Source organism: Triticum dicoccoides, chromosome 3A (assembly GCF_002162155.2).
Source record: "Triticum dicoccoides isolate Atlit2015 ecotype Zavitan chromosome 3A, WEW_v2.0, whole genome shotgun sequence".
NCBI classification, from domain to species: domain Eukaryota; kingdom Viridiplantae; phylum Streptophyta; class Magnoliopsida; order Poales; family Poaceae; genus Triticum; species Triticum dicoccoides.
The window spans coordinates 206436010-206508098 of NC_041384.1; the positions used below are offsets into that span (position 1 = coordinate 206436010).

The 72089-nt window shown below is 44.6% G+C and overlaps 2 protein-coding genes across 4 annotated transcripts; one reads left to right on the top strand and one right to left on the bottom strand.

The window, feature by feature from the left end:
* The first annotated feature begins 11236 nt into the window (after positions 1 to 11236).
* On the top strand, positions 11237 to 15593 carry LOC119267873 (NAC domain-containing protein 74-like). The gene is made up of 5 exons (XM_037549308.1): positions 11237 to 11578; positions 12070 to 12245; positions 12936 to 13213; positions 13404 to 13748; positions 14410 to 15593. The coding sequence occupies exons 2-5, from the start codon at positions 12080 to 12082 to the stop codon at positions 15064 to 15066; spliced, it is 1446 nt and encodes a 481-aa protein (XP_037405205.1). The 5' UTR covers positions 11237 to 11578; positions 12070 to 12079; the 3' UTR covers positions 15067 to 15593.
* A 6527-nt stretch (positions 15594 to 22120) lies between these two features.
* LOC119267874 lies at positions 22121 to 27003 on the bottom strand. Of its 3 annotated transcripts, none has more exons than XM_037549311.1 (5): positions 26721 to 27002; positions 24898 to 25333; positions 23894 to 23925; positions 22865 to 23811; positions 22121 to 22564 (listed from the first exon to the last, which is right to left on the bottom strand). In XM_037549311.1, the coding sequence occupies exons 2-4, from the start codon at positions 25226 to 25228 to the stop codon at positions 22888 to 22890; spliced, it is 1287 nt and encodes a 428-aa protein (XP_037405208.1). In that variant the 5' UTR covers positions 25229 to 25333; positions 26721 to 27002; the 3' UTR covers positions 22121 to 22564; positions 22865 to 22887. The 3 variants fall into 3 exon arrangements, with proteins under 3 accessions (XP_037405208.1, XP_037405207.1, XP_037405206.1); XM_037549310.1 differs by having other exon boundaries at positions 22155 to 22564; positions 23894 to 23928; positions 24898 to 25329; positions 26721 to 27003; XM_037549309.1 differs by having other exon boundaries at positions 22155 to 22564; positions 23894 to 23928; positions 26721 to 27003.
* Positions 27004 to 72089: the final 45086 nt, after the last annotated feature.

Sequence of the window (72089 nt, forward strand, 5' to 3'; positions counted from 1 at the left end):
GTAACGGTAAGAATATTGAACAACATCAACGCCCACTACTTTGTGTTCTACTCGTGCAAAGAATCTACGCAATAGACCTAGCTCATGATGCCACTGTTGGGGAACGTAGCAGAAATTCAAAATTTTCCTACGTGTCACCAAGATCTATCTATGGAGAGACCAGCAACGAGTAGAAAGAGAGTGCATCTACATACCCTTGTAGATCGCTAAGCGGAAGCGTTCAAGTGAACGGGGTTGATGGAGTCGTACTCGTCGTGATTCAAATCACCGATGATCAAGTGCCGAACGCACGGCACCTCCGCGTTCAACACACATACAGCCCGGTGACGTCTCCCAAGCCTTGATCCAGCAAGGAGAGAGGGAGAGGTTGAGGAAGACTCCATCCAGCAGCAGCACAACGGCGTGGTGGTGGTGGAGGAGCGTGGCAATCCTGCAGGGCTTCGCCAAGCACCGCGGGAGAGGAGGAGTACTTGTGAGAGGGGGAGGGCTGCACCAGAACTTCGTGTATATCTCCCATGCGCCTCCCCACTATATATAGGGGTGGAGGGGCTGGTTTCTTGCCCTCCAAGTCCATTGGGGAGTTGGCCAAGGTGGGAGGAAAGAAATCTCATTATTTCCTTCCCCACCGATTGTTATCCCCCCTTTTTAGGGATCTTGATCTTATCCCTTCGGGATATGATCTTATTCCTTCTAAGGGGGGATCTTGGTGCGCCTTGACCAGGGGTGTGGGGCCTTGCCCCCACTACCCACGTCCATGTGGGTCCCCCCATGCAGGTGGGCCCCACTCCGGAACCTTCTAGAACCTTCCCGGTACAATACCGAAAAATCCCGAACATTTTCCGGTGGCCAAAATAGGACTTCCCATATATAAATCTTTACCTCCGGACCATTCCGGAACTCCTCGTGACGTCCGGGATCTCATCCGGGACTCCGAACAACATTCGTTAACCACATACAAACTTCCTTTATAACCCTAGCGTCATCGAACCTTAAGTGTGTAGACCCTACGGGTTCGGGAGACATGTAGACATGACCGAGACGTTCTCCGGTCAATAACCAACAGCGGGATCTGAATACCCATGATGTCTCCCACATGTTCCATGATGATCTCATCGGGTGAACCACGATGTCAAGGACTTAATCAATCCCGTATTCAATTCCCTTTGTCTATCGGTATGTTACTTGCCCGAGATTCGATCGTCGGTATCCAATACCTTGTTCAATCTCGTTACCGGCAAGTCACTTTACTCGTTCCGTAACACATCATCCCGTGATCAACTCCTTGGTCACATTGCGCATATGATGATGTCCTACCGAGTGGGCCCAGAGATACCTCTCCGTTTACACGGAGTGACAAATCCCAGTCTCGATCCGCATAAAACAATAGATACTTTCGGAGATACCTGTAGTGCACCTTTATAGTCACCCAGTTATGTTGTGACGTTTGATACACCCAAAGCACTCCTATGGTATCCAGGAATTACACGCTCTCATGGTCGAAGGAAGAGATACTTGACATTGGCAAAGCTCTAGCAAATGAACTACACGATCTTTTGTGCTAGTCTTAGGATTGGGTATTGTCCATCACATCATTCTCCTAATGATGTGATCCCGTTATCAACGACATCCAATGTCCGTAGCCAGGAAACCATGACTATCTGTTGATCACAACGAGCTAGTCAACTAGAGGCTCACTAGGGACATATTGTGGTCTATGTATTCACACGTGTATTACGATTTCCGGATAATACAGTTATAGCATGAATAAAAGACAATTATCATGAACAAGGAAATATAATAATAATACTTTTATTATTGCCTCTAGGGCATATTTCCAACAATTAATGCGTGGCACCACGTCAAGGACCTGCTGCACCAAGCTGAAATAGCTGTTCGGTTTTGACCTTTCCGGCCATAGCTGATCCACAACAGACTTCATGGAGAGTCCGGACAACCTATTTAGTTCGACCCATTCGGCCAATTGGTCAGTCAATGAAAGTGGACGCTCGGGAGAATGGAATTATCTCCAAAACAGCTGGTCTACTTCATGGTCCGTCTGACCCTGGAAGTACTTGGCCGCATCGGCAGCGCTCGTCGCCAAATCCATATACACATCCTCCAAACTCCACAGCCGATCCAGAGGGGCATACCGTGGATCTCCGAATTTCCTCCGCAACATAAAGGATTTCCCAGCTACAATATCCCCGGCTTTCCGCAGCTCCTCCTTCTTTGCCCTCATAGCAGAGCGAAGATCCTTTTTCGTCGCAGCAGCCTTCTCAAGGTCCGATGCCTTCGCTTGGTTTTCCTTTTCAAGAACCCGACAACGGTCGGCGGCGGCTTTTAATTCTATAGCCATCTTGGACATCTTGTCTTGGGTCTCTCCATGCGCGGCCTTCTCGGCTTGCAACTCTTCGGCCACCTTCACAGCAGCCGCATTACCCAACCTCGCTTGTTCCTTGGCTCGGGCAAGTTCTACCCGCAAGGCTTCAACAGTGGCAGCTCCATCTGTAGTCACAATGTATTAAAGATACTGGCATCATGCTTCTCTTCCTATGTGGCGTTTACCAGATAATGACACTTACCCTGTGCCTCGTCAAGCCTTTTGTTAACAAGCTCGATGTCGGCGTCTGCCGCATCCAACTGCCGTTCTAAATGGGCAAACTCGCTAGTCCGGCTAGCCACCGGAGCTTCCATCACCTGCACATAGAGGCAGTATGGTTATTTCCTGGGAATATGATCCTCTGTTCGTCGTCGTTTCCGATGACAACCAGAGTCTCAGGGGCTACTATCTACACAGGGCACACCTAGCATGTGCAGGATTATCATACATTCTTTTACGTACCTCAAAGCCTATCAGTAGACTCATAAAAGCTTCATGCAATCCGCTTTCGGTGGACAATATTCTCTCCATCAGCATATTCATCAGCACACGGTGTTCATCTGAGATGGCCGCGCGCCCCACCAGCTCCCTCAGAACATCTGATCGCACACTAGACGGTGCCGAACTCTTTTGTCTGCTCTCTTCGGGAGCCGGACACTGGGAGCTTCGGGGGTCAATGGGATTATCTCCTGGCCTCACCGGACTCGAAGAGGCCCTCCGCGACGACACTTCAGGGTCGCCCGCTTCTGGAGCGGAGGAGTCCGGAGGAGGCATTTCGCTCTCCATCATCTCTGGAAGAAGATCCCCCGAAAATGAGCTCATTTCAGAGGGGCTAAGGCCCGAACTGCAAAAATATATGCGGTGGTTATTTTCTCAGAAGAAAAAGATGGCATATCTGTACTATTAGAAGTATTTCGGGTCACTTACGACTCGTGGGAGAATTGATCCCCCCGCGGACTTTGTGCGGCAACAGCGCCCCCCAAGGTAGGACCCTCTGTGGGAGACTTCTTCTCCCATTTGGAAGCTTCGGCTTCCGAATCCCCGGGCGCAGTCCTTTTCCTCTTCTGGTCGTCTTCCTCTATGGAGACGCTCGCTCCCTCAGCTAGAATGGGCAGCGTTGGGGGCCCGCGTCCGCCCGCATTATCCTCCACAGTATCTTCCTTCAAGGGCTCCGGGCAAGGTGCGGTCTGGAGCATCTTTTCCAATACCGGATTTTCCAAACCCTCAGGGAGGGGGGCCGAACACCGAATCAACTTCGCCTTTGTTAGCCAGTCCTGGTCAAAAAGCGAACTTTCAGAAATAACTTCATAACAAAGGAGAGGTAGTATGTTCGGCCGGAAGATGCCTTACCTGTTCGGCGGCGCGGTTACTACTCAGGCCCACGTCCTCGGTGATTTCCGGACACTCCACCTGAGGTCCGAAGAATGACTTGCACATCTCCTCGTGCGTCAGGCCGAGAAAATTTTGAATGGCACGCGGTCCCTCGGGATTGAACTCCCACAGGCGAAGAGGCCGGCGTTTGCAGGGCTGGACTTGACGAACCAGCATAACCTGTATTACCGCAACCAAACTAAAATCTCCACTGAAGAGATCTCGAATGCGGCTTTGCAGTATAGGCACGTCCTTGGCTGGACCCCAGCTCAGACCTCTGCTGGTCCATGACATCAGCTGTGGTGGAGGGCCCGAGCGGAAAACAGGGGGGGCGCCCACTTGGCACTTCTAGGAGCCGTGATGTAGAACCACTCCTGTTGCCACAATTCAGACACCTCTGGGATGGAACCTTTGGGCCACGGAGCTCCCATCATCTTGCATATTAAGGCACCTCCACACACTGCATGTTGCCCCTCGACCATCTTCGGCTTCACTTCAAAGGTCTTGAGCCATAGGCCAAAGTGAGGGGTAACCCGGAGGAAGGCCTCGCATACGACAATAAATGTCGTGATATGAAGAAAGGAGTCCGGAGCTAGATCATGAAAGTCTAGCCCGTAGTAAAACATCAAACCCCTAACGAAAGGATCCAGAGCAAGGCCTAGACCTCGGAGGAAGTGGGAGACGAACACGATGTTCTCATTGGGTTCGGGGGTAGGGACGGCCTGCCCTTGGGGAGGCAGCCGATGCAAAATCTCGGCGGTCAGATATCTGGCCTCCCTCAACTTCTTGATGTCTTCTTCCATGATGGAGGAAGGCACCCATCGGCCTTGAAGGCTAGATCCGAACATGACTGAAGGTTCGGAGCACCTGACCTGAACTTCGGGCGTTTGAGCTTGAGGTGGGGGAAGGATTCGATTGAGCACGGGAGGGAAAAATAAAAGCCTTGTCCCCTTTATAAAGAGGGTGAATATCAAGCGTCCTCTCCGTGTCCGTTTGGACTTGCCTATAATCTAGGAGTCCTAGAAGCGGTTGGGTTACCCACGCCCGTATTGATGAGAATCCCGGAATAAGGGGACACGATCTGTACTTTAACAAGACGTGCCAAGGAAACCGCCTCGCATGACGCGCTGAGGTGGGATAATGAAACGACTCGGATAAAGGCTTGGCTGTGGTGTGTCACACTACGGAATACGTCAGCAGATTAGATTTGTGTAAATATTATTCTCTCTATGGCAATATGTGGAAACTTATTTTGCAGAGCCGGACACTATCTTTGTGTTCAAAATCTTCTATGAAGTACTTGGAGGAGGAACCCGCCTTGCAATGCCGAAGACAATCTGTGCGCCAGACTCATCGTCATTGAAGCCTGGTTCAGGGGCTACTGAGGGAGTCCTGGATTAGGGGGTGTCCGGATGGCCGGACTATACCTTCAGCCAGACTCCTGGACTATGAAGATACAAGATTGAAGACTTCGTCCCGTGTCCGGAAGGGACTTTCCTTGGTGTGGAAGGCAAGCTTGGCGATACGGATATGCAGATCTCCTACCATTGTAACCGACTTTGTGTAACCCTAACCCTCTCCGGTGTCTATATAAACCGGAGGGTTTTAGTCCGTAGGACAACATACACAACAACAATCATACCATAGGCTAGCTTCTAGGGTTTAGCCTCTTCGATCTCGTGGTAGATCTACTCTTGTACTACCCACATCATCAATATTAATCAAGCAGGACGTAGGGTTTTACCTCCATCGAGAGGGCCCGAACCTGGGTAAAACTTTGTGTCCCTTGCCTCCTGTTACCATCCGGCCTAGACGCACAGTTCGTGACCCCCTACCCAAGATCCGCCGGTTGTGACACCGACACTTGGCTAGTCGAATCCTTGGGTACCCTCCGCACCAACAACTTTTGCGGGGAGTTTGTTTCATTAGTTTTCGTTTTTGAACATGGGACTGGGCATCCCGAATACCAACCCCTCTCATGAAAGGACAAGTGAATGAACACTTATCATAAGAATAAACTGCTTAGCATGGAAGATACTGACCGCCCGTTGTTGCTCCATGAGCGGTACGGGCACAAAAAATGCTTATTTGAATGATTAGAGGTGGCACATGCAAATTTACTTGGAACGGCAGAGTCATACCGCATATAGGTAGTTAAAGTGCAACTAATCCCCGGGTGATTTGGTAATTAATAACAACATATGCATCATTGAACTAATGTCCATTCAAAGATAATTTCAGGAAAGTTTGATGTAGGCATGGCAAGGACATGTGATTGTGGACCCCTGATACGTCTCCAACGTATCTATAATTTTTGATTGTTCCATGTTATTATAGTATCAATCTTGGATGTTTATTATGCAATTATATATCATTTTGGGACTAACCTATTAACCTATTGCTCAGTGCCAATTGTTATTTTTGGCTTTTCAGAAAATCAGTACCAAACAGTGACCAAACACTACAAACTTTTTGATGGTTTTTTCTGGACTAGAAGGGATCCTAGAAGCTTCAGGAGAAGACCTGAAGAGTCATGAGGGAGCGACAAGCCTGCCAGGTGCACCCCCAGGCTTGTGGGCCCCTAGTGGCACCTCTTGACCTAATTCCACTTCTATAAACTCCCAAATATTCCCAATACATCAGAGAGCCACCCAAAAAACTTTTTCCGCCACCGCAAGTTTCTATTCTTCGGAGATCCCATCTGGAGACCTTTTCTGGTACTCTGCCAGAGGGTGAATCAATCATGGAGGGCCTCTACGTCAACCTTACTACCCTTCCGATGATGTGTGAGTAGTTTACCATAGACCTACGGGTCCATAGCTAGTAGCTAGATGGCTTCTTATCTCTCTTTAATCTTTAATGCAATTTCTCCTCGATGTTCTTGGAGATCTATTTGATGTAATCCTTTCTTGCGGTGTGTTTCTTGGGATCTAATAAATTGTGGGTTTATGACCAGATTATTCTTGAATATTATTTGGGTCTTCTCTGAACTCTTTTATGCATGATTGTTATAGCTTTGTATTTCTCTTCGATCTGTCTGTTTGGTTTGGCCAACTAGATTGATTTATCTTGCAATGGGAGAGGTGCTTTGTGATGGGTTCGATCTTGCGTTTCTCAATCCTAGTGACAGAAAGGGACATGACACATACTTGTATCGTTGCCATTAAGGATAAAAAGATGGGGTTTATTCATATTAATTGGGTTTACTTTGTCTACATCATGTCATCTTGCTTAAGGCGTTATTCCGTTCTTTATGAACTTAATACTCTAGATGTATGTTGGATAGCGATCGATGTGTGGAGTAATAGTAGTAGATGCAGGCAGGAGTCGGTCTACTTGTCTCAGACGTGATGCCTATATACATGATCATTGCCTTGAATATCGTAATAACAATGCGCTTTTCTATCAATTGCTCAACAATAATTTGTTTACCCGCCGTATGCTATGTTCAAGAGAGAAGCCTTTAGTGAAAACCATGGCCGTCGGGTATATCTTATCATATATTAAAATCCAAAAATACCTTGCTGCAATTTATTACTTTCATTTTATTTTGTGTTTTTGTTTATCTATCTATCACTACGAGATTTAATCCTTGCAATTAACTGCCAAGGGATTGAGAACCCCTTGTTTGCGTTGGGTGCAAGTATTTGTTATTTTGTGTGTAGGTGTTGTTCACGAGGTCTTGTGTGGTTCTCCTACTGGATTGATAACCTTGATTCTTAACTGAGGGAAATACTTATCTCTATTGTACTACAACATCCTCTCCGCTTCAGGGAAATCCCAACGCAACTCACAAGTAGCAACCCCTCAAAATGCTAAGGAAATATATTAGCAAAAGCTTCAAGACTCTAATTTTTGGTTAAGTGATCAAAGATCACATTAACTCCATATGAAAGCCAATAATATTAAAAGTAGACAAGGTTTTGATCATGAGTCATTTGCTCAAGTGCTTGAAGATATTGCTCCAAAACCCTCAACCACTTTCCCACATTCCAAATTGTCCAAAACCCCAAGTCTATTCTCAGTCCCACCAAAATGCTCCCATCTGGACCCACTGAGATACTCAAGACAGTACCATAAGCCAAACCCTAGAAACTTGGTACAACCGAGATGACATTTTGTCCCACTGAAGTGCATGTGCCAAGTTCCTGTAAACAATTGATTTCACTTCAGAATCACCGAGTGAAACCAATCGTAATTACCGAGATGAGGTACTACTTAGGTCATCGCTAATCGGTCTCACCAAGTGGATCCATCCATCTCACCGAAATGTCTAACGTTTGAATCTTTTGCCCAGGTCGGTCTCACCGAGATTCCGTTCGGTGTCACCGAGTTATGCATAAAGTGTGTAATGGCTAGATCTTTGGTGATGGCTATATATACCCCACCCACACCACCTACTCTCAGTGAGAGCAACCAAGACGAAACTACACTTCACATATCCATTTTCTGCGAGAGAACCACCTACAGTTGTGTTGAGATCAAGGCATTCCACTCCAACCATTTGATCCTTGATTTCTAGCCCCCTCAAGTTGCTCTCCACTCCAATCCTTCTCCCACCACCATGCAAAATATGTGAGAGAGTGATTGAGTGTTGAGGAGACTATCTCTTGAAGAACAAGAGCAAGGAGTTCATCATCAACAACATCTATTACCTTTTCGAGAGTGGTGTCTCCTAGATTAGTTAGGTGTCACTTTGGAGCCTCCAAGCTTGGAGTTGAACCAAGGAGTTTGTAAGAGCAAGGAGATCGCCTACTTCGTGAAGATCTACCCTGAGTGAGACTAGTCCTTCATGGGCGTAAGCCATGATGGAATAGACAAGGTTGCTTCTTCGTGGACCCTTCGTGGGTGGAGCCCTCTGTACAATAACACCACCTATCGGAACCACGCCAAAAATCATTGTGTCTTCATTGCGTTTGATATCTTCGATCCACACCTTTAAGTTCATATGCAAAGCCTTACTTTTCGCTGCCCACTACTCTAGACTTGCATGTTCAGATTGCTGCTTGACTTGGGTTTGTTGCTAAAACTTGTCTGCAACTAAAATTGGGAAAATGCTAGGTTTTTATTTGTCAAGTAGTCTAATCACCCCCCTCTAGACCTACTTCGATCCTACACATAGGTTGGTTATATCTAAGGGTAAACGTGCCAAAGATCGCCTCTAAGTCTTGGAGTGTGCACCACATCTTCGGTAGATTCCTTCTTGATGCTCGTGGGCCTGTCAAACGTGGTCCACTGGTTGATAGTCCCATATGACCCATAATAATGGGAGCCGACATGGCTAGTACCACTAATCCAGGACACCATCATCATCTCAGGAAAAACGCCTAATTAGTATGCATGATACTACCTATGATACTCACATTGTGACCAACCTAATGTGTTACCGTCACATAGCGCTTCCCAATTAAAAATGACTCTACAAAGTAATAAATGAAGGTCTCACTATTGTCACACATATGGCACTACTCATTTATGGAATTAGTAGCATAGACTAATAACTTACTACTTCCTCCATCCGGGTGCATAGCCGGTACGCGTAGTTCTAAGTCATTGATTTGACTAATTAAATATTACTCCCTTCGTCCCATAATGCAAGACTAGTGTCAAAAAACGTCTTACATTATGAGACGGAGGGAATATTAAAGGAACGAGTAGCTAATGTTTGGTTCATAGGATAGGAATATTGTAGGAATAGGAACTTCATAGGAAGTGAGATGATATGCATCTCAATTCCTATAAAGAAAGAGATGTCATTTGATGCATAGGATAGGAATTTTGCTATTGAGTCTTAGGCCTCCTTTGGTTTGGAGGGATTTTGTAGGATTTTCATAGGATAGGATTTCTATAGGAAAAATTCCTTCAGAGCTCTTTGGTTTGTAGGAATGAAATCCTATTCATATGGAGGAATTCTTCCTATCCTCCACATTTCATAGGAAAATAAACATTAGCCTAGACTCAATGAAAAAAATCCTATGGTGTGAATCAAAGGGCATCTCCTTTTCTATTCCTATGCATAGGATTTGAGATGCATGTCATCTCATTTCCTACGACTTTCCTATTCCTATGATTTTTCAATCCTATGAACCAAAGGAGGCCTTAGCTAATGTTTTTTCCTCCAAAATATGAAGGATTTATTCCTATCCTACATAGGAATAGTAATCCATTCCTACAAACCAAAGGGTTTCAAAGGAAATTTCCCTTTGCAAATCCTATTCTATAGAAATCCTATGAAATTCCTACAAATCAAAGGAGGCCTAAAGGGGAAGTTTCCTCCCTTAACTTTCATTGTTAGGTAGGCGAGGAGATTCGAACCTAGGTGGCTTGAGTGAAAACAGAACCTATGTGTCACCAAAAGCATATCATTAGTGTCATATAGGGATGTAGTTTCTAAACATATATTTTTTTATTACATATTCCCATCGTTCGGAAATACTTATTGTAGAAATGGATGTATCTAGTCGTATTTTAGTTGTAGATATATTCATTTTGCGACAAATAATTTCAAGGTATATGAGAAGTTTTTGCAAGGTACAATTTTTTTCATATAGTGTCAAAAAATATGGAGACGGAGTGGATCTCGGCCCTTGCCGATGGGAGGGCTCTGTTTTTAGATTTTTTTGAGCTTTGTTAGGGTTTGTGTCCTGCTCAGGAAGGCGAGACGGCGACAACTCCCTGAAGATGAAATACAGGGCCCCCCTCCTAGCCCCTGTTCCGGTGATGCGTCTAGCATCATCGGTGGGCGCGTGGAGGTGTGTCTCCGGCGGATCTGTCTTTGGTGGATTTGTTCGGATTTGTACGTCGTTCGTCTTTGTTCATGTGTTTTCAGGTTGGACCCTTCTGATCTACACTCTTCATCCACGACGGTTGTTGTTCTGGTGCGTTGGTTCTATGGGGCCTTAACACGACGATTTCCTGACTGTCTACTACAACAACGTTTGCCCGGGTCTGGCGAGGGAGGGACAATGACAGCTGCGCGCCTTTCGGCTCACTTCAGTGCTTGTAGTCGTCGCTAGGTGGTCTATGGATCTGGATGTAATTATTGACCTAAAACTATGAGCATGCATTATACTCCGTACATCCGGACGAATGTACTACTAGTAGTCTAAAGCTACTCACCACCGTGACCAGTCGTTTTGGACGGATTGAGGCGGCAGAGTCCGGCTTCTGAGCTGTGACACTCGGTATGCGTATGCCAAGGCTTCAAACGAGTGAGCGTAGCCAGTAGCAGCACGCCACTCCGAAAGCCACGATAGCTAGACTTGGGCGACACGATAGGAGGACCAACGTGGCTGACGGGCCCACCGCCACCGCACCGGCGCCCCGAGGGAACGAATCAGCGGATCCGACGGCTTGACCGGGAGGGAGGACGCCCGCGTTAAGGAAGCCAAATTATTGGTTTAAAACCGCGTCCGCACAGAGTGGGCGCACGCCACAGGCCCGCTTCTTCTTGGCAGCTTCCTCGTGCAGTCCCTCCCTCCCTCCTCATCCTCTCACCCCACGTCTCCCCTCACGCGCCTCGCATCCCATTCCCTTTTCCAGCCCCCCTCGCTTCGTCTGCGTCTGCGTCTGCGTCTGAGACACAGCACCACGCCGCGGCCGCCCCACCCACCCGCCAGCCAGCCAGCCCTCACAAAGACTTGACCGGTTCCTGCGACCGCCTCGGCCTCTTCGCCTCCACCGCCTCTTCCGCGATCCCCTTCCGCCCGCCGTCTTCCGTCCGCAGCCCCAGCTCCGGCTTCCCCCTGCTGGTTACCGCTCTCCCCTCCGATCGATCGGTCGGGGCTACGTCCCGGCGCCGGCGCGGCTCTGCTCTCCGCACCACAGGTGAGGGAACTCCTTCCTCGGCGACCACTTCCCGATCCATTCCGTTTCGCGTGAGAAGAGGCGCCTTCCTCGGTGCCGGCGCTTTTGCCGCGGTTGCCGGCAGAGCTCTCGTTGGTTTAGGGCTCGAGGTTCTGGTGCTCCTGGATTTAGGCCTTTGGGGACAGGGAGGAGAGATTTTTTTTTTTTTGGCCGGAGCTCCTCTCCTCGAGTCCCGATTTTGGCGCATGCGGAGCGCGATTCGGGGCCCCTTCCGCCGAAACCTCGGCCCGTTGGCACGAACGACCACATAGCGGGGATTCGAGTTGCACCATAGTGCGTGGGGAACTGGGGCTCATTGCCGTCTCATTGCAGTACTAATGGCCCCCCTTTTGGTCGTGTGGAGTAAGGGGAGAGAGGGGGTGCTGTAAGATTACTTGAAGTGATTCTAATTACTCTCTATAGTTTCAGAATCACAGTACTAATCGTATTTGTGTTTTGTTATTCTTGCCCAGATCATATACAATGGAAACTCTACGTGACATGGCTCTGCCACCAGGATTTGGATTCCATCCCAAGGACACTGAACTCGTTGCTCACTATCTGAAAAAGAAAATACTCGGTCAGAAAATCGAATATGACATTATACCAGAGGTGGATATATACAAGCATGAACCATGGGATTTACCTGGTAAGTTGAAGATGCTTGTATATGGTTGCCTGTGATTATTCTGGTTCATAGTAAAATGCAGTATGGAGGAGAAAAATGTTTAGTTTCTGCTCCTATATTTGTACTTTGTTCTTTTCCACAAATTGAGCCTTCTCGTGTCACATAATGTAATTATTGGTAATGATATCATAACTAGACATTTGGTAGGAGTGACTAAAGAACGTGGCATATACCCTTGTTTAACCAGTGATGATAGGGCACGTACAATGGTGCTATCTTAGCAGTGCCACTTAGTATAAATGTTGAGGCGGAGGAGAGAGAAATCATAAGAAAAGGCTTGTCTTCTCTTATTTAAGAAATTATCTCTTAGAACATGTCTCACTACGTTCTTAGGAATAACTAGTTATTGAAGATAAGGCTAAGAGATGACCCATTGTAGACATGCTTTTATTGTCATTTCTAAATTACATACAGGACTTAAGATAAGACTGTCTTATCAACCACTGTGCATGCCCTTAGTAGTTAATCTTAATAAGCTTTATAATTTTAACAGTTGATCGCTAATGGTGTATTTTCTTTGTCAGTACTCATCCTTTGGCAATATAGAGGATTTACTTTCTGTTTTTAGTATCCGATGCATTCTAGATTTTATCTGCCGTGTTCTTCAAATCCTCATCGTACCTAATCCTCTGATGATACTTCATGTTACAGCAAAGTGCAATGTTCCAACCCAGGATAACAAGTGGCATTTCTTTGCTGCTCGAGACAGAAAGTATCCTAATGGTGCTCGGTCAAATAGGGCAACGGTTGCTGGGTATTGGAAGTCTACTGGAAAAGACCGGGCCATTAAGGTGGATAAGCGGACCATAGGAACAAAGAAAACTTTAGTTTTTCATGAAGGTCGGCCTCCCACTGGAAAACGTACTGAGTGGATTATGCATGAATACTACATAGATGAGAATGAATGTCAAGCCTGCCCTGATATGAAGGTATTGTACCAACAATTGAGGTTTCAAAACATTAGTATATTAAGAAACAGCATGAGAGAGCTAGATGCATTTCGTTGCATCTTTTACATGTTATGTTACATTACTTGATGTGCATTTCACATGTTAGATGCCTTAAAAAAAGGCACAAACTTGAAATCTAGTGTGCTAATGTTATTTCTTTCTTCTTCAGGATGCCTTTGTTCTATGTAAAGTTACTAAAAGAATTGACTGGACATCAGAGAATGGTAACGAGGTGGGCAATAATAACCCTCAGCCACAACAAGCAAATGTTGCTGCTATTTTAGCTGTCAGTGTTGAACAACCAGATACTGCTGCATCATCAATTATTGGTGATGAACTTCCAAGTGATGCTGCTACGGTAGCTATCCCTGCTCACACAACTCCAGATGGGAATGATGACCTTAAAGAATGGCTGGAAGAACTGCTTGATACCTCCTTTGATCCTTCTGCTAACACTGCAGTGGATTCTGTTTCTGCTCAACTGTCTCCGGATGAACAAAATGCTGAATCATCGGTATGTTATCGCTCACAGCAGTGCTTAGTATTTAAACAATTCAACCAATAGTTCCCTTGTAAGGAAAAATGCTTATGCATAGGCAAGAAATTATTAGGTAGATTTTGCAAGCCAAGAAGCTTCTTCATAATAATTTTGATCTCATGCATGTGCTAGTTGCTTGGTGGTAGTTGATAGAGCTAACTAGGTATGCATAAATCACTCACGCCAGAAAATACTGTAGAACTTTGCTGATATGTGGATACCATAGACAACAGTGCACTAAAAATGAGTTTATTTATGCACAGAAAAACAAAATCTAAATTGCAGTGCTATTAATTATTTCCAAGAAACTCTGAATTGTCCAATGCAATCTTAAATAAAGTTGAAACTAGCCAGAGTTATTAGTTATTACAACTTGTTCTGGACCTGGTGTTAGTAGCTTGTCAATTCCTTAAACTAGCTTATGTGCTAGTGCTACTCCTTTGTCCTGTCTCTTTGCTGCTGAATTTGTGTGTACCTCAGGATTATGGGCTCATCCTCTTAAAATATTAATTTTTAAGTTATGAGCGTATCATAGTGCAAATTATGAGCAATCTTCTCCTTTCTGCTGGGCATGGTACTATATTTTTTAGTTCCTGCACGCTTACTCATTGCATTTATTTTCCCTGCTGAATTACAGAACATTGGTGCTATGGCTCCGAAGGTGGAACTGGACTATGCCAGTCCTAACCAGACTGTGGTAGACGATACAGACTTCCTGTTGCCAGATGATATTCACTCCATGTTGTATCCTGGTAGTGATGACTTCACTTCATGGCAGCAAACATACTTTACGGCGGCGGATCCCTTCAGTCTGTCAAACAACTTCATGGAGGAATTTCAGATGAAAGAGCTACAGTTACCTCTGGAAAATAATGGGCCTAATCTGTATGAACCTGCTGATACTGGAATTGTAGTGCGAACACGTCATGGGGGAACATCTGCAGCCAGCGCTCCACCATACAAGGCTCGACTTCAGCAAAGTCTTGGCAGGATGGTTACGAGCAGCTCTGAATCCATCAACCAGACTATCAAGTTCGTTGACAACAACGGTCATCTTGATCTCATGACTAATGTGAAACACCAGAAGAAACATGTGCGTGATATTACTTCTGCCAGGCAGTCTGATGCAAAGAAGTGTGGAGGTCACAACAACCAAGGATTTCTCAGGGGCATCCAAAGGGCATTTAGAGGCTGTTCAGCAACAGGACTGAATATACTCGTTGCTCTTTGCATGGTTGGAGTTGCTGCAGCAATACTGCACCATGGACGTCACCGTGGTGGGATCAGTTTGTAGTAGAGGGGGATCAGAAGCGTGCCTAGTTTTAGCTGTACAAATCTGTAGCATCTACGCACTGTGATCTTGATCTTGACAGTAGGCACTGTGATTGAAGTGGACGAGCGATTGAGCATGTGGCTGGGATCCTTGCCTTCTGGAGGTACTTGGTCGTTAGTCGTTACACGTAATGTGTGCTCTGGTGCAGGACATTGATTCCCTTATATCTGGTTTCTTCATGGTGTTTGTACATATGAAGCTCTTGCTTTTTGATCAGTCTGGCTAGGTACTATGGTGATGGATGAGTGCCAAACAGAAAAGAACAAAAACATAGGGAATAATAGCTGTGATAAGTTCTCTCTTACTGCATGCTAGATTTGTAACTCTGAACCATAGTTAACAGCTTGTAGTAGGGTCATCTTTTTCATTCGAGTTGAACCAAGGGTACTTATGTAAATTAGCGAGTAATAATCATCATCTCACTATGGATTACAGCATTATTGGATTACAGTATTGCTGTCATTTGAAGCGATGACCTGTTTGCTTGAGTACTACTGTCATTTGAAGCGATGACCTGTTTGCTTGCTGACATTCGCCGCCTCGGCAGTCACGCTTTGACGCATGACAGCTAAAACAATGAAAATTCGCAGGGCACGCACCAGCACATCTGTCTATTGATTTGCCCTGTGATTCGGGCACTTGTTTTGACGGAACTTGCTTGAAAAGGAGAAAAAATCTCAACCCTGTCAATATGGCTACTTGTTTTGACGGAAATTGCTTGAAAAGGAGAAGAATTCTCAACCCTGTCAATATGGCACAATATACGTACATCAACCGTTCTTGTGCATCACTATTCCTGTGTTAGGTTTCATCTTCTCATCTTGTTTAATTCCCTCTTTACTCTTAAACCGGTTCTTTTCAATCCTTCTTTCTTAAACCGATTCTTCTTTTCAATCATGTCTCATCCATTGATATTGTTTACCTTCTTACTCTGTACACCCGTTCCGGTGTCACCTTTCCCTACTCCTTTTCGCGTCATCTGACTTCTTCCTTTCAATCCTTTGATCATGTTGTTTCTCAATTGATTTAATGTCCGTCCAATTTATCTTCCTCTTCCTGATCTTAATTGATCAGTTACTGTGTTGTCCTATCGTAATTTCGTGCCATCCTTCTTTCCATCATAAATTCATGCACTCTTAAACGATGCAACGGCCGCTACACGCCGCCTTGAGTCCTCGATGTCACCGTAGTTACGAGGAAAAAAACTCAACATTGCACTATCCAGATCTAAACGCCTATCAACAACTCATGATACCAATTGACAAGATCTGAAGAACTAAAGGCTCGGGACCGCTGGTTTACGGCGATTATGGCGTCTAGACTTTTGTGGCGATGATGATGGTGGGAGCGATGTCAGCGACGCGACAGTGGTTGCGGTAGTCGGCTCTTGTCCGACGTCTCCATTCTTCGTTTTGTTTGTGGCTATGGAGTCGACATTGCGGCAGCGGGCCTTGTGGTGTACGATAACTGTCTGTAGGTGGCCCACTGGGCGATCTTCCGTGGCACCAACTGTGCCTGGTTTTGTCCTTTAGAGTTCTCCGTCAGTGTCAGAGTGTGTGGCCGCCGGTGGCTGAGTTTTGCCGCAGATCTTCATACAGGTCCACGTGTCTGCTACGGTGTGGGTCGAGTCGAAGATCGCCTACGGCAAAGTCGGAGTGGTTTGCTCATAGTTTATGGATGATGATGATTCCTCTAGGGAAGGAGCGATGACGATGATGCATGTGTGTTGTCTCAACAAGGTCCTCTTTGAATTGGTGTGCAAAAAATATAAACATCCACAATATTAAACGAAGAATATATAGAAATTCATTTCATATTATGGATTTTGATATATTTCTCTACAAATTTGGTCAAACTTGATAGGTTTGAGTTTTCAAAAAGTAATAAATATTATATTTAGGCGTTGCAAAGCGCGTCCAACCCTTCTAGTAGATATACTATGCTCCCTAATTTTGGAGCTCTCTCCTTTAATTAAAGTTTCAATATCTGGTTTGGTTCATGATTTTGACTTGGTCAATGATTTTATCAATTGAGGTGTTCAATTTGAATCGTGTTCAACGATTTTGATTGAGGTTATTTTGAATTTAATCCATGATTTTCATTCAATTGAGGTGTTTAATTTTGGATGTTTTATAATTTTGACTGGGTCAGCGATTTCAATTGAGGTGTTCAAATTTTGGATCTGTTTCACGATTTTAACTCGGTCAACGATTTCGATTTTGGTTATTTTAAATTTGTTTCATGATTTTCATTGAATTGAGATGTTTAATTTTTTGTTGGGGCGACGATTTCCATTGAGATGTCCAATTTTGAAGTTGAACGGGTCAATGATTTCTCTCAAATCAATCAGAAACAACCAGCATATAAAAAAAACGTCAACAACCGTCCTATTAAAGCACATAGTCATGCACACCCTTCCATCACCTAGCAAAAGGAATCATCAACATGCAACATTATAGCACGAATATAGCATTTCGTCGTGAGTGCAGGAAACTTTCTCACATACTCCATCCGTTCCACAATATATGCCTTCCATTTATCGAAATATAGATGTATTTAGACATGTTTTAGTATATCGGTACATTTATTTTTGGACAAATGAAAGTCAAGTATTTTAGGAGTACATGTCAGTTAATTAGCACATAATCACACCTTTTGAAAGGGACTTGGAAAACACCACATTATAAAGAAAAATAGTCCATCATCTTCTCACGTATCAAACCCAATATTTTTTTATGAAAACGGCGCAGCAAGTGCGTACAACTCTTCTAGTGGTTATATTATTGTTTTTTGAAAGATCCAGGGATTCCTGGCTTTGCATTGATTTAGCAGAGAGCAATTGGGAAACAAAACATGGGATGGGTGACCCATAGGTCAAGGATTAAAGAGAAGAGAAAACAGAGAGAAAGGGGAAAAAACAGGAGCTCCAAGTTACATATCTCCCAACATATCCCCGAATGTAGTCATATTATTGTTGAGGTGAATGGCTTGTTGGAGAATAGGGTATTTGATCCGGTTAAGATATCTCGTGAACAAAATAGGGTAGTGGTCATATTATTGTTGAGGTGAATGACTTGTTGGAGAATAGGGTGTTTGTTTCGGTTAAGCTATCTCGTGAACAAAATAAAGCGGCACATTGCTTAGCGAACAATTGTCGGATAGCACTGTGGCTTAACCAATCACCCTTTGTTGCCTACGAAGCACCGATACGGCCAGAACTGGTGTATCTGCATTGCACGCCGCCGATACTCCGATACGCAGGATACGGCTTTGATACGCGTATCCCAAGTGTATCCCGGTTTTTTATTAAAAAATAAAATAAACCCGATACGCACTGTGGAGACGGCGCGATACGGGCAGGACACGGCAAGGACGTCGCCGGCGCCGAGCTCAATAAGATGCCCACGAGCGGGGGACTGAGGAGCGCGCCGCCGCCGCTGCCTGAAGTGGTTCGCCGCCGGGAATCGCGTTGACTCGCCACGCCGCCGCCTCGACTGACTTGACTGGAGTATTCTCCGCCGCCGTCGCAAGAGCTGCTTACTGTGTGCTTGGCTGACTGCTTTCTGTGTGCTTGGCTGATTCCCCTGAGCCCCGAGTGACGTGTGCTTGGATAAGTTGCATGTCAATATCTCTATCGAGAACTCCAATCATTACTGTGCTGCCCGTTTAGAAACAAACCCACTCTCAGGGCATACTTGTAGTATAGAACAACAATGCAACTTTGGATCCCTATGTGTAGGCGTGTAACTAGTGATTTTAGAAATTTAGCCCGAGATGTGTTTTGGTCCTATCTCACACATTCTATTATGTTTATTTTTATTACATGTCATTTTATTAATTATTTATATATACTAACGGTATCGCCGTATTGATGTTTTCAGAAATTGCCGTATACCATATCGCCGTACCCGTTTCGTCGTATCGGTGCTTCATAGTTTATTGCTGAACTTCTCATGAACGATTGTATCGTCGTATCGGTGCTTAAGAATTTGGTTCCCCTCGCGTCGCTCCCGCGAGCAACCGAGGGGACTCACCCGTCGCAGGCCTCTAGGCCTCCTCCTCCCCCTCCTTCCCCTCGCCGTCGCCGGTCTGCGCCGCCGGGCAAAGCCCGGTAGGTGCTGGCGGCGGCGGGGCCTCGTCTCTCCCTGGCGCGGCGGAGATCGGCGCGGGCCGGCGTCCCTGCATGGAGGCGCGCTGCTGGACCGGGGCGGCGTGACATCTAGGCGGCTCGGCGGCGCCCTGGGCTTCCTTGGCTGCGGGGTGGGTTCTGCTCCTGGTGTGGGAGGGCCGGCGGTGTTCTGTGGCGGCGGGGTGTGCTCGGGGTGGTGGTGAGGGGTGGCCAGATCCGATCTGGAATGGCTTCTCCTCCGGCTGCTGTCGCGGGCGGCACGGGCTGTGGCGGCTCGGGCCGGCCGCCTTCGGTGGCTGCGTGTGCTGGTGGTGGTCCGGTGTGGTGGTTGGGCTGGTTCGGCGGATTCGTCCTGGCCCCCGGCGGGGTCAGCTGGTGGTTGCGGCGGCCAGCCGTGCTGGTGGTTGTGCGTGCCCGGTGTCTCTCATGCTCCGAGCTCGCCGGGCGGCGCGGGTTGGGCAGGGGCCTGGCGTGGCTCCTGTCCCGGCCGTGGGTGGCTCCACGGCGGCTTGGCAGGTCAACTGCGGCGGCGGCTGGCATGTTCCGGCGTCGGTTCGTCCGTGGCAGTCTTGTGTCGGCCTTCGCTTCCTCTCTTCATCGTCCGGCCGTTACTTCGTCGAAGGATTGTCCATCTCCCAGCTGCGGTCCATCGCTCGTCTCACGACCGGTGCGGCAGGACCGACTTCGTCTCGCGCACGGTGTAGCAGGACCGAACTCGTCTCACGCACGGTGCAGCAGGACTGAGCTCGTCTCGCACATGGTGCCGCAAGACAGAGCTCGTCTCGAGCCCGGTGCTGCAAGACGGGTCGATGGAGGCCAATTTGGCCGGTCTTTTGGGTCTCGGCGCTGGGGGCTGCCCAGCTCGTCTCTTTGGTTGGGGTAGCGGCGGATCCCGGGTGAGGTGGTGTCAAGGTTTTGGATGCCGGGACGGCGGTCCTGGTGGTGGTAGCGCGGTGCTCATGGGCAGAGCCCGTGGCTTGGTGCTGCCCGGTGGCCATGGCCGTGTGGGCAGCGTGGTAGCTGGGGTGTGGCGTTCGTGGCAGTGAGTGTTGGCCGGATGAAAACTTGTTCTATCTTCGGACGGACCGGCGACGGCGAAGCTCGTTCCCTTCTTGAAGGCGTCGTCGCGGTTCTCACTGCCCGTCGTGATGCTCCAGGGGAAACTTTGATCCTCGGACCGGGCGGTGGCGGCACTCTTGTGTCGTTTCCTTTCTGAAGGCGCCGCTTTGGAGCCCACGGTTCGTCATATGCGGCTTCATTTCTTCGCGGTGGCGTGTTCCCGGTTGAGCCCCCAGTTGCTCTTGTAGTGCTAGGGGTGTGTTGCTGCGATCAGCGCCTATGTATCCTGCCTTGCATGTATTGTAGTGTGGCGTGTGTTTGTACTGGGATGTTGTTGATCATTGCTTTATATATAAAGCGGGGCGAAAGCCTTTTTCGGTATCGGTGCTTAATAGTTTGTTGCTGAAGTTCTCATGAACGATTATAACCCTGTGAAGGTGAGATGATTTTCGGTAAACAGTGACACTCGGGCAAGGCACGAAGGAGTACGAAGTGATCGGCGGCCAGTATTTTCAAACTAAACGAAGTGGAAGCAGTACGGAGTGATTGGCGTCATTGGATCAATGATCGGCGGCCGGAATTTCATACTCTACTAAAAAGTGGTAAGTAGAGTTAACTGAAATTGGAGGGGTGTTTGATTCTTCAGATTTTTGGTGCCTGACATAACATCCTCTTCCGGTTTCCCAATTCTGCAGGGAAAATGCTTATGTTTGCCCGACTGATTTTGAGAGCAATTAAGCCGCGTCCTGCGCGTGACACGCGTCACAGTGGGGCCGGCCACCGCTTCCCTTTCTTCCTTATTTCCCGGTGAGCGGAAGGGAACCACAGATTTCGTGCGCGTTGACTCTTATCTCTCCTTCTACTCCTGATGAATCTCGCCGGCAATTTCTTCTCTCCTCCAAATTCGGCGAGAGGCCGAGAAGCTGCATCGCAATACAGCATCCATGGCCAAGTTGGTGCTACGGTGCTGCAACGCAGCAGTCCATCCATGGCGCAGCTCGTCGGTGATGATGCTGCAACGCAGCAACCATGGAGCTGCTCGCCGGCGACGGCGCTGCAATGCGGCAATCCATGGCGCTACTCGCCAGAGACGGTGCTGCAACGCAGCAACCATGGAGCTGCTCGTCGGCGACAGCGCTACTTGCCGGAGACGGTGCTGCAACGCAGCAACCATGGAGCATTGGAGCTGCTCGCCGGCGACGGCACTGCAATGCAGCAACCATGGAGCTGCTCGCCAGGACGGTGCTGCAACGCAGCAACCCATGGAGCTGCTCGCCAGTGACGGTGCTGCAATGCATCAACCATGGCGCTGCTCGCCGGTGACGGTGCTTCAACGGAGCAACCATGGCGCTCATCGCCAGCGACGGTGCTGCAACGCAGCATCCATGGCGCTGCTCGCCGGACTGTCTTTCAATGGCACATCATGCCTGGTGCTGCTCGCCAGCGACGAACTACCCCACGGATGGAAGCGATGATAGGAATCGAGCGGCTCCAACCCATCCTTGTGGAACAAATCCGACGGCTGGCTAGGCGGCTTAAAATTTGATAAAATCAGCCGCCTGATTTGTAGCAGCGGCCATTCTGCAGCGTCTGCCAATCCGTTGAAGAGAAGAAAAAAGGATACGAAGCTGCTGAAGACGAACAATATAAAAAGAAAAAGGGAGAACACTTCTGTCCTGTTCTGGACGAAGAGAGTCTGCCAATCCGTTGAAGAGAAGAAAAAAGGATACGAAGCTGCTGAAGACGAACAATATAAAAAGAAAAAGGGAGAACACTTCTGTCCTGTTCTGGACGAAGAGAAAGACATCATATTTCTTCTAAACATAATCCCCATAAAACCATCGACGCCCTCGGTGATGCATTTTAATCAAACAAATAGCATCAGCTATGTACGGTAGTTCCCAAATTATGTATCAGATCAAACAAATCGCCGGCGCGCATAACCAATAATACGAATAAGAAAAACTGCAAACATAACAATCTACCATGCTGGACCCTACCTTCAGCCTGAAGGTCATCCCCTTCTCTGTTAGGTTACTTGCTAATAAGCTGCGACGGGGTCTGCAAGAACCCTCAGTTGCATAGTATAGAAACTGTTATTATTCTTCTATCCTGGAAACCGATGACGGCACTCAGAATTCCCAACTCTGAACATGACGAGTGGGAGGAACTTCTAGTACGATGGTTGCCCGACAGCAAATATCTTTCACATCATTGACTACAAAACCCACATGATTTGCTTGGGAGTTCACTTCCTCTTCAAGACCCCTCCTGCAAGCAGAGAAAAAACGGGACCATATAAGTATGTTTTCCATGCTGTATTCACTACAATCGACAACGGTACAAGAAATTTGCCATCACAATACAAGTTAGGGTCTAAATAGCTAGGTTTGTCAAAAAAAATATGGGTTCAAGATTCGGGGAGAATCTGAGGGATGTCCGGTTCTCAAGATTCTGGGAGAATCGGCCAAAAGAACTGGGCCATATCCTTGAGAGGCGAAGTAACAGAACTACATAGTTAATTGCCACCAGAACTGAATTACCAGAACACAAGAATGGGAAGCTGCTCACCTGTTTGATGACTGAGTACTATGCTATTCTCTCCAGTGCCTCGCCCAGAAGCCCTTCTTCCTTGTTGACTCGCTCTCTGAAACTAACCGGGGTGACCGGGAGCCAATTGAGAAATGCCTCCTCAAAAATGGCCGACTGAACGAGTCCTTCATGCTAATACTTGTGCCTAATCTGGGAACTCTCTTACTTTTCTTTTGATGCTTAGAGCTCCCATCTAGATCACCGTCGAGTATCACATTTGTAGGCATCTTATTCTTTATCTTTGATTCCAGCTTACCGAATAGCTTCACAGTACATTGTTCACCGTGGGTGCATACGGGACAAGGAGGATCATATTTCTCAGCTTCTGCAGTTAAGCTATCCAGGCAGTCAGCATGGTAAACATGGCCGCACAATAAAACAGCGACAACACCCAGATCCTGGGCATTCCACGATGACCTTTCCTTTAGTAGCTTTAAACATAGTTTGCACACCTCTTGGTCAGGGGAGACGGTAGTATGATTTGAAGCATTTGATCGAGTCATTTTACTTGAAACGGAACCTAAGAGCTCACTATCAATTGACCATCTCTCTCTTTGGGATGATGCAACCATTTCAGAAAATGTTCGCATTGACCAACCATCAGATGACTCTCCATGTGATCCTGCTACAGATAAATCATTGCTGCAGACTGAGAGCATGGAAGAGGAAGGCCTTCCTTCAGGGGAGTTGCTCTCATTGAGAGACCTGAGAGATGGAATCTTGCTGTCTGAGACCTGTCTATATAGTTGATATCCTGGTGAGCGACGTGCTTTCCTCATTGAGTCTGTATCCATCCCTAGAGAATGCCCCCTAGAGGATGAAGGATCTGCTCTGGATACTACAGGTGGTGTTGAAGGGACAGAGGTTGATGCCTTCGTATCTGAAGCAACACTTACCATGTCCAGTGATTTCCTGCAAAGCTTTGCCTACAAAAGAATAGAGCTGTTAGAAATAAATTGTATCAATCTTACGATTGCATATAACATAAAAGTAGCAGCTACTGTATACCTCGGGGGAGGAGTTACTTGCAGTGGGTCTATCTGCTGAGAAAAGAAAGAGGTCAGCAAAAAATGATCAAGTAAATAAATAGTGAGGCGTGAAAACATAGTGATGTCGAACCATGTCCAGTGAAAAGGAATAATTGGATAAATGCAGTCACAATGCCATATAGTTTGAAGAATGTCACTTTAATTGATCTGCCCACAGCAATGGTTTTATTCTCTAGACTAGAATGCTATACAACTCAATATACACCCAGATAACATGGTTCATGGCTAGCATTTAAAGCCATATTTTTGCACGGATACTTTTGCTCCCTCCTGAGCCAGGCTGAAAGCTGGTTCGACCACCAACTACTGTGGGCATTGCCAATGTTGTAGTCTAATATGCGGGCTGCTCAAACCCTATATGCCGCAAGACGATGTTATGGCTGTGTTGCTGTCAAAACCTTGTGTGTCATCTGGAGGCATTGACTCAGTGTTAGATGGTTTCCCTAAATGATGATGTTGTTTTCCTGCTAGCTGTTGAACAGAACAATGTGTCAGTGAGCGGGTCTTCTAATCCTGGCAGCAGCTATGGCGATGGTGACCTGAGCCCCCTGGTTGAATCCTTGACGCCACACCACAACGTGCCAGCATAGACGATGACCCAATTCACCCTTTTCTATTGGTTTCATGGAGCCAGATCACAGTGATGGTGATTGAGTATATTCACTATATATGGGGGCATTTTTAGTAAACTGTCATCTTAGTGTGGTAGCTTTGCACGGCAAAAGGGATGGTGGTTGCAATGGCATATTTGGACTAGTAGTGACAACAACATTGTCCCAAGTAATTCTTTTTGTACCAAAGAATGACTAGTGTTGTCCTATAAGATAAATCATGTCCATCTGGTTAGACTTATTTGATTACGAAGAACATCACTGTTACATCCCACATCCCAGCATGTCTACAGAATGCACAATAGCATACAAGAATTAAAACATGCCGCATATCATGAACTGAATTATTTACCTCTAGGATCAGATTGTGCAACTTTAGATGTTTCCATCTTCTTTTCTGTTTTCTGCCACTTGACCTTGTGGAACAGTTCAGATGGGCTACCTCCATTAGAAAAGCCTTCAGTTGGCGCAATGGAACCACTCTTCGTTTCAGGCCTAATGCTTCCACTACTATGGTTGGACAAAAATGTGGGGATTTCCATTATGTCTTCTATATGTGTTCTGTTATCCCATCGGAAGCTCCATGATGGGGAGTGTCTTACATTCCTGTAAGCTGACACTTCAACTGGAATGATACATGGCTGAGGCCTCTGCTTTGCAGCTATACAGCAATTAGCTCCCATGTCGGCCGAGCAAAAGAAATCTATATGATGCTGATTTGATCACCCAAACTCAAAATGCTGAGAACCCATCCATGTGATGCAAATTCATGAGCTTGCTCTACCTAGCTGACATAAAAAGAGTACAACAATAAGGATTGCCTTCAATCAAGACATGAAAAATACATGAGTAAAACTACTATCTAGCTTAGACAGCTAGGGGTACAAATCAAAATAAGAAAGCAAACCCAACAAGGAATCTATGGAGCTTCTACAGCAAGCTATTCTCAAGAAAAAAGTACACTTTGAAAGTACTGAACTTCAATAAATCTAAATTCTTGCATTTCATATGTTAGCGTCGATACCTAACATGGACCTACAAAAGCAGTATAAAAAGGAGGCATGGTCACCTATGTGTGGCAAATGGGAGAAGTGAGGGCATGAAAGTCCAAAGAAGAATCATATTTTAATATGAAGTCCACATACTTGATAGTACGATCAGACAGGGTTCATTGATTCAAATTAGGGTAAAACTTAACCTTACAAAAATTAAAAAGTGAAATTAATCACTTATTTTCTTATTTAATTTTGCATAGTCTAGGCAATGTATAAATCATGGGATTAATTTAAGGTAAGGACAGAGTGAAGATTAGCAGCATGCATTCCACACATAAGTATCCCCTGATGGCATTTCTAACAAATTCTCCAAGAAGCTGAACATCAACATCCATAAAGCAACCACTTAACATACTCAATAAAAAAATTAAAGGGGAATACAAAAGGATGCTTGCGTATAATTGAAGGCACAAAGCAGGGAAGCCAGCTAACCGCAGTGGGTGAAAGAAACTATATGTGATAATGTGAAGGGAGAAAGCCGCCGTTAGGTGGACCAGTATCCAAGACATTCCAATACTAAAAGACACTCAAGGGGCACTGATTCCTCTCCCCACACAACACACTAGCTAGGCGTATATCACATTTATTCCCATGTCAATTTCAGACCACAGGGCCGAATGACAAATAAGTAAATAATATCTTAAACACAGAATCGCATGAAAGCAACATAACAAAGAAAAACGGCGTATGATTGTGTGACTCAAGCGCGAGATTATACGAAAGTAGGTTGCTAGGCGCAGTTCATCACATCGAGATGGCTTTGAATCCAGATTTCTTTTCCAGCGGGAAACAGTGCTGTAAAATTTTAACTATCACGACTAGTACATCATGAAGTAAAAGGATAGCCAGTAATCAAACAGTAAATCCAGCAGGCGAAATCGCGAACAGGGGAACATCAGGTCAGGCCTACATCCCACAATCACAATTCATAATATCACTGATAAGATTACCAAAAAGAAAGAACAGACTTTCGGAAAAGAATAAAAACTAGCGGCGGTGGGGACCCGCGCAATTCATCGGAAACTGGCCGCACGACTACCAACACTTCACCAAACCACCGAAATTCTCCGAGTTTACCCCACCTACCGCACCAAGCAGTCCCACAATTCGCGGAAATTACCTCGAATCACGCGAGTAGGTAGCCCCGATCAGGGAGTGGCGGCGTCCAGGCACTTGCCCCACAGCACCACCGTCGCGGGGGATCCCGGCGGTCTAGCACCGGGTCTGGATCTGGCAGGTGAGAAGGACCGACAGCGGCGCAACGGACGCGCGCCGGGCTGGGCTGCGGCTCCGCTCCGCTAGGGCTGGGGCTGTCCCCGGGAGAAGCGGCGAGCGGAGGAGAGGGAAGCGAAGGAGAGAGAGAGGGAGAGAGGTGGGGAGGGGAGTGTGGTGTGGGTATAAAAACTGGTAGGAATGGGTCTCCGCTCCGCGCTGCGGAGTATTGCTCCGGCCACACCGGTGGACACCAGGGCCGCAGTCGTGACGCTTCCGAGTGCGAGTGCCGGACCACGTGGCTCGCCGCGTGTCACAGGATGTGAGGGGCCACTTGCATTGACCCTCTTGGCTGTTCGGCTGCAACAGGTGTTGCCCGCGACTTCACTGGCTTGTGGGCCATCTGTAGGGATGCCAAAAGTCAGTGCCGTTTTGTTTTCCTGTGTGCCAAATGAGGTGGTGTTTGGTTCTCTAGTCTTAGGACTTTTTCTAGTCCCAACTAAAAAGTCTCTAGTCTCTGAAAAGTCCCTTCCTGTTTGTTTCCAGAGACTAAAAAGTCTCTAGTCCCTTCCTGGAGGTTATTAAATGACCATGTTGCCCCTAGTATATAGAAAAATAACAATCAAATAACACCATGGAGTGACGGGCCAATGGGTGCATGGAAGGGCATTGTTGGAAAAGTCTCAAAAAGACTCTCCTTAAGAGTCTTCTTCATTTAGTCCCAAATGCCTAGTTTAGTCCCTAAAAAGTTCCTCCCGTTTGGTAAAAAGTCTTTAAGAGGGACTTTTTCTAGTCTCTACACAAAAAAGTCCCTGGAAACAAACACCCCCTGAGTAAGGCCTCCTTTGGTTTAGAGGAATCTTGTAAGAATTTCATAGAATGGGATTTCTATAGGAAAAATTCCTTTAGAGCCCTTTGGTTTGTAGAAATGGAATCCTATTCCTATGGAGGAATTCTTCCTATTCTTCATATTTCATAGAAAAATATACATTAGCCTAGACTCAATAGAAAAAATCATATAATGTGAATCAAAGGGCATCTCTTTTCCTATTCCTACTCATAGGATTTGAGATACATGTCATCTCATTTCCTATGACTTTCCTATTCCTATGATTTTTCTATCCTATGAACCAAAGGAGGCCTAAGTTTTTTAGTCACAGTTATACATGGATACAGGTGATAGAACACACAACACATACTTCACATGGAGGCATGCACACTGAAAGAGCCTAATGCCCATGTTTGATTTTGGTAATTGATAACAATTCCTATGAACTAATGGTTGCCATAAGTTATATTTGAAGGGTTTGTCCATAAGCATTTCTTGAAGACCATTTGTTGGATTTCAGGTTATAAAAAAGATTAGTTGTTGACCAAGGTATTATTCATGGAGTTATCCAAAGATTGGTCATGTGTGTACGGCCCCCGAGGAGACGATGCCAAGCTCGCCTTCCTCGCGGAGCTGCAGCAGCTCCGCACCTCCATCGTCGGGCCCTGGCTTCTCGGTGGCAACTTTCAACATGATAGCTTCGGCTTGCGATAAAAATAATGACCGCCTAAATAGGCGCACGATGAACCGTTTCCAACATTTCTTCTCCGATCATGGCCTCCACGACATCTATCTTCATGGGCGTCGCTACACCTGGTCGAGCAAGATAACCTCACCCTTGTACGCAACGATCGCGAGCTGTGCACCCCTTTCTGGGAGCTGGACCATGTCCACTGCCTCCTCTGTTGCCTCGCCTCCGCGGCGTCGGACCACTCACCCCTCCTCCTAGACTGCGCCAGCAGTTCGGCAGGGGCATGCATTTTCACTTCCAGCGATACTGACCCTCTCTCGAGGGCTTTCATGAGACGGTCCAGAGCGCTTGGCACTTTGTCATTCCGGACCCGGACCCCTTCAGGCGCGTGTTCGCCCATCTCAGGGTCATGGCGCGCAGCCTCCAGTGGTGGAACTCCCGCTTTGTCTACAACATCACCGCCCGGCTGGGGGTAGCCCGGGAGCTCATTGCTCGGCTTGACGAGGCCCAAGACGCCCAGCGTCTATCCCTGGCAGAAACCTGGCTCCGGCGCCAGCTAAAACGAAAAGACCTTGGGCTAGACTCGCTCGAGCGATCCATTGTGCGCCAGCGCGCCCGGCTATGCTGGCTTTGGGTGGGCGAGGCGGCTGTTCAAAATATGCCCTAGAGGCAATAATAAAGTGGTTATTATTATATTTCCTTGTTCATGATAATTGTTTATTATCCATGTTATAATTGTATTGATTGGAAACTCAAATGCATGTGTGGATACATAGACAACAACATGTCCCTAGTAAGCCTCTATCGGACTAGCTCGTTGATCAAATATGGTTGTGGTTTCCTAGCCATAGACATGAATTGTCATTTTATAACGGGATCACATCATTAGGAGAATGATGTGATGGACAAGACCCAAACTATAAATGTAGCATATGATCGTATCACGTTTATTGCTATCGTTTTCTACATGTCAAGTATATGTTCCTATGACCATGAGATCATGCAACTCACTGACACCGGAAGAGTACCTTGTGTGTACCAAACATCGCAATGTAACTGGGTGACTATAAAGGTGCTCTACAGGTATCTCCGAGGGTGTCTGTTGAGTTGGCATGGATCAAGACTGGGATTTGTCACTCCGTATGATGGAGAGGTATCTTAGGGCCCACTCGGTAATAAAGCATCACAATGAGCTTGCAAGCAATGTGACCAATGGGTTAGCCAGGGGATCTTGTATTACGGAACGAGTAAAGAGACTTGTCGGTAATGATATTGAACTAGGTATGGTGATACCGACAACCGAATCTCGGGCAAGTAACATACCGATAGACAAAGATAACTACACACGGGATTATCTGAATCCTTGACATCGAGGTTTGACCGATAAAGATCTTCGTCATAGAATATGTAGGAACCAATATGGACATCCAGATCACGCTATTGGTTATTGGCCGTAGAGGTGTCTCGGTCATGTTTGCATAGTTCTCAAACCCGCAGGGGCTACACACTTAATGTTTGGTGATGATATAAGTATAGTTGAGTTGTTATGGTGGTAACCGAAGGTTGTTCGGGGCACGGATGAGATCCCGAACGTCACGAGGAACTCTGAGTGGTCCGGAGATGAAGATTGATATGTAGGACGAAGGGTACCAGAGTCTGGAAGTGTTCTGGGGGTACCGGGTTATCATCAAGAGAACCGAAAGGGTTTCGGGGGGTCTCAGCAAGTGTTGGGGGGCCTCATGGGCCAGGGGAAGGGAGCACACTAAGGGGCTGTGCGCCCCCCTCACCCCATCCCATGATCACCAGGAGGGTGGTGCGCCCCCCTAGGGCTGCCTCCCCCTTGCTTGGGCGGTAAGCCACCTGGGAGGGCAGTGACAGTCAGAACATGTCTGAAGAGCAAATGAATCTCAGTGAGGGCACTAGTCCCTCCAATAGCAGTTATGAAGATGGTAGCAGAAGCACTCCAAGCAACTTGCCTAAGGCTGCTACTAGGCAAAGAAAGAAGAGAACCTCAGAATCTGAGGATGAGGACTTTGTTGTGTGATGAGGAGGTGTCCTCAAAGAAGAAAGTGTTCAAGAAGGAGTATGCTGCTGCCATAAAACCTGGTATGCCAAAGAAAGCTCCTGCCAAGAGGAAGCGTATGTCTAAAGTCAGAGCCTTCACTCAGGAAACTATGGAGTTCATTCTTGAACCAAGAGAAGAAGAGGTTGCTGAAGGAAAGATGAGGAAGAAGAGAGTCAAGAAGACTATGGCCAGAGTTATTGGCAAACCTTCCATGATGAGAGGATCAGATGAAGAAGAGGAGGAGGAAGAGCCAGCAGCACCACCTCCAAAGGCTCAGAAGCTCATTGGGGTGCTATCAAGTCTGGGGCTGCTCCATCTAAGCCCAAGACAGCCCCAAGCCTCCAACTCAAGCTCAAGCTCCAAATCCTTCTACACCCAAGAGATCCACAAGAAACATCCCTACTACTGAGAAGAATAAGGCCCCAGTGCCTGAAGTTCAAGAGGATGAAGAGCTGATAACCCACAAGTACAGGGGATCGCAACAGTTTTCGAGGGTAGAGTATTCAACCCAAATGTATAGATTCGACACAAGGGGAGCCAAAGAATATTTGAAGGTATCAGCAGCTGAGTTGTCAATTCAACCACACATGGAGATTAATTATCTGCAGCAAAATGATCAGTAGCAAAGTAATATGATCGTTTTGATAATAGTAGCAGCAGCAACGGTAACGGTAACAGTGATAGCAGTATTTTTGTAGCAAGTGCAACAGTAATGATAGCAGTAGTAACTTAGCAGAAATAATATAGGATAAATTCGTAGGCATTGGATCGGTGACTTGTTGGATGATATTCATCATGAGACAGTTATAACCTAGGGCAATACGTGAAAGTGCGTTATATCGACTAGAGGGGGGGTGAATAGGCGATTTTTATGAAATTCTTCATTGAGGAATTTGCCGGTGAGGAAATTCCTTAGCGAAGAACTACTAGCAGCGGAATAAGTACTCAAAAGTAAACATGACAGAATACAAGCATGGTCATCATGATGAAATGAAGATAGGCACAGATTACAGGTAGCGTGAGCACATGATAACACAGGATGAAGACAAACAGACTGAAGAAATTGAACTGAGGAAATTGAGAAAGTCTTCAGTCAAAGTCTTCAAGCACAGATATGAACAAGCACACAACATAGTTATGAGGAAATGAAAGAGTTGAGGAAATAGAACCAGTAAGCTTGGTGAAGACAATGATTTGGTAGACCAGTTCCAACTGTTGTCTCAGTTGTACGTCTGGTTGGAGCGGCTAAGTATTTAAACTCGAGGACACACAGTCCCGGACACCCAGTCCTGAACACGCAGCTCAGGACACCAAGTCCTCACCGTATTCTCCTTGAACTAAGGTCACACAGACCTCATCCAATCACTCGTGGTAAGTCTTCAGGTGACTTCCGAACCTTCACAAACTTGGTCACTCGGCTATCCACAATTCCTCTTGGATGCTCTAGACCATGGCGCCTAACCGTTTGGAAGAAGCACAGTCTTCAAAGGTAACAAGCGTCGGATCCACTCAGGATCAATCTCTTCAGTGATGCTCAATCACTTGGGGTTTGTAGGTGTTTGGGTTTTGGGTTTTTCCTCACTTGATGATTTTCGCTCAAAGTCCTCGGAGAATGGGTTGCTCTCAAATGACAAGTGTCAGTTTCTCTCGGAGCAGCCAACCAGCTAGTGGTTGTAGGGGGCGGCTATTTATAGCCTAGGGAGCAGCCCGACATGATAAGACATAAATGCCCTTCAATGATATGATCGTTAGGTGGATAGATATTTTGGGACAGCTGGCGCATAACACATCAACGGTCGAAATTTTGAGTAGCAAAATCCTCAGGGCTATCATGTTCCTCACTATGTAGGCAATCCGCACTGGCGAATTCCTAACTCCTCAGTCAGAACAAATTCCTCAGAGACCAGAAGAACTTCGTCTCTGTCACTGAAGAAATTGACTGAACTGTATGAGATTTCCAATGGCTTCACTCGAAGGGATTGGTAGGTGTAGGATTTTGAGTTGAGCATCACATGGAAATTTTTCCTTAGTATTTACTCGACCCCCCTTAACAGTACGGTGTTTCCTATGACTCAAGAAAGAGAAAATGAAACTACGAAAACAAAAGTCTTCATGCTTCATGTTCCTCGAAAGAATACCAAGTCTTCAAGGTCACACCAATTTCTTCACTTTCAAAGTCTTCAGAGATCCAAAGTCTTCAGTCGAAGAACTTCAGTTTTAGGGGTCGACTTTCTCTGTAAATATCAAACTCCTCATAGACTTATAGACATGTGTACACTCACAAACGCATTAGTCCCTTAACCTATAAGTCTTCAATACACCAAAATCACTAAGGGGCACTAGATGCACTTACAATCTCCCCCTTTTTGGTGATTGATGACAATATAGGTTAAGTTTTCAATGGGGATAAACATATGAAGTGTAAATACTAATATTGAGGAATTTGATTGCAAGATATAGAAGAACTCCCCCTGAAGATGTGCATAGTGAGGAATTTGCTTTTGAAGCAATGCACACTTGAAGAGTTGAATCATGGAGATCTCCCCCTATATCTTGTAATTCATACACGCATTTGACATATCACAATGAAGAATTTGAAATGCATGATGAAATATGGTGACTGATGTAATTCAGCATGCGTGCAATAATATTTAACGATGAATAAGCATGCAAAAAATGTCTCAAAAGTATCAGAGCACCATCGGGTTTAAGATTACAAATCGATCCAATAAAGTCTCAGAAGAACGAGAGTTGTAACTTAACAAAAAAATGCCCATATAGAAAGACCCGCTTGAAGACTAACTCAAAATTCCCCCCCTTTGTCATCAAATGACCAAAAGGATCGAATATGAGGACTAACGCCCCTGAAGAATTTCAAGTTGATGAAGGAGCGCCAGCATTGTTGGGGTCGTTTGTTGTAGTAGGGCCTGCCGCAGTGTCGTCCAATTCTTCATTTTCATCAGTGTCGCGTGATGAAGAATATGAGCTGGCCACCAGAGAAGGAACCTTGACCTTCTTGAATTTCTTCGGTGGAGGTGCAGACCAGTCAAAATCTTCTTTGAGACCCATTTTCTTCAGATCATCTTCACCATACAGATGTGACAGGATTGCCCAGGCGCGACCGAAGACTTGATGGAGGTAGTAATGGTTTTTCTTCACTGCATTGTGTGTGGCAGTCATGTTGTGAAGAAGTGAACCAAACTGATGCTTAACCCATTTGTGATTTCGATCCACCTTCTGGTGAAGACTAAGCAGAAGTTCACGATCAGTCATCACGCGCGGAGCAGTGGCTTGAGGAGTGGACTTGGGTGCATTGGCAGAGTCATGTGTGGCAGGTCATCATTGGTGGAATAAGATGCAGCTTTGCGAAACTGACCATCCAATGGACGAATGCCTTCATCTATTACAGCTGGTGCCTTGCCCTTTCCATCAACCGAGGAATATGTTTGCTTGAGGACTTCAATTGGGGGCAAGTAGCTGAGGTGATTCTGGAAATTAGCTTTGTAGTTGAGTGAAGACCTTGTCCTGAGGAATCTCATAATCCAAGGTGCATAAGGCTTCAGCTCAAACGGAGACAGTGCAACATTTGCCATAGTCCTCATGAAGAAATCGTGATAATTGACAGGAATGCCATGAACGATGTTGAATACCAGATTCATCATGATGCCAACAATTTCCTCATCAGATGAGTTGTGGTCTTTGATAGGACTGATTGTCCTCGTAAGAATACAATAGACAGTTCTGGGCACGTAAAGCAATTCCTTCACGAGGAATTTGGTTCTTGGTGCTTGACCTGGCTTCAAAGGTTTCATCAGCACCTGCATGTAATGATGTGTGAGCTCAGGTTCACTGTAGATGCAGCGAGCTTCTTCAAGGGGAGGACTGAGTGGTAGAGCACGAAGCAATTCAGAGGCTGGTGCAGTGTAGTGAGTGTTTTCAGACATCCAGTCCAGCACCCATGAATTCACATCTTCAGCATCTCCTGTGATGTGCAGCGTCGCATAGAATTGAAGAATCAGTTCTTCATTCCAATCGCAGATGTCAGAGCAAAAGTTTAACAGTCCAGCGTCGTGAAGAACACTGAGGACTGGTGCGAAGCATGGCAGAGATTCCATATCCACGTGAGGAATATGCTCATGATAGAAGATTTTCTCCTTGTTAAACATCACTGAGGAATAGAAATTGGCTTGACTAGCAGTCCAGAAATGCCTCTTCCTAATGCGAGCAGAGTTATATGGGTTGTAATCTTCGAAGAATACGTGCTCACCGAAGAAATCATCAGCCTTGAACTTTTGCTTACGTCAGAATGGATCCTTTGGCTTCGGTAGAGGAGTGTCAGTGAGTTGCGTCATGACCTCAGGAATCTCAATCGCAGGTTCTTCAGGCTGAGGAATTTCTGGTTCCTCCTTAGTGACAGTCTGCATCGTTAGCTGTTCAGTAACAGCAGTTTCTTCAGCGCTAGTGGCTAGAATTTCCTCATGGACAGATGCAGTGGGATGAGTTTCTTCATAGCTCATTTGAACAGTTTGTGCGGGGGAATGAGGAATTTGTTGTAGAGGGGTGAAGAGTGGAGAATTGGGGTGCTGACTTTCCCAAAAGTCATCATTCATCCAATATCCACATCTTCATCTTTCATTTCTTCAACGCCAGCCTCTTCAGCTGTGAACTGAGGCATAGGCGAGGAGATGACAGGTGTTGAAGGGATCTCATCCACTTCAATTTCTTCATCCAACTGCTCAGACGAAGCAACAGAAGGAGTTTCTTCATCAGATCCGTTGGGGATCACATATTCTTTATTAAAAGGAACAAGGTCCTTTGATGGCATGGTTGAGATGGGAACAACATCAATGGGATTTGGAAATGAACTTGTCATAGGCTTCATTTTCTTCGGAGCTGAAGAATCTGAAGCAGCTGATGTTTTTCTTTTCTTCACTGCAGCACGTTCTGCAGCCTTGGTCTTCTTTACATCTGATGCAGATGGAAGGATTGGAGTTGAAGTTGGCGCAGGAGCAGCTGAGGAATCTGGTTGATTTTCTTCATTTTCTTCAGGCGCACCACTAGTGGGTGCCCTGACAATTTATTCAGCGGCTGGAATGCAGTCATCAGCCCTGGAATTCACATTTTCTTCAGCAGCCTGATTTTCATCAGCGGTGCTGGTGTTCTTCAGTCGGCTGAGAAGATGCTTCAGCCTGAGGAATTTCCTGTTGCGTTGGGGCAGCAACATTGGAAGTGAGGTTATCAGCAAGCTTCACAAAATGAACTTTGGCTCCAAGTCAATCAGCGCGATATGCGTCAAAGTCATTACTGAGTTTCTTGATCTCAGTCTGAATAGTGACAAGTTCTTCAGTTGTCATAGAGACAACATTTTTCTTCAGATAGCGCTCTTTCTTGTACTGCGCTTTCTTGATCTGCCTGGCCTTCTCAAATTTCCACTTTTCTTCTTGAATGAAGTAGGTCAGCATGTGACTTCGGCCAGGAGTCAGCTTGAAATCAGGCATGGGAGTGTTGGGGTCCTTGTGCCAAACATCAATGCATTCAAGGATCAACTTGGGATCCAAAAGCAGTGGCACCTCTGTTCCCTTGGTTCTAGCGGCCCTGACTTGCCTGTCTCTGATGATTTCTGCAAGTTCATCATCATCAGCTTCGTGTTCTTCAGACGGCACTTGGAAAGCGACTTGTTTCTTCTGAGGACTTGGGCGAGGACCTCGTTCAGCGGTGGCCTTTGTCTTCAGCAGTGAGGGGCCAACTGAGGAACTAGCTGAGACACCTGAGGCAATGGAGATGCCTGCAGTCCTTTGGCACGAGGCAAGATGCACAGTTGCTGAGGACTTTGTCGAAACAGTTGAAGACTTTGGCGGAGGAGCTGAGGACTTTTGAGGAACAGAAGCATCATGAGGAATTGGCCGTGAGGGCTTTGAGGATTCTGGCCGTGAGGGCATTGCTGAGGAACTTGGCCTTGAGGGCACTGTTGGTGAAGCACTTGGCTTGCGCGTAGGCTTCTTTGTCATAGCCTTCTTCGGCTTGACAGCAGAGGCCTCAGCAGAGGCAGCAGCAGCAGCAGAGTCTTCATTGAATTTCCTCACTGCTTCTTTGGCTTGCTTAGCCAACTTGGCTTGGCGCTTGGCCCATTCATCAGGATAGTCCTCACCGCGCTTGAGACTAGTGGGATCAGCGATTTGGCCAGGTGCCAATGGAGCTCTTGGGCATGGAGGATTGAATGCAAATTTCTTCATATACTTAGGAGTGACATATCTGTACTCCCTCCATTCTCTTGTCCATCTCCTTTCTATCCTCTGTATGCGCACCTTGCGCTGATTTTTGTCCTCTTTTCCAAACTTGGCCTCATCAGGAATGCAGTAGTCTTTGTATATGTCCTCAGGAATTTCAAAAGCAGTCATGATCTCAGGCTTCTTTCCTCCTTTCTGTGGCCTTTTACCATCAACCATTTTCTTCAGTTTAGGAATTTGAACAATCGAATTTTCTAAAGAGGTATGCAACTTTTCTTCGAGGAACGCTGCAAATGAGTTAAGTTGATGAGAACCTAGTGATTCAGCAGCTGACATGTGTACCTGTGAACAGAGTATAATTGCGAGGAATTTGGAGAGGTCATATGCGTTCTCAGAAGGTTTTGTAAAAAGAACAAGTTTGAGGAATTTGACCAGATGAGTCTTGAAGAATTTCACTAAGCGTTCTTTGTCTTAGGTTCCAAAGATGTGTAGATTAAAAATCCACACATTTGAGGAATCTTGAAGAAAAACATGGCTTAGAGAAACGAATCAAGAACGGATAATATGTGAGGTGTTTTAGTGTGTGAAGATATGAAGAAAAACACCTTTGAAGATTTTGTAGATATTCATTCGAATCAACGAGGGCAGTAAAAGTAACTTTTAATTACCCTGAACGAAGAACACGATGAACTAGAGTGAGGAGATGTGAAGTTCGTCTGTGCAGATCTTCCACGCCCTAACTTGGCGGAGGAAGACGGCTACGGCGGCGGCGGAGTGAAGATTTCCGCGGTCGGCGCGAGTACATCGGCGACGAGGTCGAGGCAGTGAAGCTCTTCCTCACTGGCGGCAATGAAGTAGCGGCGGCGCTAGGGTTTGAGAAGCTCGAGCTTGAGAGAGATCGAGCGGAGTAAAAGAAGTGAGGAAGGGACGGAGGGGTATTTATAGCCACGGTGAAAAACTGCTCGCCCGAAGAAATTTGACGAACGTGCCCCTGACCCTTCTCATTCGCATGACATGTGTCACCCACGTAGTGAGAAGTGGAGATCGTGTTAGATCGTGGGCGAGTGGATAAGTATATCATGGGATGCGGAACGGTTTGAGTGGCAAAGCCGAAAATTTAGATAAGATAGGTTTTAAAGTTCCGTTCGCAATTTCTTCAGCTGACAAGGACACAGTGAAGATTTTGAACGAGTTTCAAATAGAACGCACATGAAGAATTTGTGAACAGATTGGGTTGAGTATAGTATAGAGGGGAAGGGTCCGATCACATTCACTTAGCAGAAAACCAACTTGAAGAAATAGCAATAAGTGAATGTTGTAGAGGACATAAACTCATATATATATATATATAGCCAATGAAGAAAAACGACGGAAACAGTGAAGACTATGCAAAGTTGAAGAATATGAATAATTGAGGAATTTCAACTTTTGGTGGTGGCGTGACCCACCGTATAAGAATGATGATTTCAGACACCGCGTACAATTATCGTAGGGTTCTGAGAATCAAATTCTTCATTAATTTCTTCACACTAAGAGTGTTATTCTTCATTGATTGAAGAAAAATGTTTCTTCATGTGTTGCACATCTAAGTCATCAATTTTGCATAAGTGTTAGGATGAGTGTCCTTTTCAAAGAACATTCGAAGATTCTAGGATATTTAGCTCACACCGCAACTTGCTAAATCTCTTCTCATCCAAGGGCTTTGTGAAGATATCAGCTAGCTGTTCTTCAGTCTTCACATGCTCAATAGAAATGTCGCCCTTCAACACATGATCATGAAGAAAATGATGATGAATCTGAATGTGCTTTGCCTTCGAGTGCTGAACAGGGTTGTGAGCAATCTTGATGGCACTCTCATTGTCACAGTAGAGAGGCACATTCTTCATGTTGATGCCGTAGTCCTTGAGAGTTTGCTTCATCCATAGCAATTGAGCACAACAAGAACCAGCGGCAATATACTCAGCTTCAGCAGAAGATAGTGATACGCAGTTCTGTTTCTTCGAGGACCAACAGAGCAAAGATCGTCTGAGGAAATGACATGTACTATATGTTGACTTGCGGTCCACACGATCACCAGCATAGTTAGAGTCAGAATATCCAATGAGATCAAAAGCCGAGCCCTTGGGGTACCATAATCCAAGTGTTGGTGTGTGAGCTAGATATCGAAGAATATGCTTCACAGCCTTATGGTGTGATTCCTTCGGTGCAGCTTGAAATCGGGCACACATGCAAACACTAAGCATTATATCTGCCCTAGATGCACATAGGTACAATAAAGAGCCAATCATGGAACGGTATACCTTATGATCGAAGTCAATACCATTTTCATTAGTGCACAGATGGCCATTTGTGGGCATAGGAATTTTGACGCCTTTGCAATCTTGCATGCCGAATTTCCTCAGTACATCCTTGAGGTATTTCTCCTGAGATATGAATATGCCATTGTGTTGTTGATGAATTTGAAGACCTAAGAAGAATTTCAACTCTCCCATCATAGACATTTGATATTCTTCACTCATCATATAGGCAAATTCATCACTATAATGTTGGTCAGTACAGCCAAAGATAATATCATCAACATATATTTGGCACATAAACAATTCACCATCATAAGATTTAGTGAAAAGAGTAGGGTCGAGTGAACCGGGTTTGAAGCCTTTCGTCATGAGGAACTCCTTCAAAGTATCATACCACGCCCGTGGGGCCTGCTTGAGGCCATAGAGGGCCTTGTTGAGTCTGAAGACTTTGTCAGGATTCTTTGGATCTTCAAAACCCGGGGGTTGAGCAACATATACTTCTTCCTCAAGCTTACCATTGAGGAATGCACTTTTCACATCCATTTGATATAAAGTGATATCATGATGGTTAGCATAAGCAAGTAATATGCGAATAGCCTCAAGTCTAGCAACAGGTGCAAAAGTTTCATCGAAATCAATTCCTTCAACCTGTGTGTAGCCTTGAGCTATGAGCCGTGCCTTATTCCTCACCACAAGGCCATTTTCATCTTGCTTGTTGCGGTAGATCCATTTTGTGCCGATGACATTGTGCTTGCGAGGATCTGGATGTTTGACCAGTTCCTAGACATTGTTGAGCTCGAACTGATGTAATTCTTCTTGCATGGCCTGAATCCACTCAGGCTCCAGAAATGCTTCATCTACCTTAGTGGGCTCTGTAATAGAGACAAAAGCATAGTGCCGACAAAAGTTAGATAAATGTGAAGCTTTTGAGCGTGTGAGAGGACCTGGCGCTTTGATGTCATTGATGATCTTTTCAACTTGCACTTCTTTTGCAATACGAGGATGAGCTGGTTGCCGTTGAAGAATTTGATCAGCGTTTTCTTCAGCACCATTTTCTTTAGTATTTTCTTCAGGTGCATTAGCTCGACGTTCTTCATGTTCTAGAATGAATTCTTCAGTAGATTCTTCAGTAGGAATGACATCCTCAGTAGCCTTGAACTTGATAGTTTCCTCAGGTGCTGGTTCATCTATTACAGCAGGTAGGTGCTCTCTTTGCGAGCCATTAGTTTCATCGAACCGCACATCTACAGTTTCAACAACCTTGTGAAGAACGTTGTTGAAGACTCTGTAGGTGTGAGAGTCCTTTCCGTAACCAAGCATAAAACCTTCATGTGCTTTCGGTGCAAATTATGAGTTGTGATGAGGATCTCTAATCCAACATTTAGCACCGAAGACTTTGAAATAACTTACATTGGGTTTCTTATTAGTGAGGAGTTCATAGGCAGTCTTCTTGAAGAATTTGTGAAGATATACTCTGTTGATGATGTGGCACGCAGTGTCAATTGCCTCAATCCAGAATCGACGAGGCATTTTGTATTCATCAAGCATAGTGCGAGCCATCTCAGCAAGGGTCCTGTTCTTGCGCTCCACGACACCGTTCTGCTGAGGAGTGTAAGGAGCAGATAACTCATGAGTAATACCAAGTTCATCAAGATAGTCATCGAGACCAGAATTCTTGAACTCAGTGCCATTGTCACTTCCGATGTGCTTGATCTTCACTCCAAAGTTGGTTGAAGCCCTCGAGGAAAAACATTTGAAGATTTCCTGCACTTCATGTTTGTAAGTAACAATGTGTACCCATGTGTATCGAGAATAATCATCAACAATACCAAAGCCATATTGAGATGCTTCATTTGAAACAGCAGAATAATGATTAGGACCGAAAAGATCCATGTGAAGCAATTCAAATGGACGAGTGGTGGTCATGATAGTCTTCGCTGGATGCTTGGCCTTGGTCATCTTTCCAGCTTCACAGGCTCCGCATAAGTGATCCTTGAGGAATTTGACATTCTCAATGCCAATGATATGCTTCTTCTTCGCAAGCGTGTGCAAATTCCTCATGCCTGCATGACCAAGTCGTCGATGCCAGAGCCAGCCTTCTGAAGCTTTTGCAAGTAAGCACACGGCTGGTTGTGGTCCTGTAGAGAAATCAACAATATACAAGTCTCCTCTCCTAAAGCCTTCGAAGACTTTGGAATTGTCATCTTCCATAACCACAACACAACGGTACTTGCCAAAGACAACAACCATATCAAGATCACAAAGCATTGAGACAGACATAAGGTTGTATCCTAAGGACTCAACAAGCATGACTTTGTCCATGTGTCGATTCTTTGTGATCGCAACCTTACCTAGACCCAATACCCGACTTTTGCCTTTGTCGGCAAAGATGATATGCTTCAAATGCGACGGAGATAATGGAGCATCCATCAATAGATTCTTGTCACCAGTCATGTGATTTGTACATCCACTATCGAGGACCCACTCAGTGGTTTTGGGTTGATCATCCTGCAGATGAATTAGTGCAGCTTACAAACTCATATACTTCATCAGTGAAGAATATGACATCAATTCATCAGATCAATTTCATCAAGCAAAAGAACAGATAAAGTAATATAAGGACGTGAGAAATGAAAGTTCATTTCTTCATGATTAGCCCGCGTCCTATCAGGCACTGCTCAGGTCTCCAGCAAATTCTTCAGACGATTACGTACGTGAGGAGACCTGACCCTGCAGAAGAGATTAGTTCTTTTTCTTCACCACCCACATCTGAAGGGGTGGCAAAGAGTTCATCATTCTGCGAGCTCCATACGAGAAGGATGGCATAGAAGCCAATCCATTTCGTTTCACATAAGATGGGTTAGAGTAAGCATAAGAGTAACCAGAGAAATTCTTCGAGGACTTATGGACATAATGATTTGAAGAATAATGCACATATCCATAATCCTTAGATCTTCCCTGCGAAATAGACGGGTTAGCACGATGATGTTCATATGTGGACTTTGATCCATATGAGGAATATGATCCATGTGAGGAGTTTGGTCTGTATGAGGACTTGGATCCATATGAAGAATTTGATCTGGGGTTCCTATTCTTCACAGGTGGCGTCATGATGACATTCACCTGAAGATTTTCAAGACATATTTTGGGAACCCAGATTTTCTTCATAGGGGGGCCGTTCCTGTAGTTAGTGCCAACATATCTAGCAAATACTTCACCATTCTGATTTTTGAATAGTTTATAGTTGGAGTCAATTGACTCATCATCAGAATGAGGAGATTCACATGCAAATCTAGATAAGTTAGATGGATCAACTGGAGGTCCCTTTGCAGCAACCCATGTAGTTTTGGGGTACTGCTCAGGCTTCCAATATGTACCGTCAACATTGAGTTTCCTCTCAAAGGCTATACCCTCTTTCCTAGGGTTCCTGTTGAGGATCTGCTTTTTAAGCACATCACAAAGAGTCTGATGCCCTTTGAGGCTTTTGTACATGCATGTCATGTACAATTCCTTCAGCCCTGCATCGTCAGTGATACTAGCAATGTCCTCAGATGAGGAATTAGTGATAGCAGAGGCATGTGAAGAATTTGAAACATTAGCAGCATTTGAACATTCAGGTGAAGAATTAGCATATTCACGTTCAATGCACTTCAAGCATGGAGGAACAAATTCTTCCTGAGAAGCTCTAATTTGTTGAGCAAGTAATGAATCGCGCTCCTTCTGAAGATCTTCATAACTCACTCTTAGCTTCTCAAGGTCTTGCTTTCTTTGAAGAAATTCATAAGAAAGCTTCTCATGATCCGATAAGAGAGTGTTATGATGACTTTGAAGTTTGTCAAGCTTGGACTGAAGTCTCTGAAGATTTTCAGTCAAAGTTCAGTGCGATCCATTTCTTCACCCAACATATCATCACTTTTATCTAGCATGTTTTGAACCTTTTCTAAAGCCCTTTGTTATTTTATAGCAATCTTAGCAAGTTTAGAATAGCTGGCTTAAGGTTTTCATCAGATTCATTCTCACTTGATTTAGAGGAGATATATTTGAGTACCTTGGCACCCTTTGCCATGAAGCAATAGGTGGGAGCGTAGTCATCATCGCCTTCATCAGCCTTGTTGGTGAGGTCATTTTCTTCAGTGTTGAAGATAGACTTGCTGACGAATGCAGTAGCGAGAGCTAGGCTCGCCACTCTGGATTCAGACTCCTCAGATGTCTCCTCTTCCTCATTTTCTTCAGATTCATCCTTAGAGTCCATTTCCTTGCCAATGAATGTCCTAGCCTTCTTGGAGCTGCTCTTCTTGTGATATGAAGACTTTGAGGATTTTGATGATGAATATTTTGTGGATTTCTTCTTTTTCTTCGCATCATCAGAACTGTAATCCTTGTATTTCTTCTTCTTTGATTCCTTTTCCCACTGAGGACAATCTTGAATGAAATGTCCAGGTTTCTTGCACTTGTGACAGAGCCTCTTCTTGTAGTCACTGGGTGAGGAATCATTGCTCCTTGAGGATCTTCCAAGGCGACCACGTCTTGAGAACTTTTGGAACTTCTTCACGAGCAGAGCCAGATCATGGCTTAGTTCTTCAGGATCACCAAGGCTGCTACCAGAGTCTTCATCTTCGGACTCAGATACTACCTTGGCCTTCAGTGCACGTGATCTGCCATAGCTTGAACCATAGAGATCTCTCTTTTCAGCAAGTTGGAACTCATGAGTATTTAGCCTCTCGAGAATATCAGCGAGATCAAGTGACTTGTAATCAACACATTCTTGTATCATTAATGCCAGAGTGTCAAATGAGGAATCAAGCAATCTCAGCAATTTCTTCACCACCTCATGGTTGGTGATGTCAGTGGCACCAAGTGCTTGAAGCTCATTTGAGATGTCAGTGAGGCGATCGAAGGTTTCTTGAACATTTTCATTGTCGAGTCTTTTGAAGCGGTTTAAGAGATTGCGAAGAACATCAACTCGAGAGTCATGCTGAGTTGAGACTCCTTAATTCACTTTGGACAACCTGTCCCGGATAAGCTTCGCTGTCTCCAAAGCACTCACTCTGCCATACTGTCCTTTGCTCAGATGGCCACATATGATATTCTTCGCTTGAGAGTCGAGTTGCTTGAATCTCTTCACATCAACAGCATTCAGAGAAGGTGTGACTGAGGGAACACCATTTTCCAAAACATACCAGAGATCGTTATCAATTGCTTCAAGATGCATTCGCATCTTATTCTTCCAGTAGGGGTAGTCCGTCCCACCGAAGGTAGGACACCCAGCAGAGACCTTGATCATACCTGCGGTCGACATAACTAAAACTCCAGGCGGTTAAACCAAAATCACACAGAACAAGGGAGTACCTTGCTCTGATACCAATTGAAAGTGCGTTATATCGACTAGAGGGGGGGGGGGTGAATAGGCGATTTTTATGAAATTCTTCACTGAGGAATTTGCCGGCGAGGAAATTCCTTAGCGAAGAACTACTAGCAGCGGAATAAGTACTCAAAAGTAAACATGACAGAATACAAGCATGGTCATCATGATGAAATGAAGACAGTCATAGAGTACAGGTAGCGTGAGCACATGATAACACAGGATGAAGACAAACAGACTGAAGAAATTGAACTGAGGAAATTGAGAAAGTCTTCAGTCAAAGTCTTCAAGCACAGATATGAACAAGCACACAACACAGTTATGAGGAAATGAAAGAGTTGAGGAAATAGAACCAGTAAGCTTGGTGAAGACAATGATTTGGTAGACCAGTTCCAACTGCTGTCTCAGTTGTACGTCTGGTTGGAGCGGCTAAGTATTTAAACTCGAGGACACACAGTCCTGGACACCCAGTCCTGAACACGCAGCTCAGGACACCAAGTCCTCACCATATTCTCCTTGAACTAAGGTCACACAGACCTCGTCCAATCACTCGTGGTAAGTCTTCAGGTGACTTCTGAACCTTCACAAACTTGGTCACTCGGCTATCCACAATTCCTCTTGGATGCTCTAGACCATGACGCCTAACCGTTTGGAAGAAGCACAGTCTTCAAAGGTAACAAGCGTCGGATCCACTTAGGATCAATCTCTTCAGTGATGCTCAATCACTTAGGGTTGTAGGTGTTTGGGTTTTGGGTTTTTCCTCACTTGATGATTTTCGCTCAAAGTCCTCGGAGGATGGGTTGCTCTCAAATGACAAGTGTCGGTTTCTCTCGGAGCAGCCAACCAGCTAGTGGTTGTAGGGGGCAGCTATTTATAGCCTAGGGAGCAGCCCGACATGATAAGACATAAATGCCCTTCAATGATATGACCGTTAGGTGGATAGATGTTTTGGGACAGCTGGCGCATAGCACAGCAACGGTCGGAATTTTGAGTAGCAAAATCCTCAGGGCTATCATGTTCCTCACTGTGTAGGCAATCCGCACTGGCGAATTCCTAACTCCTCAGTCATAACAAATTCCTCAGAGACCAGAAGAAATTCGTCTCTGTCACTGAAGAAATTGACTAAACTGTATGAGATTTCCAATGGCTTCACTCGAAGGGATTGGTAGGTGTAGGATTTTGAGTTGAGCATCACATGGAAATTTTTCCTTAGTATTTCCTCGACCCCCTTTAACAGTACGGTGTTTCCTATGACCCAAGAAAGAGAAAATGAAACTACAAAAACAAAAGTCTTCACGCTTCATGTTCCTCGAAAGAATACCAAGTCTTCAAGGTCACACCAATTTCTTCACTTTCAAAGTCTTCAGAGATCCGAAGTCTTCAGTCGAAGAACTTCATTTTTAGGGGTCGACTTTCTCTGTAAATATCAAACTCCTCATAGACTTATAGACCTGTGTACACTCACAAACGCATTAGTCCTTAACCTATAAGTCTTCAATACACCAAAATCACTAAGGGGCACTAGATGCACTTACAATACGGCACTAGCTCTAGTTCATCAATATAATGTAGGCATGTATTCCGTAAATAGTCATACATGCTTATGGAAAGAATTTGCATGACATCTTTTGTCCTACCCTCTTGTGGCAGCAGGGTCCTATTGGAAACTAAGGGATATTAAGGCCTCCTTTTAACAGAGAAATGGAACAAAGCATTAGCACACAATGAATACATGAACTCCTCAAACTACGGTCATCACGGGGAGTGGTCCCAACTATTCTCACTCTGGGGTTGCCGGATCATAACACGTACTAGGTGACTATAACTTGCAAGATCGGATCTAGAACATGGATATAATGGTGATAAGATAAATGGTTCAGATCTGAAATCATGGCACCCGGGCCCAAAGTGACAAGGATTAAGCATGGCAAAGTCATAGCAACATCAATCTTAGAACATAGTGGATACTAGGGATCAATCCCTAACAAAACTAACTGGATTACATGATGAATCTCATCCAACTCCTCACTGACCAGCGAGCCTACGAAGGAATTACTCACTCCCGGTGGGGAGCATCATGGATTGGCGATGGAGAAGGGTTGGTGATGATGAAGAATGAAGACCCCCCCTCTCCGGAGCCCCAAACGGACTCCAGATATGGCCTCTCGATGAAGAACAGGAGGTGACGACGGCTCCATATCGTGGATCGCGATAATTCTTTCTCCTTGTTTTTTTTGGAAAATTAGGATTTTATAGTGTCGGTTTCAGGGTCTGTGGGGCTACCAGGTGGGGACAACCCACCTGGGCGCGCCAGGATAGGGGGGCGTGCCCTGGTGGGTTGTGCCCACTCAGGTGCCCCTCTCCGGTAGGTCTTGGCTCCAGAAATTCTTGTTTATTGTATAAAAATTCCTCGCAAAGTTTCTTTCCATTCCAAAAACTTTTCTTTCTGCACAAAAACAACACCATGGTAGTTCTGCTGAAAACATTGTCAGTCCAGGGTTAGTTTTATTCAAATCATGCAAATTAGAGTCCAAAACAAGAGGAAAAGCGTTAGGAAAGTAGATACGTTGGAGATGTATCAACTCCCCCAAGCTTAAACCTTTGCTTGTCCTCAATCAATTCAGTTGATAAACTGAAAGTGAAAAAGAAAAACTTTTACGAACTCTTTTGCTCTTGTTTGCGTAATTAAGCTTAAACAGCACTCAGGTTTTCAGCCAACATTATAACTAACCATGCCGACAATAACTCTTAAAGATTATATTAACTCATATCAATGACATAATCAGCTAGCGAGCAATAATAAGGTATCTCAAACGGCAACACCTTGTCAAAACAACCATGATATAATATGACAATAGTGGTATCTCGCTAGCCCTTTCTGAGACCGCAAAACATAAATGCAGAGCACCTCCAAAGTTCAAGCAGCGACTAAACATTGTAATTCATGGTAGAAAAGATCCAATCATGATGCACCCAACATTAGCTACATAGAATTCGTAAGTCATGACAGCAGTGCTCTTAGGTTCTGGCACTTGTTTTAGAAGGTGATGACACAACATAAAAATAAATAGATAGTCCCTTCGTAGAGGGAAGCAATGATTTGTAGAGGTGCTAGAGCTCAAAATTTTAAAACAGAGGTAAATGATATTTTGAGACATGCACCCTTCTCATTTACTTCACGACCATCAGTTATCAATATCTTGCATGCTAAGCATGCTAGTGGCAGTTCCCAAGTTGTTGGGGATATTACTACTGGAGGTAAATCGGCCTTATGTAGCCGGGTTGACTCTTTGAAGATTAGAAGCCCATGAAGATGCAAGGATGATGGCGCTTTACGGAAGGCCCAAGGCCCAAAGGCGGGTTACAGCCTATAAATGTAAACTGACCTAGTCATGTAACTTGTATTGTAAGATAGGAAGAGTAGAGACCGAACTGGACACGCTTATGATCCAGCTTCGGGACTCTGTAGCCTGGCGGGCGTCAACCTATGTATATAAAGGGACGACCCGGCTGCGATTTAGGGACAGACAACAACTCGAGAGCCAGACAAAGCGGATTCGCTCCCTGGCCTTCGAAACCCTAGCAATACCAATCACAACTAGACGTAGGCTTTTACCTTCCTCGAAGGGGCCGAACTAGTATAAAACTCTCCGTGTCCCCTTGTCCGGTTTAACCCCTTTAAGCTAACCCGTAGCGATGGCTCCACGACTAAGTCCTTTCACAAGGATATCTGCCGTGACAGACCCACGACAGTTGGCGCCCACCGTGGGGCTATCGCACGATGGTTTTGAGTTCTTGAAGGGCAGCTTTGATGGACTTAAGGGATACGCTATGGGCCGGATGACGAAGAGTCGTCGCAGCAAGCTCTACATCGACAACGCAGGATGGGATCCCGAGGCCGATTCAATCGAATACGAGTACCGGGTCCCCTTTGGTGGGATTCACGTCTTCATCGGCAAGATCGGCGAACCGGCCCCTGAGCCGGACATCTGCACCGACATCATCGAAACGACTCGGCGTGCAAGTTCTTCGCCGGTTCAGCCCGAGGCAAGGCATGTCTTCATAGGTGTCATCCATGGATCGAGGTACGAGGACGGGCTAGTGTCCGATGGAGAGACCGTGGTCTGTTCTGATGACGAGTCTTCTGGAGAGACCGAATCACTTTACCAGTTGCAGGACAGCAGGATTGATGGAGGATCCGAGGGCAACAGTATTCCGAATTCCCCTGATCTGCCAAGCCGGGCCGCCATCTTCATGGCCGGCACACAATCAACACCTCATTCATCTACCGCCGCAGCAATGCTCTCCGGTTCAACAATGGCCACACCGGCAGGGGCAGGAAGCTCAGCGCCGCCTCCAGCCCAAGTCCCGTCTGATTTGTTCGACGCTTTGGCAACATTGATGGTCGTAGAGGTGGATGCAGCAGCCAGGGATCAGCACAATGCGGAGATTGCAAAGGTAAAAGATCAGATAGCCTAGGCTAAAGCGGACCTGGCGACAGAGAATGCCAGGATGGCTACAGAGCGGGCTGAATTGGAAGCGCAGGCCTACCGGATTAGGCTGGATCAGAATGCTTCAGAGGAAGTCATGAGAAGAAGGTACCGATCGCGTCTTCCGTCGGTTTATGAGCCGCAGAATCTCTTCAACACACTAGGAGCAGGAGCTGGTAACCAACCCATACTAAACCGGGCGGAGGTACCGGGACCAGGAAAGATTACTTCAACTTTTCCATCACGGCCAGGGCCTGGGTCAGCTCCTCTTTGGCTTTTGCAGCCTCAGCTTGTTGTGACTTCACATTCTCTTACAAGTCAGATATTCGGGTATCTTTGCTTCTCAGTTCAGCCTGCAACGTTGAAGGTATATTAAACAAACAACATATATATGTGCTAAGTACAAAGCGTATAACAAGTTATGCACTTCATACTTGGGGGCTAATGCCTATTTGCTCTAAAGTACTACAGTTTATACAAGTCTCTAGAACAATGTAAACATTATCCTTGACACTTGGGGGCTAATGTGCGTTTGTTCTAAAACGGATGTGTAGATTAAAAACTGGATTAACTTGCCAAGTTAAACCGGCCTTTGGGAGCTATGCTGCAGAAAGTTATCTAATTATTTCATGATGAGTTATATATTAGGATCAATGATGAGAAGCTTAAAGTGTTACAAAGACCTGGTTTATGATTAATAATCATAAAACAGCCCTTGGGGGCTACTTGGGATAGTATTCCAGCTGTAAATCAATAAACAAAGGGAGATGAATTTACCTCATATCGCTCTTTCATCAAGTTCACCAAACCGGCTTCATAATCCCGGTTTGAGTGCAGACGATTCAAGAAGCCAGAATGAAGCTCATCAACGTTAAGATGAGCATAGCTTGATAAATCGCTGCTCCATTTACCTTTTTCCCTGGCAACTTGCTCTTCTTTGGCACTGTGTTGAGCCAAAATGACGGGATGGCCAGGAGAGCTGTGGCCCATTCCAGTAATAATAACATCATCATCACCTTGGCCTTCAGGGTTTTTGGTTGATGAAATTGGAATTTCAGCATCTTTCACCGGACTAGCCCGGTTTGGTTCTTCCGGTTCAGCATCAGGCGCGGCAGGCTCACCGTCTGCTGGTTCATCAGTATTTTGGCCTTCAAGGGGCGGGTTATCATAAGCAGCTTCAGGATGAGGGCTTTCCGGTTCACAAGTTTGTTCCGGTTCACCTCTTGGTTCTTCTTCTTCGGCGACCGGATCTTCGAGCAGATTGGTGGTCCGAGCTTTCTTGCTGGGTCTGGCTTTGGCCCTGCAAACAGAATAAAAGAGGATTAACATCCTATTCAAAGGATTTATGACACATTGAAAGGAAAGGTTTTTACAACTTACCCGGCCACAGTTTTCAAAGGGGGGAGTTGAGTTGCCGTCGATTCACCAGAAGATGAAGGAGGTGTCAGCTGATAATTTGATTGGACGGATTAAGAGGCTGTCTGAAATAACCTGCCTTGGGGTAAGAATGGTCAGAAGTAGGAGAGACCTCAGACCGGCGCTTCCGAACCGGAGTATCAGGTAAACCAGCTGAAGTGACCTGTTGGCCACTGTGCCGGGTTGTCCGGCGAGCTTCATGCCGATGAGTCTTCAAAATAAATGTTGGATCCAAGTGAGCAAGAGGATGAGAAAAGCTTATTTTCCGGACTGCTTGACGGTTTTTTTGTGTTGGCATAGAGTCTGAACCGGAGGAAAGGGTAATTACCTCTACATCATCAGCTTGACTAGCTTCTGCGTCCTCCTGAGGAATATCATTGTTAATGAGATGCATGAAAAGAGAGCCAAGTGAGTCAAGTTCTACCTTAACTTCTGTATCATCAGTGTCATCATCAAGCTCCATGTTAATCCGGTCAGCCGTTTTCCGTTTTGATGTCCGTTTTACGGCTTTGGTTTTTGGGCGAGATGGCTTGACCGCTTTGTCTCCAGTCGGCTTTGCCGCTTTCTCTACAGTTTTCCGTTTCCAGAAGGGATCATCACCCTACACACAAAGAAGTAGGATTACAGGTTGCATAAGTTAAAAATATTAGAGATAAAGGGGAAGTATAATGCTTACAGCACGCGGTTTGTTCTTGGCATAGAAGGGGCTCAGACCGGTTTGACTACAGATCAGTTCCGATTCATTCAGAATCTTCTTTACACCTTCAATGACTTCTTCCTCAGATAATTGGATGTTGCAATGGCGTTGAGGGTCGTCAGCCTCACCGGTATATTCACACATTAAACCGGGATGCCGGCTTAGCGGCAAGATACTCTAGGATATCCAACAGCGCACAAAGTCCACGCCTGTTAAACCGTTCGCCATAAAGGCCCGGAGTTTGGCGAGTTGAGGAGCGTATTTCGCCCTTTCTGAAGAGCTCAGGCATTGTGGCATTGGGTGGGTGTTGGATAGTCTGTGATCACGAAAGCCGGGGAGGGGATTTTCATCTTCAGGCGAAGTGTCTCTGCAATAAAACCAAGTTTGGTTGCATTCCTTTGGGTGGCTATGATGTTTGGCATGAGGAAATTCAACTTCTTTCCACTTTTGAATCGAGACACCACCAAGTTCTGTGTTCGGGCCATTTACAAACTCTATGCGCCGGTTTAAGTGGAAGAAATCCAGGAACAGTTCTGCAGTTGGTTCTTCTTGTAAATATACTTCACAGAAGACCTGGAAGTTGCATAAATTGGAGACCGAGTTGGGATCAATATCTTGCGGATGAAGTTGGAAGCTAGCAAGCACATCTCGGTAAAACTTTGACCCTGGCGGTTTGAAGCCACGACCTATGTGATCAACAAAGACCACCACCTCGCCCTGCCTTGGGGTCGGAGGATTTTCTGTTCCGGGAACTCGCCATTTGATTTTAGTTTTCTTAGGTAGGGAGTCAATGCTGACCATCTCATTCAACTGAGTCTCAGTAACCCGGGAATGAGCCCAGTTGCAGGCAGTGAATTGTTTGGCCATTGTGAAACAAACAAGCTGAAAATGAAAGGCCGGTTTATAAATCACGCATTGTTGACACCTGATTTTGGCAAGATACAGATTGCAATGTAGATGGTCTCGAGTGAATGGGTTTTCAGCATGAAAAGATTCACGTCGCCAAGTGGAACCAGTTTGATGTTTCGGTTATATTCATTCGACTTTATCTTACGGACCGAAACTATACTCCGAGTGGCATAATTCAATGTTCCGAGTGGTTTTTGGCCAATCACGTCTTCAAGATGACCTTGGATGAAGGAGCACTCTTAAGAAATTGTCTTCGTCTCGTCGAGGCAATCGATTTTGATATATAAATCATCTCAATCCGAGTTCATATGCAAAAGTTAGGGGCAATACACTGCAGACCGAACCTCAACGGAAATATGGCGCGAGGTGCCAGACACTTGTCTGATAGGTTGTGCGAGTAATTCGGCCATCAAGACGGCCTTGAATCGAAAAACCTTCAACACGGAAAAGTTTCGCCTCGTCGAGCCGATCGATTTTCATATATAATTCGTCTCGATCCGAGGTCGTATGAGGCCTGGAGAGACAAATCAAGATCGGGCTATGTTTTCAGTCGGAAATCCGAGTGAAAAGTTTACCATCCGAGTGAAAGTTTACGGTCGAGTGAAAATTTACCGGTCGGGTGAAAGTTTGCTGATCGGGTGAACTTATTATTATCCAAGTGGAAATATAGTCATTCGAGTGGAAATATGATCATCCGAGTGAAATTGTCGTCCGGGTGAAAATATTCTGAGTGAAAAGATTACCATCGGGACGAAAACTTGCCGATTGAATAAGATAGTGCCTTCCGAGTGGAAATATAGTCATCCGAGTGAAAGATTGTCTTCCGGGTGAAAAAGTCCAATCGGACGATCCGAGTGAAAGTATCTAATATCCGAGTGGATGAGCTCAAGTCCGAGTGAAATTGAACGTGTGCTCGAAAGTTTACCAAAATGACCTTGGATGAAGAAGTGTTCAATACAGAAGTTGTGCGTATCATCAAGACAGTAAACTTTGATTTTGGAGTCATCATCATCAGAGATAATATATAGCCTACAAATTCACTACGAGATTCGGATAATCCAGTCTACTGCAAGACCGAGTCCGACTGGAAGATAAAGATGACCTCGAAAAGTATTCGAGATGGCCTTATTTGAAAAAGTGATCAACATGGGAGTTGTTCGTATCATCGAGGCGCACAAGTTTGATATTTGGGCCGTCTCTATCGGAGATCATATGCAAGCCCGGCGGCCCGCACAAGAAGGAAGACAAAGTTTGGGCCAGATTCAGACTGAATCCGAGTTGGAATAGAATTAGGACTCTAGGACGTGAATTGATGTAATTTTTCTTGTAAGGAAAGCCTAGATGAATCCTTTACTTGTACGGGAAGTCCAGACGCCTCTTATATATGTTGGGGGTGACGGCCGATTGAAGATCACACAATCGAACAAATCAATATACTACTTTTTCATCTACGTTTTATCTCTCCATCGTTTTTCTCTCTCGTTCTTCGCTGTTCTTCGTGTTTGAGAGCTGTGAATCCCGAGGCTCTAGGGGCGAGAGAATTGACCTAGGGCAGCCCATAGCCGCCGCACTCCCTGACGGGGTCCCTCCCGGGGGTGTGGGGTTTTCGGGTCTGCAAAAGCGCCCGTCGACTGTCTTGCGTATCGCGCTGTCGGTCGGGTCTCCTTCGACGTGAGCTGCGGTGCATCACCCCCGGCGTCGAGGGTACACGTGATGTGTTCATGTGTCAACACACTTTTTGGCGACTCCGCTGGGGATCGAAGATCAATCGTCATCATCCACCATGTCCGAACTTCCCAAGCCATCTGAGGTAGACGCCGATAACATCATTAAGCCTAGTCTTGATGAGATATCGGCCGATCATCGCCAAGTCTATGAGGAGTACAAGAAGGCGTGCGAGGAGAAGGACCTGGAGGAGTTCCTTGCAAAATTCAAGAAAGATCGCCAAGGCAACATCACTCCGATTGAAGAAATCAAGTTCCCTCCTCTTCAAGCCGAGCAGGTTAAACCCTCTGTGGGTACTACTTTTTCTCCTGAGCAGTGGGCTGAGATTGAGAGTCGTATTGCTGATGGTAACAATCTAGTCTATCAAACTTCCATAGAAAATACTAATGCTCAGAAGAATATATCTCAATCGGCTAGTGGTAATGACGGTCTAGCTGCTAGTGTGCAAAACCCTAATATGGCTTTACCTATTTCATCGGCGCCTCCCGTGCCGATGGCTTATTATCCTACCCAAACAAATCAGATTGTGGCTGCACCCATTAATCCTATTATGAGCATGACAGGTTCGGTGGCAATGCCGAACTAAACCCTACTTACAACTACATCCACTCGACCATTACCAAATTATGGGTCGACATACATACCACAATTCCTACCTACAACTACTAACCCTACTCCTTCTATGCCACTGCCACAAGCTGCATCGTCCACTACGGATGATGGTCTAGCTAATCTTAGAGAGGAGATGGCTAAGATGCTTCGAGAAAATTTTGGAGTTGAGTTACCTCGGAATCGGATTTACCAAAAGCCGCACCCCGAGTACTTTGATGCCATCCAATGCCCTCCGGGATATAAGATTCCAGATTTTGTTATGTTCAATGGAGAGGGCACAAAAACCATATGGGAGCATGTTAGTCAATACTTAGCACAACTAGGTGAAGCAGGCTCACTAAATGAGTTGAAAGTGCGTTTGTTTCCTTTAACTTTAACTGGTACTGCATTTTCATGATTTTCTTCTTTACCACATGGTTCCATTCGGGTTTGGTCGCAGCTAGAGCAGAAATTTCATGATCACTTTTATAGCGGCGACAATGAACTCAAGTTATCACATCTAACATCGGTTAAACAGAAGCATGATGAATCGGTCTCCAATTACGTTAAGAGATTCAGAGAAACAAAAAACCGGTGTTTTAGTTTGGTGATAACCGAGAGAGACTTGGCAGACCTAGTGTTGAGTGGTTTGAGAACTCCCATTAGAGAAAAGCTAGAAGGTTATGAGTTCTTAAATATCAACCAAGTCTTACAAAGGGCTTTGGCTCAGGAAAGCCGAAGCAAAGATCTCAAAGAAGTGCATAGATACAAAGCCGATCGTCCAAAGATGAATATGGTGGAATATGATAGTGATCACTCGGACGATGAGGGTGATGTTTTTGCTACTGAATTTGTTTGGCCATCTAAGGCCAAACCCTTTACTTGCAATGATCTGAAACCGATTCATAAGAATCGCGATGAAGAGATGAAGTTTACTTTTAACATTTCTAAGTGTGATAGAATATTTGATGCTTTGCTGCAGGCTAAGATTATTAGAATATCTCATACTTTACCGCTGTTTGAAGAGCTAAAACGGCGTGCTTATTGCAAGTATCATAATTCTTTTTCTCATGCTACTTACGATTGCAATGTTTTTCGACGACAGATACAATCGGCCATTAATGACGGACGATTGAACTTTTCTGAGATGCAAGTTGATAAACAACCTTTTCCAATGAATACCATGGATTTGGAGGGGAAGAAGCTACTCATTTGGCCGGAGGTAGCCGAATCTGCTAATAAAGCTAATGTCATTGTTGGTGAGCCCAGGAAAGACAAGGAGGACAACAAGGTCTTGGGGAGACAGGTTGTGCTTGGTAAGCAACCCGATGGCAAGGAAGTGATCAAAATCACCATCAAGAATCCTACACTCGGGGGGCAACTGCAAGTGCAAGAAAATGCTCATGTGAGATGTGTCAAGCCCAAGAGTCCAGAAATTGGCAAGTGGAAAAGGAATGAAGTTAAAGTACAGCGCAAGCGGATCAAGCCAACTTTTGATATGTTGCTGTCCAAGTACACCAACCAGTCGGCCGGTTCTAGCTTTAATCGGCTGACTCATCTGAAGCGACCAAGGTCACCATCAACTGATTTGTTTAATCAGTATATGAAACCGAGTGGACCACGGGTGCCGTTTCCAGAAGAGCATACGCAATCTGTTTGGGATCGACTTGGCTATTCATATAGAGGCTAACTGAACATTGGTGGCTATCAGTCGGCTGGTCAAAACATGCGACCGGATGGAAATTATCCGAGTGTAAGAATGCACCCAGGTGGAAGTTATCCGAGTGAAAAAATGTGGTCAAGTAGATACCAGCCGACTGAATTCCATCCGAGTGGATTCCATCCGAGTGACATCCATTCAAGTGGATTCCATCAGAGTAAAAAGGTGCGCCCGAGTGGAAATTTCATGCATCTGGAAAGTCGAAAAGAATGGCGTGTTAAATCACCAAGTGTTGTAGCAGTTGAGTCGGGAAAAGGCAAGGAGAAAATGGATGCCGACTCACTTATCTTGGGCACCAAAACATTCGCCATACAGCAGCCGATTGTGCATAGCAATCCGACTGAGCCGATACTTGCTATCGCGCCAAAGCACTCGGCTAATGACCATAAGGCAAGCACCAGCCAGGTAAAAACGAGAGATCCTAAATACACTCAGCCAAAGTGGTGTCCTCCAGGGCTAACAAAGACACAAAATAGGAAACTACAGAGGTTAAGGAGTCAAGAGATGGCAGAACAGGAGGCCAAGAAACAAAGGGATAAGTTGTTCAATGACACTCGACCCATGGTTCCACCAAAACAAGTGTGGAGGCCTAAACAAATACAAGATACATCAACTTCTACATCTATCACAGCAATACCTACATCACCAAAGGAGGACGATGCAACATATATGACATCGTCTGCGACACTTCTTACTTCTCCTTCACTCGGAAAAATTTCAGAATCTGTGGATGCACTCGAGGAGGAGGCTGATATGTTGGACTATGAGTCCACGCCGGTTCATGAAGGTATGGATATCAATATGGTGTATTACTTACCTGTTGAGTTTCGTGCTGTAGATGAAGAAGGGGAGGTGGCTCAGCTGGATTTTGTCCCTAAAAACGCAATATTCGAGAAGCCAAAAGAACCAGTAACGCATCTTAAACCATTATATCTCAGAGGTCATATCAATGGATCGCCGCTCACTCGGATGCTTGTTGATGGTGGTGCTGTGGTAAATCTTATGCCCTATTCGGTCTTCAAGAAATTGGGTTTGCCTGATGAAGAATTGATCAAGACCAATATGGTGCTCAACGGATTTGAAGGCAAAGAGAAAACTGAAGCCAAAGGTGTGATGTATGTGGAGCTTATAGTCGGAAGCAAAACTTTGGCTACTGCATTCTTTGTCGCTGAGGTGCAAGGTAACTACAACGTCGTACTAGGCCGCGATTGGGTTCATGCAAACCAGTGCGTTCCATCCACTATGCACCAATTTTTGATTCAGTGGGTTGATGATGAAGTGGAAGTTATTCATGCGGATAACTCGGCCTGTGTTGCTTTGGCCGATGCATCGGTGGATTGGCAACATCCCAATGCTACTTGCTTGATGGGACATGACTTATCAGAATTTGATTTTCTCAGCGCGGCCAAGAATGGTTTTGTGCCCGTCTCTTTAAAGCCGGGTGAATGCAATCGGCTCCAAGGTATGATATGTTTAAATGGATCCTAATTCCGAGTGGTTACAAAAATGTCTTGTAAAGTATCGGTCTAGTGAGAATGATATGTATGAGTCTATAGAGGAGTTGGATGACATGGATAAACTTGGACAAGGTTTTACATCAGCCGATCCGTTAGAAGAGGTAGATATTAGAGATGGTTCAGTCACTCGACCGGCATTTATAAACAAAAATTTGAAAGCCAATTGTAAGGCTAAGTTAATCGAGCTATTGAAATAATATGTTTGTTGCTTTGCATGGGAATATCATGAGATGCCAGGGTTAAGCCGAGAGCTAGTGGAACATCGGTTGCCTATAAAGGCCGGTTTTAGACCTTATAAACAGTCGGCCAGAAAATTTAATTCGAAAACATATGACCGGATCAAGGAAGAGATCGGTCAACTGCTTGAAGCTAATTTCATTCGACCTTGCAGGTATGCCGAGCGGATTTCTAACATTGTCCCAGTGGAGAAGAAAGGGTCCGGTAAGTTGAGGGTGTGCATTAACTTCAGAGATTTGAATAGGGCTATACCCAAAGATGAGTATCCTATGCCAATAGCCGATATGATTATTAATGATGCTTCTGGACATAAGGTTATTAGCTTTCTAGATGGTAATGCCGGATACAACCAAATTTTTATGGCCGAAGAGGACATGTACAAGACAGCTTTTCGATGCCCTGGTTTCCTTGGTTTATTCGAGTGGACAGTGATGACATTCGAATTAAAAAATGCTGGCGCCACATATCAAAGGGCTATGAATTTGATTTTTCATGATTTACTCGGTGTCATGCTTGAAGTTTATATTGATGATATTGTTGTCAAATCGGATGCTTTTGAATCTCACTTGGCCGATTTGCGTTTAGCTTTTGAAAGAATGAAAAAGTATGGACTGAAAATGAATCCTTTGAAGTGTGCTTTCGGCGTGTCAGCTGGCAAGTTTTTGGGTTTCATTATTCATGAAGATGGTATAGAGATTGATCCCAAAAAGATAGAGGCTATACAGAAAGTGGAGGCTCCAACATGCAAGAGAGATATGCAAAAGTTCCTTGGCAAGGTCAATTATTTGAGAAGGTTCATAGCTAATCTATCAGGGAAAGTTGATGCATTTACTCCTATCCTTCGGTTAAAGAATGATGCTGATTTCACTTGGGGGGAAAAACAGCAAGAAGCATTTGATATGATCAAGAATTATTTGTGCACTCCTCCGGTGATGAGAGCACCCAAGCATAGGGAACCCTTCAGACTTTACATTGCAGCAGAGGAAGGAGTTATTGGTGCTGTTCTAACTCAAGAGACCGAAGGAAAAGAGCATGCCATCACTTATTTGAGCCACCGCTTATTGGACGCAGAGACAAGGTATACATTTATTGAGAAATTATGTCTATGCTTATATTATGCTTGCACAAAACTGAGACATTATTTAGTGCCGAGTGTTTGTGTAGTAGCTTGTCAAACCGATGTCATTAAATACATGTTGCATAGGCCAATTCTTAGTGGTAGAATTGGCAAGTGGGCTTATGCTTTGATTGAATATGATTTGGCTTATGAATCTCTAAAATCCATGAAAGGCCAAATTGTTGCTAATTTCATTGTTGAACATCGGATTAATAACAAGCATGATGTTGATATGAACCTTGTTTCATTAGTACCATGGAGATTATACTTTGATGGTTTAGTTTGTAGGAATGGCCAAGGTGTTGGTATTGTTTATATATCTCCTCATGGTGCTGTTTTTGAAGCCTCATGCCGCTTAGAATATTTTTGCACAAACAATCAAGCCGAATATGAAGCATTGTTATTCGGCCTAGAGATGTTACTTGCTATAGGTGTTACACATATTGAGGCTTATGGTGATTCGTTACTAGTGGTGCAGCAAATATCCAAAGTCTTTCAGTGTTTGGACGAATCACTTAATGTTTATCTTGATAAATGTCTAGATATAATCTCTACTTTGGATTGTTTTAGCATTGCACATATATCTAGACATGACAACTGAAGAGCAAATGAGTAAGCACAACAAGCATCTGGATACCATGTTGATCATGGCATGTTTCATATTTCTCAAAGTCCGATGTCTTGTCTTACCAGTATAGAAGAGGCCGAACCAGAACCCACTAATTCAGTCATTAACAAAAAATCTAGTGCATGTGACAATCCCGACTGGAGGAAGCCCATTATTGATTACTTGTGCAATCCGAGTGAAAGGGTAGACAGGGCTATACGGCGTATGGCTTTCAAGTATACAATGAGAGATGATGGTCTTTATCACCGAACAGTCGATGATGTTCTTCTAAAGTGTTTGGATGAGGACCAGGCAAGAGTTGCTATGGGAGAGGTACATGAAGGCATTTGTGGCATTCACCAGTCGGCTCCCAAGATGAAATGGTTATTGCAACGTGCTGGGTTTTATTGGTCGACTATGACTAATGATTGCTTCAGATATTATAAAGGGTGTGAAGCTTGTCAAAAATTTGGTGATATTCAATTGGCTCCTGCTGCTATGTTGCATCCTGTTATCAAGCCGTGGCCTTTCAGAGGATGGGGTTTAGACTTTATTGGGAAAATTCATCCATCTTCCTCAAAGGGGCATCGGTTCGTATTGGTGGCAACTGATTATTTCACTAAATGGTCTGAAGCAGTACCTCTCAAGAACATTACACATACAGAGGTAATTCAATTCATAACCGAGTACATTATTTATAGACTCGGTATTCCTCAAACGTTAACAACAGATCAAGGTTCATCTTTCATGTCACATCAAGTCAGAGAGTTTTCCGGATTTTATAACATAAAGTTGCTCAATTCCTCTCCATATTATGCCCAAGCTAATGGACAAGCCGAGTCTAGCAATAAAATTTTAATCAAACTCATCAAGAAAAAGATTGAAGATAATCCAAGGAGATGGCATGAGTTGTTGTCTGAAGCTTTGTGAGCACATAGAATTTCAAGGCATGGTGCTACGAAGGTGACCCCATATGAGCTAGTATATGGTCAAGAGGCCGTTTTACCAGTGGAAGTAAATTTGAATGCTTTGAGAATAGCCAAACAAAATGATTTATCGCAGTAGACTTTTATAACTTGATGATGGACAATATTGATGAGGTTGCCGATAAACGTTTGGTTGCTTTGAAGTCCATAGAGAGAGACAAGTTGAGGGTTGCAAGAGCTTACAATAAGAAAGTTAAGTTGAAGAATTTTCAAGTTGGTGATCTTGTCTGGAAAGTGATTCTGCCGATTGGTTCAAGAGATAGAAAATTCGGGAAGTGGTCTCCAAGTTGAGAAGGTCCTTTTAGAATTACAAGAGTTGTTCCCGGAAATTCATATTTGGTGGAAGCAATGCAAGGGGCATTGTTACCTCGAGCTCTCAATGGCAAATATTTGAAGAAGTACCACCCGAGTGTGTGGCAGGAAGCCTAAGTAGGCAATGGCCGATATACGATTATCGCCCTTAGCACAAACATGGCCGATACATAATTATCGCCCTGAGAAAATAAATGGCCGATGGAGTGTTGATATCGTCCTTAGAACAAACACTATGCATATTATTTTTCGGCGTGAAAGCTTTGCCGAAAAACAGGGGGGCATGTGTTGACACCTGATTTTGGCAAGATACAGATTGCAATGAAGATGGTCTCAAGTGAACTGGTTTTCAGCATGAAAAGATTCACGTCGCCAAGTGGAACCACTTTGATGTTTCGGTTATATTCATTCGACTTTATCTTACGGACCGAAACTATACTCCGAGTGGCATAATTCAATGTTCTGAGTGGTTTTTGGCCAATCACGTCTTCAAGATGACCTTGGATGAAGGAGCACTCTTAAGGAATTGTCTTCTTCTATTCGAGGCAATCGATTTTGATATATAAATTATCTCAATCCGAGTTCATATGCAAAAGTTAGAGGCAATACACTGCAGACCGAACCTCAACGGAAAGATGGCGCGAGGTGCCAGACACTTGTCTGATAGGTTGTGCGAGTAATTCGGCCATCAAGACGGCCTTGAATCGAAAAACCTTCAACACGGAAAATTTTCGTCTCGTCGAGCCGATCGATTTTCATATATAATTCGTCTCGATCCGAGGTCGTACGAGGCCTGGAGAGACAAATCAAGATCGGGCTATGTTTTCAGTCGGAAATCCGAGTGAAAAGTTTACCATCCGAGTGAAAGTTTACGGTCGAGTGAAAATTTACCGGTCGAGTGAAAGTTTCTGACCGGATGAACTTATTATTATCCAAGTGGAAATATAGTCATCCGAGTGGAAATATGATCATCCGAGTGAAATTGTCGTCCAGGTGAAAATATTCCGAGTGAAAAGATTACCATCGGGACGAAAACTTGCCGATTGAATAAGATAGTGCCTTCCGAGTGGAAATATAGTCATCCGAGTGGAAGTATAGTCATCCGAGTGAAAGATTGTCTTCCGAGTGAAAAAGTCCAATCGGACGATTCGAGTGAAAGTATCTAATATCCGAGTGGATGAGCTCACGTCCGAGTGAAATTGAACATGTGCTCGAAAGTTTATCAAAATGACCTTGGATGAAGAAGTGCTCAATACAGAAGTTGTGCGTATCATCAAGACGGTAAACTTTGATTTTGGACTCATCATCATCAGAGATAATATATAGCCTACAAATTCACTACGAGACTCGGATAATCCAGTCTACTACAAGACCGAGTCCGACTGGAAGATAAAGATGACCTCGAAAAGTATTCGAGATGGCCTTATTTGAAAAAGTGATCAACATGAGAGTTGTTCGTATCGTCGAGGCGCACAAGTTTGATATATGGGCCGTCTCGATCGTAGATCATATGCAAGCCCGGCGGCCCGCGCAAGAAGGAGACAGAGTTTGGGCCAGATTCAAACTGAATCCGAGTTGGAATAGAATTAGGACTCTAGGACGTGAATTGATGTAATTTTTCTTGTAAGGAAAGCCTAGATGAATCCTTTACTTGTACGGGAAGTCCAGCCGCATCTTATATATGTTGGGGGTGACGGCCGATTGAAGAACACACAATCGAGCAAATCAATATACTACTTTTTCATCTACGTTTTATCTCTCCACCGTTTTTCTCTCTCGTTCTTCGCTGTTCTTCGTGTTTGAGAGCTGCGAATCCCGAGGCTCTAGGGGCGAACGAATCGACCTAGGGCATCCCATAGCCGCCGCACTCCCTGACGGGGTCCCTCCCGGGTGTGTGGGGTTTTCGGGTCTGCAAAAGCGCCCGTCGACTGTCTTGCGTATCACGCTGTCGGTCGGGTCTCCTTCGACGTGAGCTGCGGTGCATCACCCCCGGTGTCGAGGGTACAGTGACGTGTTCGTGTGTCAACACGCATGATTATATGCAAGATACAATGGAGTAAGAGACATACTGATAGAGGACATGGCATAAACCGGATGCAATAATGTGTAAAAGGTAGTACTACGACAAGGGTACTCAAACACTGTTAAACCGGAATACAATTATGGAGATAAAAGGCTCTTCCGGTTTATCAGAGGGCTAATGGTACAGATTGATTATGCAAAGTTAAACCACCTATGATGGTGTGAGGAGAAACAGATTTCACAGAGATGTATAAAACTTTCGGATCTAAGGTAAGACAGAAAAGCAAAATATTTCGACCTAAAAAGGGTAAGACCCAAAACAGGTTATGAAGGACTGCAACAGTTTTTGTATAAGGATTTGTGAGGATAACAGAAGATTCATCACGACAAGAGATATGATAAGTATGAAGCATTCATCTATGGGCCAAAGGAAGAACAAGCGCTATAAGCTCTGACGAACCTCAAGAACAGCGAGGAAACCCTAATGGGTCTAGGAAAGAAGGGGGAAAGGACTTACTGCGACCACGGAAGCAGCAGAAGGGCGCTGTGGAACTCTGGTGCAAACAGGTTGATGCAGCGGCCGATGACGAAGCAGGGGCGAGGTTCGAATATGACGGCGGCGCTCGAGTGCGGGGTCGTCGAGAGGAAGAAGAAGAGATGAATGGATAGCGGAAAGAAAAGAAAGGGGTCATCTGCCCCTATTTATAAGGCGAAGCGGTAAAACGGCAAGTGCGGGAATCGAGGAGCCCAAAAAATGGATAAGTTAATAAAGGTGTCGCCTCGGTGACTAAATACACATTAAATGAAGGTAATCTCCGACATCAACGGATGGATGACGTCAGGGAGGTTTATCATAATTTGGAAGTATGACGTCACGGCGATTTACAAGATCAAGGTGAAGATATGAGAGAAGATTTTTTCTAAAGTGTAGAAGATTGACATGAACAAGTTCAAACCAATCTGGGTCCTAATGTTGGGGATATTACTACTGGAGGTAAACCGGCCTTATGTAGCCGGGTTGACTCTTTGAAGATTAGAAGCCCATGAAGATGCAAGGATGATGGCGCTTTACGGAAGGCCCAATGCCCAAAGGCGGGTTACAGCCTGTAAATGTAAACTGACCTAGTCATGTAACTTGTATTGTAAGATAGGAAGAGTAGAGACCGAACCGGAAACGCTTATGATCTGGCTTCGGGACTCTGTAGCCCGGCGGGCGTCAACCTATGTATATAAAGGGACGACTCGGCCGCGGATTAGGGACAAACAACAACTCGAGAGCCAGACAAAGCGGATTCGCTCCCTGGCCTTCAAAACCCTAGCAATACCAATCACAACTAGACGTGGGCTTTTACCTTCCTCGAAGGGGCCGAACTAGTATAAAACTCCCCGTGTCCCCTTGTCCGGTTTAACCCCTTTAAGCTAACCCGTAGCGATGGCTCCACGACTAAGTCCTTTCACAAGGATATCTGCCGTGACAAACCCACGACACAAGTGATAAAAGTAAAGGTTTTGTCTCCATTGGAAGTTTTTGTTTGATTATTTGTAAGCTTTTTCTGTTTGCAGTTTGGGACTGGGCATCCCTATTACCGCCCTTTTCTCGTGCGATGGCGGGTGAATAAACACTCGACCTGAGAAATAACCCGCTTAGCATGGAAGATACCGACCACCTCCTGTCATTCCATGAACGATCCAGGCACACAAAAAGGATATTTTATTAGAAGTTTTTAGAGGTGGCACATGCAAATTTACTTAGGATGGCAAGGTAATACCGCATATAGGTAGGTATGGTGGACTCATCTGGAATAACTTTGGGCTCAAGGTTTTTGATGTACAAACAGAATTCCCACTTAGTACAGGGGAAGGCTAGCAATTAGATTGAGAAGCGGCCAGCTAGAGAGCAACAACGGTCATGAACATGCATTATGTATAAGTAACATTGGACACTAGCATGAGTAGGATATGATCACCATGAACATAAATATCATAGAGGTTATGTTGGTTTTGATTCAACTACATGCATGAACATGTGCCAAGTCAAGCCACTCGAACATTCAGAGGAGGATACCATATCATCATACTACATCACAATCATTTTAACGCAATGTTGATATCCAAGATAAATCATTATTCACTCCTAGCTACTTATGCATGGCATGAGAAACTACAATCTCTAATTGTCATTGCAAACATGTTTAATCATAATGGGCTTAATCATGGATCCTAGGTTAAACATATTTACACAAATAGAACAAGTCGAGTTTATACCAGTTTCTCTCTACCACGACCAGTTCATCAAATATCATCATTATTGCCTTTCACTTGCACGACTGAACGATATGAAAATAATAATAGTGCAAGAGTGCCATGGACTAAGCTGGAATCTCCAAACATTTTATTCAATAGGAGAAGACAAGGTAAAATGCGCTCTTTATTAGTTCAACAGTTATTCATATGAGAGCCACTCAACATTTTCATCGTGGTCTTCTCCTTGATACAACTCGAATAAAAAGAAAAGAAATTAAGAGAAACACATTGGAATATTTTTGGAGTTTTTGGTTTTCCTGAACCAGCAAATAAAAGGGAAAAGCAAAAACGAGAAAAACTATTTACACGGGAAAGCTCCCAACAAGCAAAAGAAGAACAAGGAAATCTTTTTGGGTTTTCTTTTTAATATTATATCTAAGCATGCATAGAAAGTGAACTAGCTACAACTATTTTTTTGGTTTTTTCTAAGGTTTTTCAAATACACAAGAAGAAAGCAAGAAAATAAATTAAGCATGGAAGATCAACAGGTGGTTCTATCTCAACATCATTGTCTGGTTCTTTATTATTGTTAGGTTGTGAGTCTTCATGAACCTCATCATTATCTTTTTCATTATCACCAGGTGAATGTTCATTACCAGACTGAGTTTCAGCATCAGAGATATAAACTTCATTATCATTGTCAGGAGGTTTTTCTACTTTAGGTTCACTAGGAGCATTCAAAGTCCTATCATTTTTCTTCTTCTTTTTATTTTTAGAAGGACTAGGAGCACTAGTGTTATTTCTCTGTGAGTCTTGTTCTATTCTTTTTGGGTGTCCCTCTGGATAAAGTGGTTCCCGAGTCATTTTACCTACTCTAGTTGCAATTCTAATAGGAAAGGCATGTATATTATTGTTCATTTCATCTAGCAATTCTATTTGTGATTTAGCAACTTGTTCTAATTGAGTTTGAACCATAGAAACATGTTTTCCAACACCTCTAACATCATTTGAGATTCTAAATAACAATTCACTCAAGCAAGCAATCATATCAAAATTGTATTTCAACTGTTTCATAACATTTGCATTGAAGTGATCTTGTTTTCTAATATAGTTCTCAAACTCATAAAGCATTGACTAGGGTGCATATTGTGAGGATTGTCATTATCATTGAAATTCATAAGAGATTTTACCTCTACCACCTTAGGCAGTGGTGGTGTATTAAGCCCATGTATTTCTTCAATAGGAGGTAAATTTTTAACATCCTTAGCTTTAATACATCTTTCCTTCATAGATTTCTTTGCCTCTTGCATATCGACTGGGATATAATATACCCCTCTTCTCCGGAGTGGGTTTAACCGCTTGTTCAGGAAGAGTTCAATCATCATAATTTTTCAATATATTATTCAATAGTTCTTCAGCTTGACCAATAATTCGTTCCCTGAAAACACAACTAGCACAACTATCTAGGAAATCCCTGGAAGCATCGGTTAGTCCATTATATAAGATATCAAGTATTTCATTTTTCTTAAGAGGATGATCAGGCAAAGCATTAAGTAATTGGCAAAGCCTCCCCCAAGCTTGTGGGAGACTCTCTTCTTTAATTTGAACAAAGTTAAACATTTCCTACAAGGCAGCTTGTTTCTTATGAGCAGGGAAATATTTTTCAGAGAAGTAATAAATCATATCCCGGGGACCATGCACACAACCAGGAGCAAGAGTATTATACCAAGCTTTAGCATCACCCTTTAATGAGAACGGAAATAATTTGAGAATAAAGTAATAGCGAGTTTTCTCATCATGAGTAAAACGGGTGGCTATGTCATCCAACTTAGTAAGATGTGCCACAACAGTTTCAGTTTCATAACCATGGAAAGGATCAGATTCAACCAAAGTAATTAACTCTGGGTTGACAGATAATTCATAATCCTTATCATCAATAAAGATCGGTGAAGTAGCAAACTTAGGATCATATTTCATTCTAGCATTCAAAGATTTTTCTTTATACTTGCATAATAATTTCTCTAGATCCTCTCTATCTCTACAAGCAAGAATATCTCTAGTTGTCTCCTCATTCATAAGATAACCTTCCGGTACCTTAGCAATTCATATCTAGGAAGAGTAGTTCTAGCAGGTGTTTCAGGAGATTCAGTTTCAAGATCATTATCAGATTCAATAGCATCATGTTGTATTACTCTAGCAATTTGTTTATCGAGAAATTCACCAACTGGCACATCATCATTATCAAGCAAGGTACTAGCATCATCATAAGCATTATCCATAGCAGAAGTAGCATCATCAATAACTTGCAACATATCAGAATTAATAGCATGTGGTGGTGTTCCAAGTTTACTTATAACAGAAGGTGAATCTAAAGCAGAACTGGATGGCAGTTCCTTACCTCCCCTCGTCTTAGAGGGAAAAATCTTAGTCTTAGAATCCTTCAGATTCTTCATAGTGATAAATTGATAATAATCCCAAGTGACTCAGCAAATATAGCTATGCTCCCCAGCAACGGCGCCAGAAAAAGATCTTGATAACCCATAAGTATAGGGGATCAGAACAATTTTTGAGGGTAGAGTATTCAACCCAAATTTATAGATTCGACACAAGGGGATCCAAATAATATTTGAAGGTATTAGCAGCTGAATTGTCAATTCAACCACACCTGGAGATTAATTATCTACAACAAAGTGATCAGTAGCAAAGTAATATGATAGTTTTGATAATAGTAGCAGCAACAACAGTAATGGTAACATTGATAGTAGTATTTTTGTAGCAAGTGCAACAATAATGATAGCAATAGTAACTTAGCAGAAACAATATAGGATAAATTCGTAGGCATTGGATCGGTGACTTGTTGGATGATATTCATCATGAGTCAGTTATAACCTAGGGCGATACGGCACTAGCTCCAGTTCATCAATATAATGTAGGCATGTATTCCGTAAATAGTCATACGTGCTTATGGAAAGAACTTGCATGACATCTTTTGTCCTACCCTCCCGTGGCAGAGGGGTCCTATTGGAAACTAAGGGATATTAAGGCCTCCTTTTAATAGAGAACTGGAACAAAGCATTAACACACGGTGAATACATGAACTCCTCAAACTACGGTCATCAACGGGAGTGGTCCCGACTATTGTCACTCCGGGGTTGCCGGATCATAACACGTAGTAGGTGACTATAACTTGCAAGATCGGATCTAGAACATGGATATGATGGTTGGTACGTCTCCAACGTATCTACTTTTCCAAACACTTTTGCCCTTGTTTTGGACTCTAACTTGCATGGTTTGAATGGAACTAGCCAGACTAACGCTGTTTTCAGTAGAATTACCATGGTGTTATTTATGTGCAGGAGCAAACGTTCTCGGAATGTCCTGAAACTTCACGGAGCCACTTTTCAGAAAATAAGAAAAATACCTGCCAAAGATGAAGGCCAGGGGCCCACCGTCTCTCCATGAGGGTGGGGGCACGCCTGCCCCCCCTAGGGCGTGCCCCCTACCTCGTGGCCCCCCTATTGCCTCTCCGACTCCAACTTCACCTCCATATATTGAGTTTCGAGGAGAAAAAAATCAGAGAGAAGAAATCATCGCGTTTTACGATACGGAGCTGCCGCCAAGCCCTAAAACCTCCTAGGAGGGCTGGTCGGGAGTCCATTCGGGGCTCCGGAGAGGGGAATCCATCGCCATCGTCATCATCAACCATCCTCCATCACCAATTTCATGATGCTCACCTCCGTGCGTGAGTAATTCTATCGTAGGCTTGCTGGACGGTGATGGGTTGGATGGGATCTATCATGTAATCGAGTTAGTTTTGTTAGGGTTTGATCCCTAGTGTCCACTATGTTCTGAGATTGATGTTGCTATGACTTTGCTATGCTTAATGCTTGTCACTAGGGCCCGAGTGCCATGATTTCAGATCTGAACCTATTATGTTTTCATCAATATATGAGTGTTCTTGATCCTATCTTGCAAGTCTATAGTCACCTATTATGTGTTATGATCCGTTAACCCCGAAGTGACAATAATCGGGATACTTACCGGTGATGACCGTAGTTTGAGGAGTTCATGTATTCACTATGTGTTAATGCTTTGTTCCAGTTCTCTATTAAAAGGAGGCCTTAATATCCCTTAGTTTCCGTAAGGACCCCGCTGCCACGGGAGGGTAGGACAAAAGATGTCATGCAAGTTCTTTTCCATAAGCACGTATGACTTTATTAGGAATACATGCTGAAAGTGCAACTATCCCTGGGTGGTTTTGGTAATTCCTAACAACATATAGCTCATTGAGCTAACATTATTCCAAGATTAATATTTCAGGAAAAGCTCAATGAATGGCATGTCATGGATGAGGAAAGTGGATCCCTCAAAATTCTAAGTACAAAAAGTTTGGCTCAAGCTTGAAGCTCAAGACTCTATATTTTATATTTTAGTGATCCAAGATCACATTGAGTCTATAGGAAAAGCCAATACTATCAAGGAGGGATGAGGTGTTGCTTAATGGCTTGCTTGCTCAAAGTGCTTAGTGATATGCTCCAAAACCCTCAACTACCTTCCCACATCCACATATGACCTAAACCAAAAGTCAAACTCGGCCCCACCGATTCTTTCTATCCGGAGCCACTGAGTTTCAAATGTCATAGCCACTGCCACAAACCCTAGGCAAATCGGTCTCACCGATAGGGATCTCGGTCTCACCGAGATGGGATTGTAATCTCTCTGTTTCCCTTCGTAACGTTTCGGTCTTACCGAGATGAGCGATCGGTCCCACCGAGATTGCAATGTAAACTCTCTGTTTCCCTTTTGTAACATTTCGGTCTCACCGAGCTGAGCGAATCGGTCCCACCGAGTTTACCTGACCAACTCTCTAGTTAGCTTATTACCAAAATCGGTCCCACCGAGTTTGTGTAATCGGTCACACCGAGATTACGTTATGCCCTAACCCTAACCATATCGGTCCTACCGAGTTGCATCTCAGTCCCACCGAAAATCCTAATGGTCACTAGGTTTGCTGAATCGGTCCGACCGAGTTTAACCATTCGGTCCCACCGAGTTTGGCAAATTGTGTGTAGCGGTTAGATTTTGTGTGGAGGCTATATATACCCCTCCACCCGCTCTTCATTCGTGGATAGAGCCATCAGAACATACCTAAACTTCCAATACACATTTTCTGAGAGAGAACCACCTATACTTGTGTTGAGGTCAAGATATTGCATTCCAACCATATGAATCTTGATCTCTAGCCTTCCCCAAGTTGCTCCACTCAAATCTTCTTTCCACCAAATCCAAATCCCGTGAGAGAGAGTTGAGTGTTGGGGAGACTATCATTTGAAGCACAAGAGCAAGGAGTTCATCATCAACACACCATTTGTTACTTCTTGGAGAGTGGTGTCTCCTAGATTGGCTAGGTGTCAGTTGGGAGCCTCCGACAAGATTGTGGAGTTGAACCAAGGAGTTTGTAAGGGCAAGGAGATCGCCTACTTCGTGAAGATCTACCGCTAGTGAGGCAAGTCCTTCATGGGCGACGACCGTGATGGAATAGACAAGGTTGCTTCTTCGTGGACCCTTCGTGGGTGGAGCCCTCCGTGGACTCGCGCAACAGTTACCCTCCGTGGGTTGAAGTCTCCATCAACGTGGATGTATGATAGCACCACCTATCGGAACCACGACAAAACATCCGTGTCTCCAATTGCGTTTGAATCCTCCAAACCCTTCCCTTTACATTCTTGCAAGTTGCATGCTTTACTTTCCGCTGCTCATATACTCTTTTGCATGCTTGCTTGAATTGTGTGGAGATTTCTTGACTTGTGCTAAGATAGCTAAAATCTGCCAAGAACTAAAATTGGGAAAAGGCTAGATTTTTATTTGGTCAAGTAGTCTAATCACCCCCTCTCTAGACATACTTTCGATCCTACACATGCCTACATTATATCAATGAACTGGAGATAGTTCTGTGTCACCCTAGGTTATGACTGTTACATGATGAACCGCATTCGGCATAATTCTCTATCACCGATCCATTGCCTATGAGCTTTCCATATATTATTCTTTGCTTATTTACTTTTCCGTTGTTATTGTTATCATCACTACAAAATACCAAAAACATTGCGTTTACTACTGTTACCTTTTGCTACCGTTATCACCGCTATCATATTACTTTGCTACTAAACACTTTGCTGCAGATATCAAGTTTCCAGGTGTGGTTGAATTGACAACTCAGCTGCTAATACTTGAGAATATTCTTTGGCTCCCCTTGTGTCAAATCAATAAATTTGGGTTGAATACTCTACCCTCGAAAACTGTTGCGATCCCCTATACTTGTGGGTTATCAAGACTATTTTCTGGCGCCGTTGCCGGGGAGCATAGCTCTATTCTTTGAGTCACTTGGGATATATATCTGCTTATCATTATGAAGAACTTGAGAGATCCAAAAACCAAGATCTATCCCTCAACTACGAGGGGAGGTAAGGAACTGCCATCTAGCTCTGCACTTGATTCACCTTCTATGATGAGTAAGTTTGCGACACCTACACCTGCTTCTGCTATTCGTTCTGATATGTAGCATGTTATTGATGATGCCACTTCTTCTATGCATGATACTTATGACGAAACTACCTCTATGCCTGATACTACTATGCCACTTAGTGATTTTCTTGATGAACAACTTGCTAGGGCTAGAGAGACTGAAAATATTGAATCTGATGATACTGATGAAAGTGATGATGAAGAATCACTTGTTATTCCTAAGGGTTATGTCTTTGATCAAGAAGCTTCTTTAGCTATTTTAGCGTGCCAAAATAGAACCGAACTCAAAACATTATTAGCTAAATGGAGTAAGCAATCTTTAAATGCTAGAATGAAACCTGACCCTACTTTTGCTACTTCACCTATCTTTGTTACTGATAAGGATTATGAATTCTCTGTTGATCCTGATATAATTACTTTGGTTGAATCTGATCCTTTTCATGGTTATGAATCTGAAACTGTTGTGGCACATCTTACTAAATTAAATGATATAGCCACCCTGTTCACTAAAGATGAGAGAACTCGTTACTTTTACATCCTTAAAATATTTCCGTTCTCATTAAAGGGTGATGCTAAGATATGGTTTAATTCTCTTGATCCTGGTTGTGTGCGTAGTCCCCAGGATATGATTTATTACTTCTCCGCTAAATATTTCACTGCTCATAAGAAACAAGCTGCTTTAAGGGATATA

Bases quoted from the DNA above. Each gene is read 5' to 3' on its own strand.
- LOC119267873 (XM_037549308.1), top strand. From the start codon at position 12,080: ATGGAAACTCTACGTGACATGGCTCTGCCACCAGGATTTGGATTCCAT. The intron at 12,246-12,935 runs GTAAGTTGAAGA...TTCATGTTACAG, and splicing joins TGAACCATGGGATTTACCTG to CAAAGTGCAATGTTCCAACC. The intron at 13,214-13,403 runs GTATTGTACCAA...TTTCTTCTTCAG, and splicing joins AAGCCTGCCCTGATATGAAG to GATGCCTTTGTTCTATGTAA.
- LOC119267874 (XM_037549310.1), bottom strand. From the start codon at position 25,228: ATGGGAGCTAATTGCTGTATAGCTGCAAAGCAGAGGCCTCAGCCATGT. The intron at 23,929-24,897 runs GTAAATAATTCA...TTCTTTTCTCAG, and splicing joins TGCACAATCTGATCCTAGAG to CAGATAGACCCACTGCAAGT. The intron at 23,812-23,893 runs GTATACAGTAGC...ATTCTTTTGTAG, and splicing joins CAAGTAACTCCTCCCCCGAG to GCAAAGCTTTGCAGGAAATC.